The sequence below is a fragment of the Aedes albopictus genome, chromosome 2, assembly GCF_035046485.1.
Source record: "Aedes albopictus strain Foshan chromosome 2, AalbF5, whole genome shotgun sequence".
In the NCBI taxonomy this organism is placed as follows: Eukaryota; Metazoa; Arthropoda; class Insecta; order Diptera; family Culicidae; genus Aedes; species Aedes albopictus.
Window position 1 is genome coordinate 271,366,477 of NC_085137.1, and position 72,089 is coordinate 271,438,565.

The 72,089-nt window shown below is 40.2% G+C and overlaps 1 protein-coding gene across 1 annotated transcript in view; it reads right to left on the reverse strand.

The window, feature by feature from the left end:
• Positions 1-70,091: 70,091 nt before the first annotated feature.
• Positions 70,092-72,089, reverse strand: part of LOC134286543 (uncharacterized) — a 3,906-nt gene continuing 1,908 nt past the window's right edge. Inside the window, exons 2-3 of the mRNA XM_062848167.1 lie at positions 70,304-71,249; positions 70,092-70,258 (exon numbers count right to left, since the gene is read on the reverse strand). Coding sequence (XP_062704151.1) covers positions 70,092-70,258; positions 70,304-71,249 — 1,113 coding nt within the window. The remainder of the gene's footprint in view (positions 70,259-70,303; positions 71,250-72,089) is intronic.

Consider the following 72,089-nt stretch of genomic DNA (forward strand, 5'->3'; position numbering starts at 1 on the left):
CTTCCTTCGTGCTGACTCCGTTGTTGGAAGTGCAAATGACGCGCGCTCCGATGATGAAAATTTGGTGGTGCTTCAATTCCACCGCCGCCGCTATCGCTCGGTTGGCAGTGGTACGTCCGTCCGTCCATCTACCGCGGTCGACAGTGTGGTGAAGAATGGGCAAGCGAAACGCAAAAGCGCTCTCGCTGACCCCACCGCATTCGACGACGCTTTTGTAGTAGTTGGTTTCAAAATGTCGATACTTGCTAGGAAAATTCTGAATTATCGCCTGCAGAAGATTCGATTTGTAGTCCTCCTAGTCTCCTCTCTTGTGGGATAGTTTAATAGCCCTTAAAAGGACTGTTTGGATTTGCAAAATAATTGCAAGTGCGTTTGGAGATGCAATTCCGTATGTTTCCAAATTCGGAACAGTAGCGGGGATGTTGTTCAATGATGAAAAGTCCTCTAATCTGGTTGGCGACTCCGAATGTCTGCCGCGCACCGTACGACCACACACAACCGTCGACAACCACCGCTGCGGTGACACCGCGCTCTGCATGACAAAGAATGCAGAGCGAAAATGCAAACAGGGAAACCGAGCTGTGCTTCTCCGTCTCTAATCCGATTGGCGACTCCACTCGTGCTGCCGCGAAGATGCGCTCCGACCACCGCGCTCGGCTTGCAAAAGAACACTAAAGTCACTAAACGAGAACGCAAACGGAGCAAACTGCACAGCTCTCCGCCGATGCGTTCCCGTCGACGAATTGATGAAGAATGAAGGAAGAGGAGAAGAAGATTATCTTTTATACTGCTCGGCGGTCGACGAAAAAATCCAAAACTGTGCTCGAACGTGATTGGCTGGAAAAAACATGGGTTCACTTTTCTCAAATTTTCAATAGTTTACTATTGAAAATCAATATTTACGTAGCATGGATTCGACGCGTAAATAAATTTCTGATAGATTCATGCAAAAAGATTGAAAATCCATCAAGAATTGACAAAGTTATTAGCGGTCAAAACCTAACCACTTTTCGTTACATGCTCAAATTTTCTGTTTTCTGAATTGTACCCCCATATGTTACCGAACGACGTTATTCAACGTCAAAAAAAAACTCTTTGAGATGTAAAAGGCAACCGTCCAACGTTCAAGATGTCCTCAGGTTTCCACACGTTGTCGACAACATCACTCAGTAACTGAACCTCCAGCTATGACTGCACTACGGTCACGTAGTGCATACACTATCATCAATCAGAAATACATTCGTGGTGCAACGATACCGTCCAATCAGAAGCAAGTAAAGATCATCTTGGTATTTTTCGGCTTTCAGTCACAGAAAAGCGTTGATTATTTTAGATCATTGCCAACGTTTCGATCCTGTGGTTGGGATCTTCATCAGGGCTCGATGTGAATCAACTCCATGATGAAGATCCCAACCACAGGATCGAAACGTTGGAAATGATCTAAAATAATCAACGCTTTTCTGTGACTGAAAGCCGAAAAATACCAAGTTTTACGTAAACCCAGTCATACCCCGCAGTAGAGATCATCGATCGTCGACAAACCTATCAGTTGGCTGTAAACGGAATGTAGAGCTACGACGGTGCATCTGCCTAATGTACAAAAACAATCACACAACATAAAATACTCTTTGTATACCTATAGGTGCTTCGGCCAAAAATCCAATAGGTTGCCTCACGTTGTTGACAACATTCTGTTTCGAATGCAGGTCAGTCTAGTCTGCTCGATCAGACAACGATCTTGACCGTGATATCGAAACAAGTCACATAAAACGGTTCTCTCTATTCTAATAAGAATAGTAAAGATCAGCCCACATGCAGGTTTTGTTCATCACAATCAATCTGCAGTTATAAGCACTTTTCTCTTCTTATTTCAAACTTTCTTTTCTCGTTCCTAGTATCATTCACTAGTTGCCGCAGAAGACACATCATATTTTGCATAAAAGTTTGATTTTTCGAAGTAAATTCCTGAAAAATTAGTAAAATATTACATTATCTTACCTCATCATGCGTAGTTTCTTTGTTTTGATTCCATTTTCTCCTTCAATTTTCATTATGACAGTATTGACGCCATTTTTTTTGTCGTTGTTGTATTTCTTGGGTACTTTTTTTTTTTTTTTTTTCTTTTTTATTTAGGGATTTTCTGCCGTAGGTACTGTCAGAATTGGCAAATTGAAAGGAGATATTGATGGTCTGACTATTTTATCATCGACCATATTTCGCACTGTTTATCCATTTCTGCTTTATGAGCTTCTGGTATGCGATAATTCTTGATATAAGTGGGGCTATCCGAATTTGGCCTTAAGGTTTGCTTGTAAAAATTATTTGCCGATAACGGTTCATCTTTCAGGGCAAAAATATCATTAAAATCCTGACAAAATTGTTTTAATTTGCTTTAAATACCTTCATCTGGTATAGTCGTCAGATTTAGCTCATAAATTAGTTGATGGCTAACTAATAGATAATCTTTAAATGGTACTATTTTGGGTTTAAATGTATGTGGGATAGTTCTTGTACTGCTATTGACATTCAGTACATTGATGAACTGAATCTTGTTGTCAATTACTGAATTTCCGATGAATACTTCAGGTTCTATTTGATCGGCTATAACTACACTGTCTTCTTTTATCTCAGGAATAACTATTTGTTTGATCACTTAGTTCATTCACGAAGAGTTTGTAGCATGGTCACTTTCGTGTAAATATTATTTTACGATTTATTCAATATGTAATAGAAAATGTGTATAAAATGTGCATAAATTGTATATTAAATTAAAAATTTTCATGTTCTTCAATGTTAATTTATTATCCGTGTTAATTTATTTTTCATTCAAATTTAATGTTTTCAGTGTCAAATGTACTAAATTCCAAAGTTCACTATAAATGTGCGATATTCAATGTCACCATTCAAAATGACATGCACTTCAAAACCGCATACAACTTGCATGCAAGTCGCCTTCACAAGTCTAATACATGTAAATACGATTCCTGCCGTTCTATCCACTACACCACGAAACCCGAATAATCTCGAGGTTCAATGTTCAAGCCCGAACTCTCTCGTCAAAAATAGATCGGGTATTTAAAAATAGAGGGAGCGATACAGATCATTCAGACGGGTATGAAAGTGAAAGAGATAGCAATTTATTCGGTTCTCATTCGTGGTTGATGAGAATTGTCGTTTGAAAAGATCGTAAAATTACTTCGGTAATTTTACGTATTTCCGGCCACGAAGTCTTGAGATCCGACCTTATCTGAGGACCTACAGAACTTATACTCGTCCATATTGACCTGGACCGTGGAAGAGGCGGGAGTGCGTGTTCTAAGTTCTTGTGTCGCGGTGTGTTTAATTAAGTATGTAATATAGTAAAATGTGAGAAGTCTTTTAGATTGAATTAATGTTACTTTTCGTTCCTTTCCGTTAGCAAGTTAGCCAGTTCAATAACCTTTGTCAAAGGTTACGTGCGGTCAAGATAGTTCGTGTGTGCGTGTATGTGAATAAGAAAAGGTAATTCTGAAATTTGTTGTGTGGAGTAAACTTTTTCGTTAAACGTGTCGAACAGCCGTTCGACGGCTTTTTATTCAGGATTACGATCTAGTGATTCACGGCCGAAAGCTCGGCACACCGCACCTTTTTCGCCAAACGAGCTCTCGACCCCACGTCGCACAGTGGGATCATTCTGAAAAAAAGACGATCAAAACCTCTAAGAGCCGTTAGATGACATTTTAGCAGATAGGTGCCTTTGGAAGATATGTTCAGAAATATCGTCTCTATTTGTATGCATATTCACTGTATGGTAAAACTGTAGGGTGAACCCGAGCAAAAAAATATTTTTTCAAAATAATTTTTTAGAGGGTAGATGTCTTCAGCAAAGTTGTAGAACAAGTAATTTCAAGTATCTTTGCTGAAGACACCATATAGTTTGGACTTCATTTTTTGGGAGAAAATATGAAAGTTTAAAAAACAACCTCAAAATCAGTTTTTTGAACTTTTCCATGATTATATCGTGAAATTTCAACGTGATATGTTCTACAAGTTTGTAGATACTATTGGAATACACTATCTTTCCGAAGACACCAACTCTGTAAAATTGAAAATTGCTCCAGTCAACCATTTTTTTTGAAAATTTTTCACTATTTTCACTATTGAATATTTTTTGAATAGGCACTTTTTGGCAGCCGTGCTATCAAAATTTCAATGCTTTATCATGTCCAGAATAGACCAAAAGTGACTTAACAATCGGGTCTGATAAGGCACTTTGATATCTGATGCTATTTTAATAGTCATTTTCCAAAGAAAATATTCACAAATTTCATACAAATCAATTAATACAAACTGATAATTCACGAAAACTTTTCGACATTAATATTTGTTAATCCAAATAGAATTCTTGTTGAAATAGTCTACATTTCTAACACTGTGGTTGACTTTACATTGAATATACGACAAAAAATATCGCTTTTAAAATTTTTAGATGAATTTTTAACACCAATTAAAAACTGTGTTTTTTTATTTAACTTTTTATTGTAATTCCCAATGCATTTGTTTATGTTAAAATACATACATTAATCAATCAACTAAAACAATGATAACTTTTTTTTTCATTTTCTATATTAACATTATAACTTCGGCTAAAAAACTAAAAAGGCGAAAATATAATGAATCCCTCTACAAGTTTTGTGTTGAAAATAAAAAAAAAACTAAAATAAAACGAGTGAAACATTGATACATCACATTGAAATAGCCAGTATCTGTTAGAGATATTCTAGGTTGTAAATCTTTCGTCATGATGAAAATTCTTCACAGATATTTTATTGAAATTGGTTATGCTGTTTGATACTCTTTAAAATTTATTTTTTCCAGTTTTGAAGAACTGCGTCCGTTAGGTCGATTCCTGTCCATGATTTTTAAAATTCCTTGACAAATCCGCATCAAGATCACGGCTCGATTATGGATACTTTTTCGGAGGAGCCTTTAGTTTTAAGTTTATATTATAACGATTTTTTGAAAAGATAAAAAGGTTTTGTGCCTTTTTGAGAAAGATTTCGTAGATGAGGAAATCACATAAAGAGGCTTTTCCCTTTTTCAAAATTTGTAGTTCAAAATAAATGACACTTACAGTTGAAATAGTCTACATTTATTTAACTTGTTTTTTTTATTCAGAATTACTACTTGGATGAGCTAAAAATAATATCGAAAGGTTGTATGAGATTTGTGAATTATTCTGAATATAATGAACCATAGAAATTTGACAGCACGGCTGCCAAAAAGTGCCTACTCAAAAAATATTCAATAGTGAGTTTTTAACTCATCTAAAAATTTAAAAAGCGATATTTTTTGTCGGATATTCAATGTAAAGTCAACCACAGTGTTAGAAATGTAGACTATTTCAACAAGAATTCTATTTGGATTAACAAATATTAATGTCGAAAAGTTTTCGTGAGTTATCAGTTTGTATTAATTGATTTGTATGAAATTTGTGAATATTTTCTTTGGAAAATGACTATTAAAATAGCATCAGATATCAAAGTGCTTTATCAGACCCGATTGTTAAGTCACTTTTGGTCTATTCTGGACATGATAAAGCATTGAAATTTTGATAGCACGGCTGCCAAAAAGTGCCTATTCAAAAAATATTCAATAGTGAAAAAAGTAAAAAAATTTCAAAAAAAAATGGTTTACTGGAGCAATTTTCAATTTTACAGAGTTGGTGTCTTCGGCAAGATAGTGTATTTCAGTAGTATCTACAAACTTGTAGAACATATCACGTTGACATTTCACGATATAATCATGGAAAAGTTCAAAAAACTGATTTTAAGGTTGTTTTTTAAACTATCATATTTTCTCCCAAAAAATTAAGTCCAAACTATATGGTGTCTTCAGCAAAGATACTTGAAATTACTTGTTCTACAACTTTGCTGAAGACATCTACCCTCTAAAAAATTATTTTGAAAAAATATTTTTTTGCTCGGGTTCACCCTACAGTTTTACCATACAGTGAATATGCATAAAAATAGAGAAGATTTTTCTGAACATATCTTCCAAAGACACCTATCTGCTAAAATGTCATCTAACGGCTCTTAGAGGTTTTGATCGTCTTTTTTCAGAATGATCCCACTGTGCGTCGCAGCGTCAAAAGTCCCGGTTTGAGGGGAAAGCCGGAAGGGAACAACCGTTCCGACAGAGCGGCCAAACCACGTTTTTTTCTTCAGCGTTTATGTGGTAGCCACCATACCGACCAAGCCACCGACGACCCCCATCGTCAGATCCGCCATCAAGCAACTTTTCCGGTGATCGGAACATTCACCCACCGGAGGCGGCCGAATCCCACGTTTTCCTAAGTCGGCCATGCGGTAGTCACCTTTCCGACGAAGCTATCGACGACCCCCATCGTCATCAACACCGAGGAGCAACTGCGCCGGTGATACGGTCCGTTTAGCGACCGGCAGCGAGGAAGGCGCACTTTCCGAACCGCCGCGCACCGCGCACATTTGGTGCAATCGTCGCAATACCACCAGCGAGGATGCGCTAAGAATAGCATTCTGCTTTGCCAAGCCGTCCGTCGACCGCCACACCGTCGCTTCTGTTTTGTCGGCGGCAGGCTTGTCCGCACTGAGCGCATAAAAATTCTGCTCTTTGGATTTACACCATCAAGCACAGCATAAATTAGAAATCTTTTCATCTTATCAGAAAGAAGGATGTTGAAATATCCTAAATGTCATTTCGAACTGTCAAAAAACCGCACCGCAGAGCCACACGGGCCGTTCAAAGTGAAATTCACTAGAGTGTTTTCACCCGGGTGAAAATCTCTTTGCGCGCTCCGTGTGGCTCTGCGGTGCGGTTTTTTGACAGTTCGAAATGACATTTAGGATATTTCAACATCCTTCTTTCTGATAAGATGAAAAGATTTCTAATTTATGATGTGCTTGATGGTGTAAATCCAAAGAGCAGAATTTTCATGCGCTCAGTGCGGACAAGCCTGGTCGGCGGCATTGATGAGTAGCTGAAAGGTACCGTGAGTAGAACAAAAGCCAATCAAATTAACCATGCGCATGCGTTAAACTCCACACAACTAACCGAGCTCGAGAAGATTATGTGTCGATAAGTGTCGACAGAAACAAAACCAGAGTAGGAACCAATTTAAAACCGCACACACAGTAGGGAAAGCTGTAGGAAAACAATAAGTAGCATGGAAAGGAACATGCGTTAATAAACCTAGGTTATCAAATTTGAATAAATGTTTCGTTAGTTTTCGTTACCTTCAAACATGCTGTATTTTTGTAGAATGTTAGTGCTTTCCCTGTAACAGTTTTTTGGTCTTCGAGATTTCTCACGTTCGCGTCGTTCTACCTGTTTTTTTATTAATTCTTGTACGCCAGGGTAGACTGCCTGGGAAATCAGTCTCTCCACTCACGTGTCCGAAGCTAACAGGGAAATTTGAATTGGTGAGTTCTTCCAATGATGATACTCGTGAGTGGTGTCTTTGTGAGTCGGTAGAACGACGGTTAGCATCAACCATATTTTGAGAATCGCTTAAGGCGACCTCTATAAGTGAGATATCTCGATTAGCCATACTTTTGAGTTTTCTGTATCGTCCCTAAATCGCTATTTGGTCTCTTATAAAACAAACCCGCCCTGAGGTTGGGTTTCTTGCCGGGCAAACATAACTCGACAGACGGTCCTCTTCGGAGGTGGCGCTTAAGCCGTCTGTTTTTGGAGTCAGGGAACGAAGCAGAAGACGGGAAAACTCTTAGCCGCAATTTGCGTGCTACAAGTTCATTTTTGTAACTAAATGTCAATAACAAAGATTTTAAACATATAGTACCTACAACCGTAGTTTGCCAGAAAATCTCTTCCTAAGATTCCATCTGTACAAATAGGAAAGTTTTTATCTACGACCTGGAAATTCGCGGGTATTTTGTTGTAGTCAATTTTAATATTAGTATATGTGAGTCCAATACTCTCAGTTTTGCCTTCGGTTATTCCGTTTATGCTGCACTTTTTATTCGGGTTCAGGATATTTTCCTTGATTACAGAAATATCTGCATCCGTGTCTACAATAAGTGTGCAATTTTTTTCGCACATTTCAAGTTACAAATGACTGTTACAAATGCAGAATAATTCATATTTATATTGAAGAGATTTATCTCCTTGGATAACTATATGATCCCCATGCTCCGTTTCCGCCTCCACCTGGGGTTGAGTCGAGGGTTGATTGCCGTTTTCCGAGTATAACACATTTCTGTTAGGATTGTTACGGTATAGGTTTTCTGGATTGTAACAATTTTGATCCCATCCGTAGTTTCCAGAATATCGCCTATTATTGTTGTGATGGTTGTTGTTATAATTGAATCTTGTATTGCGGTTCACATATCTCCCACGATAGTTTCTGCGTTGAGCTTTAAAATACTGACGATTGCTGCTGGTAAACTTTTGACCAACCATGTGAAATATTTTTTTTTCGCACGCCTCTTGTGTGGTGTTTTCGTTCACCTTTTGAATTGCTTCTCTTACTGACGATTAATTACCAGCCATACCTGCTTTAGCAGCCATTGATTTAGCAATTTCTGTCGGTATTTTTTGGGACACATATATGTTTTGGAGCTGAGTGGTTAGCGAATCAACATCCGTGCAAAATTTTTCTAAATCGTTTTTTTGGCTACTTGCTTTTAGTTTGCCCAAAATACATATTTTGTGCAGTGATCGTTTCGGTACAACGTGCTTAAACATTTGTAATAATATCATCAATTGTCTTTACATCTTCAGGTAGGCCTTGTCTTGTCTTACCAGTCAAGCGTGTCTTACAAATTGTTGCTGCCATCCCCATATCTATGGATGATTTCATACATACAAAGAACGGTAACTCATCCAATACCTCAAGCAGTAAGCAAACGATCGACGAGGACGTGAAAGAACTGAAGAACGTTGTAGCCGGCATCATGAACACCAACTTGCACTTTATTCAACACTAGTTCAAATGAAGATTAGTCCGTTTCCAAATGAACTGTGGTATTGCATGCAAACTGATAAAATTTTATCCACGAAGACCAGTTTCCTGATGTTCCAGAATCAAAACTACACACTTATTTCTGAATTGCCTGTTCGGTACTTTTTTGACGAGATTATAACAACAGTACGATCTCGGCAGTTTCGGTAATCGATTCTACTGAGGTTCAGTAAAACACCTGTCAAAATCGTATGGAAAAGGTAAACAATGCATTTTTGCTGAACGAGTTCGGTGCTCAGCAGTTTTAATCTCGTCAAAAAATTACCGAACTTGGTAATCAAAATTAAGTGTGTAGAAATCAATAGATAAAGAGTAGAAATAAGTGAGTGATAAATAATGATTTTTGTTTTGTGGGGTAATCTAACTAATCTAAGAGTTCTGAAAAGCCAAAGTTGAGTCATTTGGATTTGTGGAGATTTCACTGTTTTGCGCTCCGGGACGAAAGGGATAAAACGGTTTGTTCTGTCACCCTATGAAAACCATGAAAAAATACTCCAAATTTGGTCAAAACAGTTTCACTGTATTTTTTTCCATCGAGAGCAAACACATGCATGAAACACATGCATGATTTTACACTAAAAATTATGATCAGCCTACCGAGTTCGAATAGGCTGTAAACTAGAATAATAATTGGACATTTCTTACCAACTGCCATATATGCTCATTGTATTGATATGAATTAGTATTCACATTAAACTGCAACAGATATACATTAAGGTGGCCCACACTTATATGAAAAACAAAAATTTCGAAAAATGCCAAGTCTTACCTCCTAAATCAGTAGTTTTGGACTCCCAGAAGCTACGTTCAAAATTTGAGCAAAATCGGTTGAGCCTAAGGGGGCGCTCAAAACGCTTGAAGTTTGTATGAAAAAATTTGGCCAAATGTATGCAGAAATTTTAAGTTTTCGAATTTTGCCACTAGGTGGCGCTGTAAGCGTTCAATAATCAAACCCAGTGCTTCCCAAACTGTGCGCCGCGAACCTTTCCCAGGTGCGCCGCAGTTTGGCTTTTGCGACGAAACAAAAAAAACAAACTCTTTATTTGTATTGCGGAACACCTTTAATTTTTTTTATATTAGTAATACTAGTGTCGCTCACATTTTTTTAATCTTTCCTGACTCTTCGATTGTTTCATAGGTTTTCTGGTATCAAACATATCAATTGAAACCACATTTTAAAATTTCAAGTTTTTGATTTTGTTTTTGCTTCAGCTTAACTTTTGATTTTACTAAAACTTGTCCAAAGTTTTTAATTTCAAGAACATTATTTACGTTCTTTTCAGAATAATTACAAGGTCTTCGGAATAGCTTAGCAGCATGCAGGTTTGCCGATCTGGTAGTGTGAAGAGCTAGCTTTGACCTTTTCGAACCGGACTGTTTCATCAGTACTGCCGCAACCTCGCTGAACTCGAATAAGTTTGTTATGCTCGGTTTCATCAATGGGGTTATAATCCAGGCCCAAAGGGTTAAGTTGAAATTTATGAAAATAAATTCAAAGCCCACCTAGCAGGTCTTTACAATCTCTTCATGTGTCCCAATTTGCCAAAATTTTCCAAAATAAATAAAAGTGTTGCTTTGCAAATTCCGCAAAAAGTTGAAGCTTTGGTCAAGTTCTGTGTAGTCATTTTCATTCAATAAGAATTCTTTAATTAGTGAAAACGCTTTAGAATTTTTGGCTGAATTTTTAAAATTCAGCAGCTTGTTTTACCTTTACATCTGAGTTTCTTGTTATTTTTAAAACTCCTATGATGAAATCAATATGATTTTTGAAATCTTACAAATATTTAAACTATCTTTGAGAAATTAAATATAGAAAATTTAAAAAAAGTTAGTTTTCCAAATATTGAATTCTGAAAACATGATCTTAGAGAAATGATTCACGATTTTGTCTTGCACAATGTTAAGTGATAGTTGCCCAGAATTAAAAAAAATGTTAAAAACTTTGGTGCGCCGTGACATTTTTGGAAATGTCAAAGGGCGCCGCGATAGCAAAAAGTTTGGGAACCTCTGATCAAACCCTTTGGTATTTTTGTAGGTGACTATATGTCAAACAACTTTGTCGAAGACCGCAACGTGATCCAACGTTTGTGAAAAAATTTATACCCTAGGTAAAGTGAGGATAAACTTTATTGTTGTTTTTCCAATACATGTAAAAGAATAATATCAATAATGAAATCTCAATACTTTGCCTCACTTTGCCAAGGGTATAACTTTTTTTACAGCCATCGGATCACTTCACGGTCTTCGACAAAGTTCTTTGGCATATAGTCACCTACTAAAATACCAAAGGGTTTGATTATTGAACGCTTACAGCGCCACCTAGCGGCAAAATTCGAAAACTTAATATTCCTGCATACATTTGGCCAAGTTTTCCCATACAAACTTCAAGCGATTTGAGCGCCCCCTTAGGCTCAACCGATTTTGCTCAAATTTTGAACGTAGCTTCTGGGAGTCCAAAACTACTGATTGAGGAGCTAAGACTTGGCATTTTTCGAAATTTTTGTTTTTCATATAAGTGTGGGCCACCCTAATATACATAGTTGATATTTTATCATTAACATAAATCATGCGCTCTAACCTTGCCACTTCAAACCCACATTCATTGAATACGTTACGAAAAGATAATGGAAAACTCCCCTCAATGGGATTATCATATGCATTGTTTGTCACCTTTTCACAAACACCAACCGCTCTCCACTCTCTCCTCTGAACCTATCTGACGTTGCTTTAAGTTTGGCCAAAATACATATTTTGTGCAGTGATCGTTTCGGTACAGCGTGCTTTGACATTTGTAATAATATCATCAATTGTCTTTACATCTTCAGGTAGGCCTTGTCTTGTCTTACCAGTCAAGCGTGTCTTTCAAATTGTTGCTGCCATCCCTATATCTATGGATGATTTCATACATACAAAGAACGGTAACTCATCCAATACCTCCAGCAGTAAGCAAACGATCGACGAGGACGTGAAAGAACTGAAGAACGTTGTAGCCGGCATCATGAACACCATTTCGACGCTAACAAAATCTTTACCCACTGCCGCGGCGGCGGCGACAACAAAATTAACGATCAATTCCGAGGTGGTACACACTACACCAGATTCATTCTCGCTCTCCAATGGAACGGCATGCGATAATACTGTATACGACGACGAAAGCGATGGATTTCGGAATACAGGAGAAAACGATATTTTTTCTCTGTAACTAACGAATATTGAAAGTAGCGTCAGCGAGTGCGATATTCAACGGATGGTATCACGTGCGATTTGAATCCCAAATCCCGAACAACTCGACGTAACAAAATTGGTATCGAGACGGAAAGCACATCGAAATTTAGGTTTTATTTCCTTTAAGGTAGATTTGCCTTCAGCACTGAAATGGCGAGCCTTAAACCTACATCATGGCCCAAAAATGTACGATTTAGTCAATTGATACTCAGAACCAATACGTGGAAACCGAACATTTAATTCACTTTTAGTTACTTTTGCTTGAGCCTGTATTTTTGTTTGTCTTGATCGATTGTATAATAATAGTTTGTCGTGTTGTGAAAAATATTGCTTTTGTTCGACCTAAATGTGATTAGTATTGTTATTATATGTTAACCCTTCAGGACGCGTGCTGTTGTAAAAAGTACAACACTGCCAAAAACCCTCGCTCGTCGTATACAACGCGATCGCGGTGCAGTTTATGCTGCTTGATGGTGCGCGTCCTTGAAGGTTAATAGAATAAGATATTCAATAAGACTTAAATGTAGTCAGTTGAATTAATAAAGAAATAAATAAATATAAAATGGCGACGAGGATCAAGGAGCGGGTGATTACATTTGAGTAATTTGGAGATTTTTTTTCCTTTTGGTAACGAAGTTATTCCTTTTTCTCTTCAAATTGTTGTAATAACGAATTGTTATATTTGTGGCAGGATTGGTATGTTATGGTAAAAGGAATGATCCTTTGTGGTAAAATTGCCATTGATGTGAACAGAATTTTCTTTCTTGGTAAAACTGCCGATGTTGCGATGACGAAATCGTCTTTCTGTTTTATTTATGATGACGAATTGTTATTTATTGGTGAGCAGAATTGTTTTTTTGAGGCGGAATTGCCGTATTTTTGGTTTTAGCGATGGAAAAGTCGTCAATTTTTGTGACAACAGATGGGTTCGAAGGGTTAAAAAGTCTAATTTTAGGCAAATTTGCTCTGGTTTTCCAAAGAGAAAAGGATTGTAGTGTCTACCGAAAGAGAGGTTTACAATGTCAACCCACTGATAGTAGCGTACCTACTTGTCTAGGTACAAAAGGTCTAGACTTTTGATAGCATAAATTTCGGTGGTTATTGGACCATAGGGGAGAGCATGCACAAGCCTTTAACTGTCAACATCTTTATTATTCTTCATTTGAAGGATATTAAAGGCTTGTGCAGTCTCAATTTCCAACCAAATGAGCTCAAATTTTGGGAGATGGCATAGAATCTGATTACGGATCGAATAAGCGGTGTGGAGCGAAAACGATTTTTTGAACCACGCTAATAGTCAAAATTTAACTAAATTGGATTCGGCGTATCGGGATTGTTCAAACTTGATGGCAACTTGCATTTTATTCAACACTAGTTCAAATGAAGATTAGTCCGTTTCCAAATGAACTGTGGTATTGCATGCAAACTGATAAAATTTTATCCACGGAGACCAGTTTCCTGATGTTCCAGAAGCAAAACTAGAAATCAAAATATAAAGAGTAGCTGTTTCAAATGAGAAATAATAATTTTTGTTTTGTGGGATAATCTAACTAATCTAAGAGTTCTGAAAAGCCAAAGTTGAGTCATTTGTATTTGTGGAGATTTCACTGTTTTGCGCTCCGGGACGAAAGGGATAAAACGGTTTGTTCTGTCACCCTATGAAAACCATGAAAAAATACTCCAAATTTGGTCAAAACAGTTTCACTGTATTTTTTTTCCATCGAGAGCAAACACATGCATGAAACACATGCATGATTTTACACTAAAAATTATGATCAGCCTACCGAGTTCGAATAGGCTGTAAACTAGAATAATAATTGGACATTTCTCTTGCTGCATTTCTTAGCAACTGCCATCTATGCTCATTGTATTGTTATGAATTAGTATTCACATTAAACTGCAACAGATATACATACCTAGTTGATATTTTATCATTAACATAAATCATGCGCTCTAACCTTACCACTTCAAACCCACATTCATTGAATACGTTACGAAAAGATAATGGAAAACTCCCCTCAATGGGATTATCCTATACATTGTTTGTCACACTTTCACAAACACCAACCACTCTCCACTCTCTCCTCTGAACCCATCTGACGTGCTTAATGGATGGCCTTTTGATGAGCCGAATGTTGCAGGCTGTTTCAAACAGGTTTGAAACAACATGGCATGGGAAATACTATGCTATGTGAACAACCAAGGTTATCTCGCCGATGCAAAATATAATTAGTTAAAGAAATGTACTTCCCTTTAGCCAGAACATTTACCAATAAATAAAATTGTGGGAACATTAACATTAAGCCACTCTGAATAAGTAGATACTGCTGCTGTGTGTTTAACTCCACATCAAATATCTCTGAATAAGTAGCATAATCCAGCTCATGCCTTCGACTACTTCTATTTCTACTGCGTACTGAATGATGGAGCAGCATACGAGGAATTAAACCACGTTACATAAAACTAAAAAAAATCCTTCATTGTATAGTTGAACTCGTGCACTATAGCGATAAATTTAAGTACGAGTGTATTACGTTCTCTCCTGTGGCATACGGGTAAATGTATACTGAAAGGTAGCTTAATAAAATTCCCATAAAAAAACAATATTTATAATTTCAGAATGATATATTTACGCATGATACATTTTTTTAAATAAAGAATAAAATAATCAAAACAAGTATGCAAAACAAAACAGCTGAAAATATAAGGATTAGATGAAAAAAGTTCATTGGAGTTGGATTGATTTGAAAATATCAAAATGCTCGACGAGAGATCTATTTTTATTTGACAAAAATAAAGCTATAAATTCAAAACAAGAAGTGAAAACAATAATGACCATCATCTGACTCAAGGGTTATTCTGATAAGTTAGCAAGTTTCAATGTCAATTTGTTATTGTTTTCCAAAACAGCGTGTTTCCCCCGTACGTGACACCTTGAAACTTTCGTTGCCGTAGCAGTATCGCACATGTAAACAAGTGCTCGCTTAACCCATATGCGCTCAGCGTCCTATTTATAGGACAGATGCCCCGAACGCCCAGCGTCCTATATATGTGAATATCTCCAGAATTATGCAAAATTTTAGAATACTTTCTTCAGAGAAGATGGGCCCATACCTTGCTCATAGTGGACAATATAGTTTGTGACTGGTTCACTAGGTGGCGTAAACGATGCTGCAAAGATTACATATTGTCACGATCTATGTGCTTTATTTCCAATGTGAATAAAAAAAAACATATTTCCCTAGAATCTTGACAATGGTTCATAATTTATAGTTCATTTCTTCGGCAGAGTTGTTAATCAATACATACAAAAGTCAATGTATGTATGATTGTATGTTTATATTATGCATATTTTGCTTGTATGTTTGTATGTTTGTACGTTTGTTTATTTGTATGTTGATATGTATGTACGTATGTATATATGTATGAATGTTCCGGCACTACTCTGGAATGCGTCAAGAATTTTCAATCAAATTTGGCATTCACATTCCTTAGGATGTGGATGTGGTATGAGGGGTATTGGAATTCAAGATGGCGGTTCAGGTTCCAAGATGGCGGTCAAAACTCCAGAATATATGCTTTTTAAAGACAATGCTGCTTCGGATACTATGTAATATGGGTATCTACCCGAGTAAAGGCGGATAACAAAATGATAACAAATTCTGTTACCTGGTTATCATTCGTTTGATAATTGAATTTGTTATCATTTAGGTTGAATTAAGAGCCAACATAACAAAAATGATAACTCAAATTTACTCCACTAATACCAAAATGATAAGAAGTTGAGTTATCATTGAGTTCAAGTTGATAACTAATTATGTTATACAATATTTTATTCAATATTACATTTAGTTATCAATATGCAAAAATATAGCTGATTGATAAAAGGTTCTGTTATCATTTAGTTATCATTCAGAGCTATTTATCGACCAAAATAGTAAAAATCTGCTTTACCGATTTAGTTAGCAGCTGAAAAAAGATTCATATAATTATAAACCCATGTTTTCAACTATTGCGCCCAGTGGGGTCTCGAACCCTGATCGAGTGATTATCGTTCGCAGTCGTTAGCCACTATACCAACGCGACTCAGTGAGAGGGAGAGTAGTTGAAGGCTACGCTTTCGTACTGCAGTCCCATTATAGATGGAAAGCGAAATCTATTTTTAGATTCGAGGCCCTTCGGACCCTCAGTTTTGGGAAAGCTTTGACATGTGCGTATGGAAGCTGATAACATATTTTGTTATCATTTAGTATTTTTATGTTATCGCGATAGAAAATTATTGATAACTAAAATTGTTATCATTCGATTATCATAAATTGGAAAAGATGATAACAAAAATAGCAAAATGATAATTCCGATAACATAGTTTATTATCAAAGTGATATCACTTAGTTATCCGCCTTTGCTCGGGTATCGATCGGGATTCATAAGTAGAACTCAAAAATGAATATCAGACGCCATTTTGAAATCCAAGATGGCGGACCATATCCAAGATGGTTACCGTGGAATGGTAGTTTGAGCTATGATACCATGCAATATGAGTATCTATCGATCGAGCTTGATTTGTAGAAGTTAAAAATCAATACTTGACGCCATTTTGAAATCCAAGATAGCGGACCATATCCAAGACTGCGGCCACAGTATGGTAATTTGAGCTATGATACCATGCAATACGGGAATCCATCGATCGGGCTTTATGAGAAAAAGGGTAGAGGGTCATGATAGATGGTAGGGTATTTTTTTCCTTCTAAACCATAGGGGGATAATCTGCTCAACAGATACCCTAACAGAAGGTTAGGGTAGTGTTGGTCTGAGGCCGTCTTCTACAACAAAAGTAAAAGCCAGGACTACTCTCTCCTCGTACCCACTAAACCAATCCTATGGTCGCCAAACCCTACGTCTCTCCGGAACCACCAAGAAGGTATTGCTTCAGAGAGGGGCTAGTGCACATCGCACCCTCAAGGTTAGCTGCGTAGCCTAGCAGCAACGAACATCGATGACTCGCTCTGGAGAGTCCATCACGGTAACATGCTGGCGTTTAGCCAGTTTCCCGAGTGGTCCTCGCCACTCCTTTTGTCCTCGGAAGGCGGGCAAGGTCAACCCCGCCCGCGCCCTACTGCTTGGCAGACATCAAGAACTGATGCCCACGTGCAACCCGATCTGACCTGCTGAAGGCAAGGGTATCACTACCCTTCAGGCCCAATCAGCTGCACCAGAAGGTTGCTGACAGCAGGGTCTCCACTTGCCCCGACCCTTGCCGAGGACCCCTTTCCAACCGCGGGCTCGGATCCAGACCGACGCCACGACAGCACCGCTACCGGGACTTCCTCTCCGCGGCCACTTAATCGCTGTAAGGGTCAATCTCGACCGCAGGGCACCGGTATGACCTACGAAGCCGACTCCGAACCCGTGGACCACCTCTTGTACTGCATCTGAACTAGCCATTCTCCGACTCCACGCGCCACCTCCTATGTAGCTCCCAGACGATATGGGTGATAGCAGTTGAAACGGCGTTCCAGCCAAACTCATCCCTACGCATCCTCTGGACCAAGTTGTCCGGAGTTGTGTCCTCCCCGCATGTGGCAAGCATGCGGTCCCGCATTGTGCGAAAACGCGGGCACACGAACAAAACGTGTTCAACCGTTTCCTCGAAACCATTGCACACTGGGCATTCGGGAGAATCCGCATGCCCGAAACGGTGTAGATACTGTCGGAAGCAACCATGACCTGTAAGCACCTGTGTCAGGTGGAATGTAACTTCCCCATGGCGCCTATTAATCCAACTATCTACCCTCGGTATCAACCTATGGGTCCACCTTCCTTTGGTGGAACTGTCCCACGCGCGCTACCATTTGACCGTAGAGGCCATTCTGGCAGTCCTGCGTATGCCTCTTGTTGCGCGCATTTTGAAGCACTCCATGTCCTCACTGATAAGAATGCTGATAGGCACCATACCAGTAATAACACAGAGAGCGTCGTGTGACACGGTACGGTATGCGCTCGCAACCCTCAGGCACATAAGCCTGTAAGTACTTTCCAGCTTTCGTCGGTAGCATTTAGTACTTAGCGCGGTGCCCCCCGCCGGGCCGCCATACCTAAGTATGGACGTAGCAACACTAGCCAGAAGCTTGCGCTTACTGGCGTACACCGCTGAGCTATTGGACATCATCCGGGACAGTTCCGCAATAGCTGTGGAGGCTCTTTTACAGGCATAATCGACGTGGCTACCGAAGGTAAGCTTATCGTCGATCATCACGCCCAAGTGCTTGACAGAGCGCTTCGACAGGATAGTGCACTCTCCTACACTGATCTCCGTCTGCTGCGCCGACTGCATGTTGTTAACAACCGTCACCTCTGTCTTGTGGTGAGCCAGCTCCAGTTTTCTGGACCGCATCCACGCCTCCACAACCTTGATCGAGTGGTCGGTAGTCAACTTCACCTCCTCGATCGTTTCACCGTAGACTTCGAGCGTAATATCGTCGGCAAATCCAACAATCACCACTCCCACTGGGTACTCCAACCTCAACACCTCGTCGTACATGACATTCCATAACACCGGACCCAGGATGGAATCTTGCGGGACTCCTGAGGTTATGTGAAAGCACTTCCGACCCACCACCGTGTCGTAAACTAGTACGCGATTCTGGAAGTAGCTTCCGAGAATCTTGTACAAGTACTCCGGTATCCCCAGACGCAAGAGCGCATCGGCAATAGCAGCCCAACTGGCGCTATTAAATGCATTCCGTACATCCAGAGTCACTACCCCGCAGAAGCGAATTCCCTCCTCTTAGGCTCGAGTGCTTTCTCGGCGGTTTTTGTAACCGACAAGATAGCGTCTACGGTGGACCTCCCCTTCCGGAAGCCATACTGGTTGCTCGAAAGACCATTTACGCCCTCAGTGAACCTCAACATTCTATTAAGGATGATCTTTTCGAGCACCTTCCCCGCCGTGTCAATCAAGCATATTGGTCTATACGCCGACGGGTCTCCGGGTGGTTTCCCCGCCTTGGGCAGTAGTACCAGGCTCTGCCTCTCCCAAGCTTCTGGGAAAACTCCCTCGTCCAGGCATTTCTGCATAGCAGACCTGAATATCTTGGGAGCCTCTGCAATAGCTACTTTTAAGGCCAGGTTCGGAACTCCGTCCGGACCTGGGGCCTTACCTACGCTAAGGGACTTAGCTACCACCGCAAGTTCCACATCGGTGACCCTCTCCTCATCGCCAGCCCCAGTCCCCGGCTGTCCTACGAAAGGAGGCCAAGGACTAGGATCATGACGCGGAAAAAGTCATCTCTGGAGATTGCTCTGTAGGAGCCATCACACCTCTCGTCTTGGCCATAACGATCCTGTAGGCGTCACCCCACGGGTTCATATTGGCACTCTGACAGAGACCCTCAAAGCAGGCCTTTTTGCTTGCTCTTATCTCGGTCTTGAGCGCGGCTTTTGCAGCGGCGAACACCACCCGCCGTTCGTTTCGCTCTTCCTCTGATCGTGCTCGGTGCATCCGTCGCCTAGCCCGTAGGCAGGCGCGGCGCAGGTCCGCAATCGCGTCGGTCCACCAGTAAGCCGGTGGCCTCCCATTTCTAGGGTGGACTCGCCTAGGCATGGTCGCATCACACGCACGTGAGAGCATACTGGTAGCGATGCGTCACCGTCGAAACCGAGTAAGTTTCGCTCACGGCGAAGCGCCTCCCTAAATACCCCTTCGTCGAAGTATGATGTCTTCCACCTGCGATGGCTTGGCCTTGGCCTAGCCGCCTCTTCTTCTATCCGCTGTCTGCTGTTGTTGTAGTCGACACTGTAGCGAACCGCCAGGTGGTCGCTGTTAGTGTAGCCATCATCTACTCTCCAGTTCGAACTACTTGTAAGGCCAGGACTACAAAAGGTCACGTCAATAATTGACTCCGCTCCGTTTCGACTAAAGGTACTCTTGGTACCGACATTAGCCAAGTCGACATCCAAGATGGCCAGTGTTTCTAGCAGGATCTGACCCCGCTGGTTCGTGAAACGGCTTCCCCATTCCACGGCCCAGGCATTAAAGTCACCCGCTATTACCACCGGCCTTCGCCCTGTTAGCACGGTCATTAAGCGGTCCAGCATTTGCGTGAACTGCTCGATCGGCCATCGCGGAGGCGCATAACAGCTACAGAAGAAGACCCCGTTTACTTTGGCGACCACAAAGCCCTCGTAGGTAGTAGACACCAACTCCTGAAGGGGTTATTTACCCGTCGTCCATATCGCCGCCATTTTTCAGATCCCATCCGCGACTCAGTTGCCGTTGCCGGCGGGTACTCGGTATGGGTCCGATATGATGGCGATATCCGTCTCCCACTCAGAAACCGAATGACAAAGCAGTTGCTGAGCCGCATCATAGTGGTTCAGGTTCAGCTGCGTTACCTGCACTATGATTTGTTGTTCACTGCGGCTTTCTTGAAGGCCGGGCACCTTGGACCATCCATCGGATGTCTGTTGTTCGAGGATTTTCCGGTACAGATCATGCAGATGGGCGGACTCGTGCAGCTTTGGGCCTTATGACCTTCAGCGCCGCATTGCCTGCACAGTTTGCGCCTGTCGGGGCCTTTGCAGTCCCACGACTTGTGTCCTGGTTCCAGACACCTGAAGCAAACCTCTGGTGGTTCGTGGAATGTCAGGTGACATACACATCAACCCACTTTTATGCTCCCTACTTTAGCGGACTTTTTGACGTCCGCCACATGTAGCTGAACCAAAGCTATCTGTGTCCCTGCTGGCCCTTTCCGTAGCTTAACGGCTGCGGCGGCCACATGTACATCGCATTTTTGCCGCAGTGCCGTGACGAGCTCTTCCACTTCGGTTATCTCATCAATGTCCTTGACCTTCAGAGTCGCCTCATGTGTCAGAGCCCTCACCTGCACACCCTCACCAAGGACCTCTTCTGCCAGACTTTTATAGGCGGCGCCCTTGTGCTCCTTCTGGCGCTTCAGCTCCAGGATCATTTGCCCGTACTGCGAACGTCGGCTGCAAGACCCTCAAGCTTGGCGTCGCTTCGTATCATCTTCAAGACGTCCGATTACTTGGACTGTTCCGTCTTGATGACGATCGCTTCGCCTTTCTCGCGCTTGGCACCTGCCCTCCTACGCCTTGGCTTGGCATCCTGCGCTACTACCTGCGGATTCGCCTTCTTCTTCCTCTTCCGCTCTACCTTCGTCCAAGGGGGTTCCTCCCCTTGGATCGTCCTGCTCTGTGGCTGTTGAGGGCCCACCAGCGGTCGCAACCCCTTGTTCCCATCGTTCCGGGACGGGCCAGCCTTTTCAGGCCCACCCTTCCCAGCTTTCCGAGAACCCTGGCTGGGGTCCGACCTTCCGGCATTATTACCGACTTTCGGGGTAATGATTCACCTGGCCTTGCGGGCACCCTCAGACAGCTCCTCGCCTGCTTCTGTGATTGCTTGCCCCGTTTGTCGCGAGCAGTCGCTTCCGCCTTATTCGGACTTCCTGCAAAGGAGAAGGCCTCCGTTTGGGTAAACTTCGGCACTTTCTCATTTGCAGGCTCCGCTGCTGCAGCAGTCAGCAACGCGAGTGCCGCGTGCTCCTGCTTGGCATCGTCGATCGACGCCCTAAGTCGAAGCAAGGCCGTTTTCAGGTCCTTGCTTATGTTCGACTTAGTGGACGCAAAGTCGATGATTTTGCCAAGCTGCTGCTCAGCCACCTCTATTGCGGACCGTCCTTTGGATTCTCGGTTGACGGCCCTCAACAACCACGCTCCGTCCATAACCTCCACCGGCTGGCTTGCCGGGAAGTGGACTGGAGCACCCACGCTTGAACTGCGTACGCAGCTCCCAGCGCCCAGCGCTCCCAGAGACCAGATGGTAGGGTATTAGGTAGGGTAAACGGTGGAGCAGACGGTCTGGTAGAGGGTTTGGGTGAAGGATAGAGTAGACGGAGTGGAGTAGAAGGTTAGGGTAGAGAATAAGGTAGACGGTAGGAAAGAGGGTAGGATAGAGAGTAGGGTTGAGGGTGGGAAAAGGTTAGGGTGGAGAGAAGGGTAGATGGTACGATTAAGCACAATGTAGACTAAGGGTACGGTAAAGGATAGGGCAGTGGTTATGGTAGAGTATAGGATAGAGGGTAGGGCAGATGGTAGGGTTGAAGGTTATGATAGAGCATAGAATAAAGGGTTGGAATGAAGGACGAAGAGGACAGTAAGGTAGAGGCTAGAGAGTGGGGTGAAGAATTGAGATAAGATTAGATGAGCTGAGGTTTTTTTTCGAGATACCTTCAGGAATTCTTTCCAGCAGATACCTTCAGGCATTCCTTTCAAGAATTTTTTCCTGGTTTGTTCCCGGGTTTCCTTCAGATATTGCTTCCGAGATTGCTGTACGGATTGATCCGGATTGATCAGGTTTTTTTGCAGGGGTTGCTTTGAAAAATCCTGAAAGGATTCTTTTAGTTATTCTTTTCTACATTCTTTCAGGGATTTGTGCTGGAATTCCTTCAGAGATTCCTTCCCGTATTCCTGCTGTGACTCTTTAGGGGATTCCACCCGAAAAAAAAACATATATGAAAAAATATAGATTTCTTCCGAGAATTTTTTTTAAGCAATCCTAGATCATAGAGACATCTTCTATGGCTCTTACAGGAATACCTGCTCAGCTTCTGACCCACAGGACCAGGCATCAGGAATCATTATCATGATCTCTCCAAGGATTCCATCTGGTATTCTTTACGGGATTACTTCAGGGAAAACTTTTAAGATTTTTGCCAAATTTTTTTTAGAAAATCCTGAAAGGATTCTTTCAGAAATTTTAACCACCGTTCTTTCATGAATTTCTTCTAGAATTACTTCACAGATTCATTTTAGTATACTTTCGAAGAGTTCTGTCGAATAATCCTAATGGAATTCTTCCTACGAGCCGGGATCCTTGCTCGGGATTATACAGCAATTCCTCCCAGGATTTCTTCTGTGATTATTTAAGGGATTCCTATCAAGCTTTCAGCTGATATTCCCTCAGAATTCTACCAGATATGCCTCTCAGAATTCCTTCAGTAAATCCTCCCGGGATTCCTTCAGGGATTTCTACCGGAAATGTTCTTCCCCCAGCGTTATGTTTTTCAGACTTTTGTGCGTAATTCTAAAGTACAATTGCTAGATCGAATAAAATTGAATTTTTGAGTGGTTTATCATTATTTTATGTAACCAAAACACACATTATCTTTTCGATGTAACTTTGAAAGTACCCAGAATAACACCATAAAACCGACATATTGTTCACGAATAAAAAATCATGGGCTAGTACAAACATAAGTGGAGAAGCCGTGTAGAATACAGGGTAAGTGTACCAATTATGGCTATAGTACCAATTATTCGCCATAGTTAATTTTCACCCTTTAACGATATAAATCTGTTGGAGTAATTTAGTGTCAGCCCACTGTAGTAATGATGACATCTGAGTGAGTGTTTGTTTGTCTGTGTACTGTAGAAAGCTGACGAAGCATAATTGCTAATGTATTGAATGTTTACTTGACCATGTATGTTTGTTATTCAGTCCGTACTAGTCTGTTGACCCAAATAGATGTTGAGAGCAGCGCAATCAGAGTTTATCTTTTTCGCCATATCACACAAATCCCGGGACGTGTAATGTTAAGTCGGTAATTCGATTAGTCCACCGTGTCCACTGTGCCTCTAAATCCCATCAGGTTAATGGGCTCAGATCTCGCGAAGACTGAATGTTGAAAAGTGTCTGATCGGAGAGACATTTTATGTGTAGTGCGTTGCAATAACGAATCGAAAGAAGTGTATGGAGTTCCGTCCCCCGGCGGGTGCAACAGCTGTAGCTGATTCAGTAAGAAGAAAGTGCCGGGACGAGTGCTGTTGGCGGAAAAGTTGAGCGAACTGCAGGACAGAAGTACGGAAGAAACAGTTAATATTCGGGAGGAGCAACAGTGACGCTGGCAGTTGTGTTGTTGCGCTGCCCGATGAGTGGAATGTTTCCATTTGGTTGACGACGCAACTGTGTGAAATAGTGTGGACAGTCGGGACAGTGTATGCGTGTATGCTGGAAGCAGAAATAGAGTCGCAAAGAAAGTTTCACGGTGGTTCAAGAAGTTGATTTTGCGCAACAAAATGAGTGAAACAAAAATTACGTTTGACCGGTTAAACGATTTTAACTGGGCGACGTGGCGGTTTCGGATGGAATTGATGTTAATGAAGGAAGATTTGTGGTCGACACTGAAAGATCCGAAACCGGTGCCGGCAGATACTACTTCAACCTGGACGCGAAAAGATGAGAAAGCTCGTGCGATGATAGGACTGGCACTTGAAGATGGACAGTTGAGTCATATCATGGACGCTGTAAGTGCTAGTGACATGTGGGAGCGGCTCAAGGGCTACCATGAGCGTGGATTGTTGTCCAACAAGATTCATGTTTTGCGACAACTGTGTTCAATGCGACTCGACGAGGAGGGAAACATGTCAGACCATTTGACGAAGGCATCGGAGTTGGCTCACCGTTTGGCGAGGATGGGAGAACCGCTAAAAGAGCATTTGGTTGTTGCGATTTTGCTGTCCAGTTTGCCTGAATCTTATGGCCCACTCGTTACTGCTTTGGAAGGCCGACCGGAAGAGGATCTGAAGGTGGACTACGTAAGAGGAAAATTGTTGGATGACTGGCGGAGAAAAGACGAAGTCCGGAGGCAGAAGAATGTCCCAGAAAGTGTGATGAAAGCTGCTGTTGAACGGAGGAGCATTATCTGGACGTGTTTTCATTGCGGAAAGGAAGGCCATTTGTGGAGGAATTGTCCAGTTTTACGAGAGGAAAAAGATGCAGAGGTGAGGAAGCGAAGAGAAAGCGAGAGAAAAAGAGTGAAGTCTATGGCTGTGCAATCGTCGGATGCAGAATGTAGTAGCAGTAGTCGAGGAGTATGTTTTACGACAACTACCGGAAGTGATGTGACGACACAAGGAAGATGGATCATCGACACGGGATGTACGCAGCATATTACTGGGTCGGTACGAAGCTTTGTAGACAGGTTTCCGTGGAAGGAGAAGATTTCATTAGCGGACGGACGTACAGTAACGGCCAAAAGTATTGGAGATGGGAAAATAGTTGGACGTGGATCAGAAGATGAAACTGTGGAAATTAAACTGAAGGGACTATTGTACGTGCCAGGATTGACCGGAAGTGTGCTGTCAGTAAGCCGGATAACTGATGAAGGATATTCTGTGGTATTTGGACCGAGAGATTGCCAGATCATGAAGAATGCTTCAGTTGTGGCTGTTGGTAAGAAATACGATGGTTTGTACTATTTGACGCAGTAGGATCGGCACGTTGGTCTTTGCTTCGAGCCAGGAGGAGACAATTGAGGTCCAGTGGGCTGCACTAAGGAGGAGTGTTGGAGTAATTTAGTGTCAGCCCACTGTAGTAATGATGACATCTGAGTGAGTGTTTGTTTGTCTGTGTACTGTAGAAAGCTGACGAAGCATAATTGCTAATGTATTGAATGTTTACTTGACCATGTATGTTTGTTATTCAGTCCGTACTAGTCTGTTGACCCAAATAGATGTTGAGAGCAGCGCAATCAGAGTTTATCTTTTTCGCCATATCACACAAATCCCGGGACGTGTAATGTTAAGTCGGTAATTCGATTAGTCCACCGTGTCCACTGTGCCTCTAAATCCCATCAAAATCAACAAGAAAAAAATTGTGAACAACAGATCACGTTCATAAAAGATAGTCGCACTCATTTAATCTCCACATTTTCCTCAAATCATGGTAGAAATAAATCATTTTCCTTAAAATTTCGGCTTCCTTGCACCCTTTTTCGCCATAGTGTACCAGTTATGGTTAACCCCATAAGGAATGCATGCAAATAGTGCGAAAAGGAACGGAAGTAAAAAATGTAACCATAACTGGTACAGGGTTAATATCATTGGCACACGCTGTAATCAATACTAAAAGTAGTTTTGGCTCCGTTTCTATATTTTTCCTGTAAAGTATGGAAACTAAGCAGTCTTTTAACGTATTGATGACATTCGTTGGTCTTCTCGTTATTTTTGTATAAATATCTTTCCTTAGGTAGTACCATAATTGGTACACGCACCCTATCTGGTTTTATATCAAAACATGGAATGATGATGAACCTGGGCGTATTCCACTAACAAGTAAGTACACTGTAAGTACGAGACACTGAAGACGACCTTATAGTTGAGGTCGAAATACGTATCTGTCAAAGGATACAAATTAAAAAGAACAGTAATTAACACGATTTTCTTTTTAAACATGCAACATTTCGGAAAAGTGTACGTATGGTAAGTACGTAAAGAGAGTTTGTGGGGTACTGAAGGATAAACTCAATTACTTTATTAGAAATCATTATCTGTGTAAAAACCAAATTCTACAGTATTTTAACGTTTTATTATGCTACACATAGTGAGCACTCTTTATTTGATTTGCTAAAAAAAATGAGAAATGTTGAACACTGCAGTCGAATCTACATGAAATTACAAGGGCCATGCATTGCATACTTTTAGGCGTTTATTGGCTTATATTTCTGCCCCAATTTATAAGTCCTTTTTCTATTCTTTTTGAGTGGTTATCATCTCTCTCACTTGTTTAGAGCTGTATTGTATTTATGCGGATCAGAATATAACGATAGCGTAGAAGTTGTGCTAAAATAGAGCTCTAGAAAATTATCAGATATTAAGAACTTACAATGAAGATTTTTTTTGGAACTACTCCATAGACTTCCATTTTTTTCGTCAAATCATGCTTGTTTTATTGGAACTTGACCTTTGATAAGAAATTTATTCAAAGATTTAAATTGTGAGACACCTTGGGCGTTAACGGGTTAAGTAAATATGGTTATCAAATTTGTTTATAAACACACATTTACGCTGAAAACTGTTTTTTTTAAAGAAATGAACATTTACTGAGAAAAGTGTGTACTTCGAGGTGTTCACGTGAGCTTTATGCAACTTCAAATGTAAATAAATAAACATTTAGGAAACTTTTAAAAGTTTTTCATTGCTTACTGTAATATAAAACTTAGTTGAATTCACTTGTTTTTCAGCTCTTACAAAGCCCCTATTTACTTATTTTGTTTATTCTGAGTGTTCGGGCTCCCCATGGGCATAACGGACGAGCATAACGGACGAAATCATTTGTACAGGTCGGACTCGATTATCCGGGGGTTCCATTAACCGGGGGCCCGATTATCCGGGGCTCGATTATCCGGCAAAAATGGCTCGATTATCCGGGGAAAAGTTTGTTTAAGCTTTGTTTACAATCTTTAAGATTCTAATATGTCAAAAAATGTGATAAACATCAAATACAACACCTGAAAATTAAATTTAACCTATTTGAAAATTGTTTTTCTTTTTTCACATTTTTCAGCTAAAATTTCATTTTCAAAAAACATGGTTTTAATAATACCTGGCGTTAACTTTAGGCAATACAACGTCATGTATGTTAGCTTCTATGTTTAACGAACAGTTTTTGATTGAAGAACATCAAAAATAAAAGAAAAAAGCATGGCTCGATTATCCGGGTTATTCGATTATCCGGGGTGAAATAATTTTGGAGTCACCCGGATAATCGAGTCCGACCTGTATATTGGTTTTCCATTTGTACAATTTTCTTAATATTAAGGGAATTCATTAAACAGATTAAAGAACTGCGTAAGCCATGGTTATCTGAATATTGAGATATATGTCTGTTAGATTAAAAATAGACATCCCTAGATGCGAACCTCAATATTTAATATCTCTTCTCATGTTATTCTCCCTCATATTCTCCTCAATTGGATTGTATGGATTAGTATCAATAAGCGAGTGCCGCAGAACGGTTCGCCGACCGTTGAATAGATTATTGAACTCGAGTTCGTGTATCGACAATGTTAAATCCGAAATATCCAGATTAACCGTGGTGGATTCTTGAGTTTTAGTTCCCGGTCAACATGTATTTCATGAAATTGCGAATGAAATAATCAAATATTGCCTTGGAGATTAATCGGTTGAGGCTGTTTAGGTAATCCCCTAATTATGTTTAATCTGATTTTTATTGAATTGTTAGACTGAAATTATAGTCACAACAAGCCTTTTAAACCTATATATTGTATCACGTTGAAAACTGCTCGCTAACGCGGTGTATAGTTTGAGCCAAAAAAAACAACCCTGATACAAAATTAGGGTTAAAAAAGCATTTGTGGGGTTATAACTATTAAAATTTTCAAGTTCAAATAAATAAATAAACAAATTATGCAAGATGTTTTACAAAAAAAATCCACTCAAGAAACTACGCTGCAAACTGTAATGCATGCATAAATACGGTGTAAATAAATATAGAAAGTCATATATTTTAATAGTAGCTGCTGATTGCCTGATATTGTAAATTCTCATAAAACTATGCCTTGCATGTTGTTGCTTTTTTGAGTGATTCCTGATGATTCTGGTACCCCTAGTTTTATAAGGATTTAAAATATAATCAAATTAAAAAAAATGTTTTGTATGGGAAAATTTGGCCTTTTATTTTGAAAATAAAAATTATACCTCAAAATCAAAAAAAAACATACATCTCTGATTTTTTGATATGTTACGCCAAAGGAAACTGGACTACTTTGGGCCCGAAATGTACATCAATGGCCCATATCTCATTCGAAAGGTCGGATAGAGGCAAGAAATAATTTATTCATTATTATTATTATTGTTATTATCTTTATTTAAGAGATTTGCAGCCCTAGGCTGGCTCATCTCTGAATAATTTATTCATTTATTTGTTCATTTTTATTTATTTTTTTTACATATTTATTTATTTGTTTATTTATTTACTTCGTCTTCAGCATACGCTGTACAGACTGTAAATAGTAAAACTAAACAATAATGTAGGTTTCTTATACTAGCTTTAAATCTATCTCTGCCAACATTAAAATCGAAATCACTAACATTTTACATTTTACGAATACGGATTCCCGGATAAACTGATACGGTTGATCAAGGCGACGATGGATCGAGTGATGTGCGTAGTTCGAGTATCAGGGACACTCTCGAGTCCCTTCGAATCTCGCAGAGGGTTACGGCAAGGTGATGGTCTTTCGTGCTTGCTGTTCAACATTGCTTTGGAGGGTGTAATAAGAAGAGCGGGGATAAACACGAGTGGGACGATTTTCACGAAGTCCGTTCAGCTGCTTGGTTTCGCCGATGATATTGATATTATTGCTCGTAAATTTGAGACGATGGCGGAAACGTACATCCGACTAAAGAGGGAAGCCAGGCGAATCGGATTAGTCATTAATGTGTCGAAGACAAAGTACATGATGGCAAAGGGCTCCAGGGAGGAATCACCGCGCCCGCCACCCCGAATTCATATCGACGGTGATGAAATCGAGGCGGTTGAAGAATTCGTGTACTTGGGCTCACTGGTGACCGACGACAACGACACCAGCAGAGAAATTCAGAGGCGCATTGTGGCAGGAAATCGTGCCTACTTTGGACTCCGCAGAACTCTACGATCGAATAAAGTTCGCCGTAACACGAAGTTAACCATCTACAAAACTTTGATTAGACCGGTCGTCCTCTATGGGCACGAAACATGGACCCTACGTGCAGAGGACCAACGCGCCCTTGGAGTTTTCGAACGGAAGGTGTTGCGTACCATCTACGGCGGAGTGCAGATGGAAGACGGGACTTGGAGAAGGCGAATGAACCACGAGCTGCATCAGCTACTGGAAGAACCAACCATCGTCCATACCGCGAAAATCGGGAGGCTACGGTGGGCGGGTCACGTCATCAGGATGTCGGATAGCAACCCGACTAAAATGGTTCTCGAGAGTCATCCGACCGGTACAAGAAGACGTGGAGCGCAGCGAGCTAGGTGGGTCGACCAAGTGGAGGACGATCTGCGGACCCTACGCAGAGTGCGGAACTGGAGACAAACAGCCATGGGCCGAGTGGAATGGAGGCGGCTACTATGTACAGCAGAGGCCACCCCGGCCTTAGCCTGACCGGTAAGGTAAGTAACATTTTACAAATTAAAACACACTTCTAGAGCAGTGGTGCTCAGGTTGATGTATACCGCTGGCCAAATTGAGATTTTGCGTCCGAGCCGCGGGCCGCAGGATGAAAATTATCGTGAATATTAGCTAGCTTAGCTTAGCTTAGCTGACTGCACATTTCTATGGTTGCTACTCCGTGATTGACCCGAACCAATGATAGTTGCACAATGAATCAACTGAATGATGGTCAACAATTCTCACTGTGCACGCTTCAGAGGCTCTCTTTAACGGTACAATAACGGCGCCGGCCACGTCCTTGCAGTCAGGTTGGAAGAAGGAAGGAATATTAATAACAACCTTTGTTTTGTGAAAGTTGGCGTTTACCGCACGTCTTCACCAAAGGTTGTAGGAAGGGTTACTTGTTAGTAGGGAAGGTATCGTTGGGTCTGGATTCACACACGGAGATCTTTTTAGCAGATTCACCAATGTTCCCGGTAGAATCAGCTCAAAGCTGTAAATTTATTATTTAAGAATAGATGCATAATGTAACAACAATTCGTACTCACAATTGGTCTCTTTACTAGGCAATTCGAATCCTGTATATCGGTACAAATTAGGACTCATATAGGGTAATATAGAATGATCTGTAACTCTAATAGGAAATTAAGTTTGAATTTGGCAATTAAATAATATAATTCGTAATTCACTTTTCAATTCTGCGTATACAATTCAGCATCCAAACAATGATTTGCAAATTCTAACTATAACGGTCTCTGACAGATTATAGCGATCGACTCACACATTCGTACCTAAACGCCAAAGCTTCCGGGGGGCGCTCCGATGGACGAAGCTTACTCGGCTTTTCGGGCCCGTATGAAGTTGATCATTAATATTAACTTCTTTTCCCGATCAGCCTAGATAGCTGTGTAGTGTCGGTAGCGGTTAGTTCAACTGGCTAAGAATAGCACTACGGACCGCCTGTTCCAGTGGTAGGAGTCCACTAATCAGGTGACCCCTAATTCAAGGTGTTAGGCGGCTTTACGCTTACCGTGCCTAGGAATGAATGGTTAGGGGGGTCTTATAAAAACCTAATCGCAAACGGAGCCTGTGGAGTACCAGGGCACCCTCCATAGTATTTTGCCCTTACTGCACTAACCGGAGCAATAGTGCGGTGGACCTTGTGTTTCTCCGAGACAATCAGCTGCCCTTCTTCAATCTCATACTTGAGGCTGAATAAAGGCGGGATTATGAAGATGTTATTAATTAGTTTAAATTTTACCTATATGGTTTCGCATTATGCGTTTTACAGTTTTACACAGTGTATTTTGTGCATCCTCGCCTTTGGCGCACTCAAATCGATACCGATCTGGCTTTATTGCTGCTGTTCTTTTTTGTGCTGTGATTGTTAAGAGTTTAATCTTGCCTAGTTTGGGTAGTGGCTACGGTTAGGATAGCTCAGATCAATCTTCAGCACAAAAGAACAGCAACAATCAATCTTTGTAGACTTATGCAAAATGGTACAGCCCAAGGGGCGTTAGTCCAAGAACCTTACTTTCGTAAGGGCAATTTCTATCTAGGAAACCTTGTGAATCCGGTGTTTGCCACTTTCAGTAAAATTGAAATGGCAAACTCACGTGTGCTTGTGTGCTTGTCAACAACGCAATCGTTGCTACACTCATCTCTGAGCTAACTACTAGAGATGTATGTGCTATCACAATCGATGTATCTTTTGGAAACCTCAACAGGAAATACGTTTATTGTTCGGTTTATTTACCGCATGATGAACCATCCCCTACGGATGCTTTCAAGCAAGTCATTACATACTGCACTTCAAAAGGCCATCCGCTAATTGTTGGCAGTGATGCTAATGCTCACCATATAATCTGGGGCAGCTCAGACATCAATTTGAGAGGCTCTAGTTTGATGGAATACTTAAGTAGTACAGATCTTGGATTACTTAACATAGGCAACCGCCCAACCTTCTTGGTATCTGCTAGAGAGGAAGTGTTAGACATAACTCTTTGCTCTAGCAGAATTAGTCACGAGCTGACCAATTGGCATGTGTCAGATGAAGAATCTTTATCTGACCATCGCTACATCTTGTTTGAACATGTGAATGTTACTTCGCAAACTTTGCGTTTCAGGAACCCCCGGTCAACCAACTGGGATCTCTATACCGATTTGATTGCAGCCAAATTTCATGGATACTCACCATCGATTGACACTCCAAGTGATTTAGATGATGCCGTTGATACTACAACGGCCTTCATCATGGAAGCTTTTGAAGAAGCTTGCCCTCTGCGGTCTGTGAAGACCACAAGAGCAACCCCTTGGTGGAACTCTGATCTGGCCAAGCTCAGGAAACAATGTAGAAAGAGTTGGAACAGGCGACGTTCGGCTGGATCGGAGGTTTTCAGGTCGGCTCGCAAGGCCTACCAGAAAGCTCTTCGGTCTGCTGAACGATCCGGCTGGAAAAACCTTTGTACAAATGTTTCCAGTCTGAGTGAAGCCAGTCGATTGCACAAAATCCTTGCAAAATCTAAGGATTTTCAAGTGAACGAACTTTGTTTGCCAAATGGTGATTTCACTTCCTCTGATGAGGAAGTTTTGGAATGTTTATTCAGTACACACTTCCCCGGATGTGTGGATATTACATCTTCGGATGAACCTGATGTCATTTCTTGTAGTTATGATTCTTTATGGTAAGTTTCCAGTTCCCAAGTAGAGCGCTCAAGTAAAATTGCTCCTTTTTCCGTAAGTAATTTTGACATTTGTTTAACCGACAGCATTTTTACGAAACGATGCTGTAAGAAGGATGTGAAGAAAAGGGCACTGCATACGGCGGTTGCTAGATAAATTGTTCGTTGTTCGAGTGGCGTTGTGACCTGTTGTTTACGATTTGGACTTAAAGAAATTTTGTTCGTTTCCTCAAGAAGTGTGATTGAAATTTAAATTTAATTTTTGCGCGCGTATGGGGAAAATCCAGATAGTGAGATTTCAACGCCACGGTGTCAAAATCTTGATTTTTATCAAACTTTCATGTACCTCGGATTTTTCTTCGGAAATTGTTAGTATTTGGGCTATATATTCATAATCGGAAGACGAGAAAATATTTTATCGGTGAAAATTTTCCCATACATTTTGTACGGGACGTTTTTTGGTTAAAATCAGTATTTAATTAATTTCAGTACGGAAAATAGCCAAAAACTTAGATAAATCAAAATTTCCCCGATGGAATATTTTAAAACTTTCCAATTATAAAGTATAGCCAAAATGCTGACTTTCTGTGAAGAAAGATCCGAGGTACATGGAAGTTCGATAATAATCGAAAGTTTGACACCGTGCAACGAAGTTCCAAGGGAAATGCTTATGAGAGACGCTGGGATGCTGGGGAAACTTTTAATGGGTGTGTGAAGAATTAGCCTAAGTTAAAATTCACAAATAAAAAGAAATTAAAAAAAAACTTTTAATGGTATTACAGCGAGAACTATGGTTGGATACTAATTATAAATTCTGCAATATTGGAGTTCGGACTACGGTGGGAGGAATTCGGCTGGGACTCTGACGGTTACCTTGTGGAGTTTTAGATGAAATACGAGGTAGGAGAAAGCTTCACGGGGAATTTAATGAAAATCCACGAAAGATTCTTTGTGATGAATCTTTTGGCATTCCGTACGAAGGTTTTTCTTTGGGGTTTCACAGAAAGTCCTCTTGAATTTCTTCCAGATTTTCCACCGAAAAATCCACCTGAAGTTCGCAGGGGATTCTTATAAAATGTCTCTGAGATTTTCATTAGAAGTTCTACAAAAAAATCCCTCCGTGAGTTCCTTCTAATTCAGGATTTATTTATTTTGTTATTATTATTTTTTTATTATTTTGGGATCTTCTAGGAGTTCCTTCAGGGTTTTCTCCAGGGGTGTTTTCTAACATTCTACCAGGAGTTTTTTCGAACTATTCTACAATAATTTTATCCGGGATTTCTTAAGTATTTTTTTATCCGGGGTTCACTCAGATATTTATTCGGAGATTGCCGCAGGAATTCCTTCCGGGATCATTTCAGGAATTCCTTCTAGGATTTCTATAGGAATTCATTCTTAGATTCGTCCTGGAGTTCTTTCAGTGATTCTTGCAGGATTTCTTTCTAAGATACAACTTTTTGAGATTCATCTAGGTTTTCTCTGGACGTTTCTCATGTGAATCCTCAAAGAATTCCTTTAGTAATTCCTCTAGCTTCTTCCGGGATTCCTCCAGGAACTCCTTCTAGGTTTCCTCTAGGAGTAAATTTATGGGTTCCTCTCATAGTTTCTTCTGGTATTTCTCCAGGATTTTCTTCAGGGGTGGCATCAGGGACCTCTCCAGAAATTTTACCCGGGGTATCTTCCGGGAATTTTTCAAAAGTTCTTTCCGGAATTTATTCAGAACTTCCAGACTCCTGGAAAATAAGTCAAGGTTCTTCCAGGAGTTTCTTCTAAGATTTGTCTAATAATTTATCCAGGATATCCTTCCGGGATTCCTCCAAGAAATTCTCCTGGGATTCCTTGCAGATCACATAATTTGGAATTCATTCTGGAAGTTTCTTAAATTTTGCTCATGGAAATACACCAGAAGTTGTTTTTATTCTTTATGGAAGTACTCCAAGACTTGCTCTTGAGTTCATTATAAAATTCCTCCAACAGCTTCTTAAGGAATATCTCCAGCAGTTTTGCAGGGAATATCTACACGAGCGATTTCAGAGATTCTTTCAATAGTTTCTTCCCAGATAAAAATCTGAAGACATTCCAAAAGGTTCTGGAGAAATCATAAAAACTCGTGAAAGAATCCCTGAAAGAACTTCTTGAATAATTTCATATGAATCTTCTGGAGGAATCTCGGAAGGAATTTCTAGAGAATTCCATGAAGGAACCTCTGAAGGAATCCCGTATGGGGTTACAGGAGTAATCCTGGAGAGAACTCCTAGAAGTTCTGAACAAATCCTAAACAAATTGCTGGAATAATATCTGAGGGAACTCCCTTAGGTATCCCAGAAAGAAATCCTGGAGCAATCCTGAATTAATTTCGAGAGAGATCTAGGATGGAATTTCTGGAGGAATCCCAAGCAGAAATTCTGAGGGAATCCCAGAGCAATTCTCGTAGGGATCTCGGAACGAATTATTGGAATTCAGAAAGATTTCATAATAAAATGGTAAATGACTAATTTTTTACCAGGAATAGTGTATTACGTAAAGCTAATACTATACAAATTTCATCAAAATCGGTTGAATATTGGTGGAGATATCGTTGAAACAAGAATTTTGCCATTTGAGAAGTTTCTTCACCGTTATAGCTCTAGATTCAAAAATACTGAACCGATTTCAATCAAAACTGTTCTGTATGTAAAGTATACATGTAGAAATATTGTGTAAAAATTTCATTCAATTTGATCTAGCCGTAATAAAGTTATAGCCGTATATGTGGCACAAAGTCTCAATAATCAAAAATGTTTTTTTTGTATCAGTGTGTAGCAATTTGGCTAAGAACAGTTTTTATAATGGTTTTACAGTTTCAAATGCTAATAAAAATCGGAACAGTCATGACAGTTGTACAAACAAAATAGTACACACGGAATAAAATGGTTAAAATGTACCTAAAATATGCCTTGAAGCGATTTGAGTTTTGAATACTAGAAAAACGTATTGAATCGATTTTAAGATTTTTTTACCAGTTTATTGATACCTGTTAAGAACTTCGAGTCAAATTTTCAGACGTCTTGACGAGTTATATCAAAATTATAGCCTTTACAATTTTTAAAACGGATGAAAAAATTTGCTAAAATCTTATTTTATGATATTAACAATATCTGCGCCAATACCAAACTGAATTTGTTGTCATTGTTATGGTACTAGCTACACATTATATATTATTCCTGATCAAAAAAATATTTGATTTTGTGAACGCAATCAAAAGCTATACATTATTTTCTGTGTCCAAATTTCATCGAATACAGTGTTTACTTATTATTATGCGGTTTTATTGGCAATTATCGGTGAAAAATAACGGAAACAGCTTATTTTGCGTGACGCGTTTCGACCTACTATTCTTCGGTCATCATCAGACGCCTAAAACATTATACATTTATTTAAAACATTGATTGAAGTACAAATACAATACAATTTACAAATCACAAAACACTTACATTCAGCTGGAATCACCCCTTCAACTTCGTCAGTTATATAATACTAATTTGCATCACCCATCTCATGCCTACTTTCACCCAACTTTCACCCATTATGCTGTTTCACTCATTCTCTCATACACGCAGTTTTCCTCTCACGGTTGTCTTCGCAACTGAGCTAAAAGCCCGTTGTAAGCCGAGTTGAAGTTCCCACACTCACCCTTAAATGAAACAACACAGCGCAAGAGTAACTTTCACGCAGCGAGCAAAAAGACAAAAGAATTTTCACGCAGATTTGTGTAACACCGGATCAGCACATATTTTGTGTTGATCCGGTGTTACACAAATCTGCGTGAAAATTCTTTTGTCTTTTCGGTCGCTGCGTGAAAGTTACTCGTTGTGCTGTGTACATCGAGTTCTGCGTGCTCTCTCTGTAGGTTCACAGTGAGATCTTCACCTCTCTTCTTAATATGAAACACCTCTGCTATGTTCCTGGTTGCCTGGTCTTGGATTCGATCCAAAATCTTCACTTGATCGAAGTTGAAGATATGTCCTTCTTCCATTTTGTGGACTGCCAGGCCCGATTTCGGGTTTCTACCTCGGCAGTCGTTCTTGTGTTCCGCCACTCTTACTTCTAGCATCCTTTTCGTTTGGCCGATGTACACCTTCTCGTCAGCCCCACATGGTATACAGTACACCACGTTCTTCTGTTTCCCTGGTGGTATAGGGTCCTTCAGTTTGCTGAATATTTGGTTTTTTATTTTGTTTTGCGGTCTAGAAGCAAGAGTGACGTCATTTTTTCTTAAGACTTTTCTCAACTTTTCGCTGAGACCAGGCACATAAGGGGCGGAAACATATTTCTGTGGGAGTGTAGTTCGGTTGTCGGCCTCCAAGGTGTTGTAGTGTTTGTGTATGCGGAGTCTTTTTAGTTTCTGTATGAACCAGGAGGGATAGTTGTTTCTTTCTAGGATTTGTGTTGCTTGTTTTAACGTTTCTTCCCGCTTCGCCCCACATGTTAACTTAATGGCGCGATCAATTAGCGCGATCGCGGTATTTTGTTTATGTTGGAACGGGCTTTTGGACGTATAGTCCAGGTACCTTCCGTTAGAATGTTTCGGAAGCCAAGATGTATTTATTTGGTCAGTGTTTACTTCTCATGGTTCTAGTGCACCATAGAACATTTCATTCAACAAACGAAATGAAATGATTATGATGCAACAGTTTTTAGAATCATTGTCTCCTCATCAGCTAATCTCAAATGCTATTTACTTTTTTCAATAGTCGAACTATTTATAAACAATTCAGTTTTGGGGTGTCTTTATAAATTTTTAAACTACGTAACGGCAAATTATTCAACCTCAAGAAATTCAATCTCGTGTTCAGATGCAGCCATGCTGAGGGACGACGGAGCACACATTATAGAGCGACACGGCATACTAATGCACACTGTGAACGCGCAGGCGCGAAAGAAGAAACACAAAGAAAGAGAAATGTCCCTTTTACTCACGGAATAATACATCGGCATATTATTCCGTACGGAAAATCAACAACATGACTGACAGCATCGCATGACAGTGCCATCTGTTGGCAAATCTTTCTGGCTGTGAATTACTTATCAACTGCGAACGCCTAAGTAATTTTGATTGCAAAAGTTTTACGTGAGCATTACTTGTCCTATCCTTTTACACAGTACTTATCAAGTGGAAACCAGCCATTAGCTTCGACTCGGAGTATCATAACTTTAGAATCGGTTGAATGGGCGCTTAATAGCTTTGCTCCTTTCAAATCTCCCGGGGTAGATGGGATTTATCCTATTTTGCTTCAGAAGGGATTTGATCATTTCAAACATGTTTTGAAACAACTACTTGTTTGCAGTTTTGCTACAGGGTATATTCCCAAATCCTGGCGGGATATTACTGTAAAGTTTATTCCGAAAGTGAGTCGTGCGTCGTATGAAGAAGCAAAGAGCTTCAGACCTATCAGTTTGACCTCTTTTCTTCTGAAATGCTTAGAACGCATTGTCGATCATCACATCCGTGATGTTTATCTGGCCAATGTGCCTCTTCATGTGAACCAACATGCTTACCAATTTGGAAAGTCCACTGTGACTCTTTTACACAAAGTTGTTTACGATATCGAGAAGTCATACGCTCAAAAGCAATCCTGCTTGGGTGTTTTCTTAGATATCGAGTGTGCCTTTGACAACGTGCCTTTCGATGCCATATTGGAAGCCGCACGGAGTCATGGTATATCTCCAATGATTTCGAATTGGATTCACCAAATGCTCAAAAACCGACATCTCTTCGCGACATTGCGTCAAGCGGCGATTAGGAAATTGAGTGTTTGTGGATGCCCCCAAGGGGGAGTCTTATCGCCACTTTTGCGGAATCTCGTAGCAGATTCGCTATTGAGGCAACTCAATAATAGCGGTTTTCCTACTTATGGTTTTGCCGACGACTACCTTACATTGATAGTCGGTATGTGCATCAGCACCCTTTTCGACCTGATGCAAAACGCTCTTCAGGTAGTTGAGGGTTGGTGTCACCAATATGTCCTTTCGGTAAATCCGAGTAAAACATCTATTGTTCTTTTCACGGAAAAGCGAAACCGTAATGGTTTTCGACCTTTACGTCTCTTTGATTCTGATATCAATGTGACTGAACAGGTAAAGTACGTTGGAGTCATTCTTGATTCCAAGCTTTCCTGGGCACCTCATGTTGAGTTCAGAATCAAGAAAGCTTGTATGGCCTTCGGGCAATGCCGGCGAACCTTTGGTATAACTTGGGGTCTTAAACCCAAGTATATCAAATGGATTTACACAACTGTTGTTCGTCCAATATTGGCGTATGGATGTCTTGTGTGGTGGCAAAAGGGCGAAGTGAGAACGGTCCAATCAAAATTAGGCCATCTCCAAAGGATGTGCCTAATGGCGATGTCTGGAGCGTTCTCTTCAACTCCTACGGCAGCGCTCGAAGTTCTCTTTGACGTTGCCCCACTATACATTCATCTCAAACAAGAAGCACTTTCTTGCACTTACCGTCTATGGGTACTCGGTTTACTAGTGGAAACTCCTGTGAACCGCAGTTCAACACACACCTCGTTGTTTCCACTTTTGGTGAATTGGGACAAAGTTGTCCTTGCTCCAAGTGATCTTACAATTGCTTGTTATTTTCCATATAGGACATTTTCCACGAAATTCCCTTCCCGAAAAGAGTGGGCATCTGGTTATCTGGAGAGAAGTATTTCAGACGGCATCGTATGTTACACTGATGGCTCCCTTCTCGAAGGTCGAGCAGGTGCTGTTGTTTATTCTCGTGAGCTAAGGCTGTATCAGTCGTATTCACATGGTAGACACTGCACCGTTTTTCAGGCCGAAATCTTTGCTCTTATGTGCGGAGTGCAATCAGCACTTCAGCAGCACGTAATGGGCAAAGTAATATACTTCTGTTCAGATAGCCAGGCTGCTATTAAAGCACTTGCTTCGGCCAACTCTAGGTCGAAGATAGTTATCGCTTGTCGAACTCAAATCGAGGAGCTGAATTCAGCAAACGCTGTTCACCTTGTATGGGTACCTGACCATTCTTCCATCGCTGGAAATGAATTGGCTGATGAGTTAGCTCGCACTGGAGCATCACATGACTTCATTGGCCCTGAGCCAGCTATTCCGATATCGAAGTGTTGGGTAAAGCTTCAGATTCACACCTGGGCTGCTACCCAACACAGACAATACTGGTATAGTTTGGAGTCATGTCGTCAAACCAAATTGTATTGTACTGAGCCATCTCCAAGGGTGGCGAAGTATCTTACAAATCTGTCAAAGCAGAATTGCAGCATGCTGGTCAAAGCATTGACTGGCCACTGCCGACTCAGTTATCACATGGCGAATATTCAGCAAGCCGATTCATTTGCCTGTGATAGCTGTGAATCCGATTATGGAACTTCGTTTCATTTAATATGTAACTGTCCAGTTTTTGTGCAATTGCGTTTCCGAGTACTCGGTAAACACTTATTAAGTGAGGGTGACTTTAGAAACCTGAATCTGCAGGACATTCTGCTGTTCTTGACCCGCTGTGGTAAAGAGCTATAGGTTTTCTTTACGCTTTATGCGATATCACAGTGCCCTTTTCAGGGCGCTGTTTGAACCCATTGTGGTACGCTTTTGCGATATTACAGTGTCCTTTTCTGGACGCCATGTGAACCCATTGTGGTACGCTTATGCGTGTATGAAGACCCTATTCCGTTACCTGTCCTTTTCCCTGTCCCATCTTTTTTTTTCCTTTCCTTCTCCCTCAGGTAAATGATAAGTAGGCTCGCGATGGCACAAATTTCCCAAATGGAGGAGAACGTGCCTCTGGAGCCGACCTACTGATACCTGATACTGATACCTGATCACGGTCTCTGACAGATCATAGCGATCGACTCACACATTTGTACCTAAACGCCAAAGCTTCCAGGGGGCGCTCCGATGGACGAAGCTGTCGCAACATCCTCCCCCTCGTGTCGTGCGGACACTGGTTCGACGACACCATATCCGCTACGTTCACGAAGCCCTCTGCTATCTTCATCACCATGACCATCCTGTTGCACATCCTTGGGATCTTTAACATCAAAAACGGCCAGCTTGCAAACTGCTCTTCTCTTCAACACCCCTGTAGAGGTATTCACGTCCACCAGACGTACTGCTCCATCCTTGCCGGGATAGATTCGGCTCACCCGTCCACGTATACATTGGTTCCGCATCTTCCCGTCGACTATAACAACCAACGCTCCTTCCTTGATAGGCGTCACGTGATTGAACCATTTCGATCGGCGAGATATTACTGGCAAATACTCGGAGATCCAGCGACTCCAGAAAGCGTCCAACTTCTGTTGAATGAGGTCCCAACTGTTCTTCAATGCTTTTCGTTCACACGCTGGTGCTTTGATCGGTTGCCGCACTCCAGTAGAGCTAAGCATCAGACTGCCAAACCTTCAGACTGAACTGACGCGAAATACGTACGAATCGTCTCATAAAATAACGGCTCAGGAATGTTTTGGCTTACTGTATTGCGTGCCTGCTTGTGAATGAGACGAACATGAAATCTATACGACGACCGTGATGGAAAATCAATTCGTTCTTTTCGAGCCTTATCTTTGCACTAGTTAGTGCATCACTGAAATGCATGTGAATCGAACGAATCAAATAAACTAAAAAAAAATAAAATAAATAAATAAAACCCACGACGACGCCGACCGCGATGGAAAATCGAATCGTTCTCTCCGAGTTTTACCCCGAGGAAAGTCCCACTCAATCACCGAGCCGGCCCACCAAGAAATCAAACAATCTTTCTCCTATTCAGTTGCCGCCAACAATGGGACAAGTTGTCCCACTTCCAGCGCAACCGAGCAGGAAAACAAAAGATTCTCCGACCTCCAAGCAGAGCCAATCCAGCGACCGCGTAGAACTCTCATTCGGTGTATCTTCACACTCACCGCAAGCAAGATAGACGAGTGCGTCGATGAACCGAATTCATCGCGGTCCGAGAACCAAGACACCAGAGCGGGGCCGCTCCCAATCAGAAGTGAACGGTTTCCAATCAGAATTGAACAATTCCGACTGAGAGCGGCTCCGCTACAGTGTCAAAACTCTCGGACCGCGACTAACTCAGTAATAAATTTTGAAAACGACGCACAATCAATGCTACACCATTGATTATACGTCGCTCTCAAAATCTGCCACTGAACTCAGCTCATCGGTGCACTCTTCTATTTGACGTCCAAATCTAACCAACGCCCACACACCACTAGAACATGAGATCACTAACCAACGCGATGAGGCAAGTTTCTCCCGAGCGACCGACGGTGGCATCGTCCGACCACAAAATTTGACGTCCAAAAAAAACCAACGCGCACACATTAGAACAGATAACACAAATCATAAATATACACAAGTATGTACAAACCGATACTATAGAAAATCTATTTGAGATATTAAAAGAAGCGGGATGGATAGTTAGCTAAATAAAATCCAGAACATTTGTTGTTTACAGCAAAGTTACAGTGGTGACGAACCATACAGATTATGTGAAAGAATATTCCAACACCAACACCAATGTGAAAGAATATTCCAACACCATACATATATATCCAGCACCTTACAATCGCTAACAGCTTCCCGAATGTGGTTCATCCCCTGGCAGGGATCAGCCGATCCGACGCTCCGCATGTACCGCCCGACAGCCGACTGATAAGACTGATGATCGATCTTATCAATCAGCCGCCAGACGACACAAGCCAAACGCCAAAACAGCTGCTCCCCGCGCCCGCAAAATGCTGGATAATAGTAAAAATATATACATTATCATCCATGACAAAAGACGGAACCACTAAAATAATAGAAAGAGAATCACAGAGAGGGGGAAAAATTAAAACAACAAGGAACGAACTCACCGAATGACTCCATTCAACTAGTGACCTTGATGACCTTGAATCGATATCGAATGTTCACTCGTTTGCACCACTCGCCGAGTATCGCACCACACACCGTACGAACAAGTCACCAATTGTAATTGATGAATTTCAGCGAAAAAGACGCTTTTAATTCTCCACAAGCACTGGATAATGATGACGTCATTGTACAAGCTCCCATGCAGTCACTCTTGGTTCCCCACAGCCACTGAAATCAACGACGCGCGGTAAAAACACGACGAGAACTCTCATCACTTTGCCAATTTCGACCACGACGACCTCTCGCTGCAGATGTACCAATACGACCCCTTCTTCTTCTCATTGGAGCGCAAATGATTCGTTTTCCTTTGTTTTTTAGTTATATTTATTTTTTTTATTACTGTTATGCATTGTTATTATTGTTTTTTACACTTTAGGTAAAATTTGTTTGTTGATTTTTATAGCACGATTTGTTTAAGTGTATATTTTTCCCATTTTTTGAGTCATGTTAGATTCCTATGCGGGTTGTCTTATTGGGAACTTGATCTCTAAGATTATAAAACTGCTTTTTTTTGTGTTTATGTTTTGATTACAACTATAGCCTTCTTGGAGTTTAAAAATAATTTCGTCCTCCGAGCGTTACTGCGAAGTGCTTCACGCCAATTTTTCAGTCAGCTTTGCGGAAGTTTTGGTGGGAGTTGGGTTGCCCGTTCAACGTTCTTAATTTTTCATTACCCCTGCTTCAAGGTATGAGAAATAAACACAAAACACAAAAGCCCCTCGAGTTTTATTTCTAAGATCATTCCAATTTTTATTGGTGTATTACAGTATTTATCATCATATTTTAGATTATGGCTGTGGATCAGGTTGTGGATAATCATGGGTCTCGGTTCTGGTTGTTAAGTATCCCCGGGGATGGCAATTGCCTCATTGGGTCAGTTGTCCATCAAATTTATGGAATAACTCCTGCTCATCATTTGTTCGAGCTCTACAAGCTTCAACTAAGAGAAGCGTCGGTAGATGAGATTATCGATCACTTGGAATATTATACAGAACAGCTTGTGGTCTTTGCTGGGGATGCTATTGCTGACGATATCCCTGTTACGGATAAAGTTCAGCGATATTTAGAGCAGCTTAGGGCTGATGGTACGTGGGTCGGAGCTGACTGTATAGCTGCGATTTGCAACCTACATCAGATAGCTATAACTATACATCAAGACAACGGAAAAGTAGAATTTACCCCAACACGATCCGAAACTGCAAAGTGGCCGGTGTATAGAATCTTCTATAAGGATCTGGTTGATGGAGTTCGAACCCATTATGATAGCGTTTTGTGTTTCCGACTAGCCGAATTACCACCCTTTCAATTTATCGATTTGGAAGCAGACAAGGTTATGTTGTCGAATTCCACGACAGTTGCAGATGTTGTGCGTATTGAAGATGCCAATCAGTCCGTATTCACTGCCCTCCATCATCAACTAACACGGAGGATACCAACTGAAGAAGAATTGAATATCTATCGAAGCCTCATCGCAAGTGAACTTGAGAATCAGACAAGCTTGTTCCTGTCGTCTTTGGGGATTTCTTCAGAGCAGGACTTCGAGACCTTTTTGCTTCGTTTACGTATTGGTAAACAAGATGGCGGTTTGGCAACGCTGTCTCTTATGTCTGTAGCATTCCTGCTACGCATCAGTCATAGGATTTTTCCAAATCGATTATTAGGCGTGATTACCCCCGCTTCCTGAATTAGCAATTTCGCACAATCTGCTTACAAGATTGTGGGATACATGACGGACATAAATTCATTCAACATCATGTTAAATTGAATCTGTAAAAATGAAGCGAAAAATATACACAAACTATTGAATAAATGACAGTGCAAATAAAAGCTTTGTACTCTTGCCAAAAGTGGTATCAGAAAAAAAAACTCGTTGGCTCTGTCAACCCTAGGAAAAGCTCAAGAGAAAAAGAGTAGATGTGTTGGGCTCGGCACTGGTCCACTGCGAATGCGAAAGAAAGAGAGGAGAATAACTCTGACAGAACTGGAACAAGCGTTGCACGCAAAGTAGTAGGATTTTGGGAACAAGAGGAGAGAAAGAGAGCTTTGTGTGGAGAGAACAGTGCGCGCCTATGTGCGAGTGGGACGGAAAGCGAGCTTTGAATAGGCCGATGCGATCGCAGAAGTTTTAGGAACTTCATTCAGTGTTATATGTTCATCGCGGTAACACGTTCGTCGCGTCGTCGCGGAAAGAAAAAAAAACGGAAAAAATGGAAGCCAGTGGGTACGACATTGGCGTAGCTAACGCTCCCAACATGTATAATGTGGTTTAATTCTGCGGAAACGTAGAATACGTGCAAACTAATTAAAAACAAGCTCGGCAAAGAATCCAAGATAAGCCGTTATAACGATTTAATTTGGCAAAAAAATATGGTAAGCCATTCAAAGCTACAAAACTGGTAAAAAAATTAAGGTGAACCAGATCGGAAATTGGAATGAGAAATTACTGGCAAAAAATATACAAGATAAGCCTATTTCGACAAAATGGCAAAAAAAAGATAAGCCATAGTGACAAAAATGGCAAAAAAGGAAAGATAAGCCATAACGCTTGCCAAGCGGTTGTACAAATGCAATGAAATGAAGTCCTGTGCACCGTAGCCGAGAAAAATACTAGGAACAGGAACTAAAAAAAAAATGCGGCTTTTAAGATGATGAACCGCAAAGGATCGCCAAGGTCCGAGAAATTTAGACTATTCGCTTGAATGAAGAATCCAAAGAGTTGGCCATTACAGATCCATCGGTGACCGCTGTGAATGCAGTACGAGCTACTGCAGCATTGTCACTATACGTTTCCAATAACACAATTTCAGCATACGGAAGAACTACATATCAGCCGTCTAATACTCGTGGAGGACGAGGTCAACGCACATAAATGCGAGAAATGGTATCACGGGACTCTAGCTCGTATGTGCCAGAGCGGTGTGTATGATGCAACGGCACTTATCACTCTGAAGAAAGATGCTTTGCAATCAGGATTACATGTTATGACGGCGGTGTGGGTCATCTTCTGAAGGCTTGCAATCTGTAAGTAGCACCCAGAAACAGACGACTTCATGAGGACCGAAAACTTGCAGAGGAACCGTGAGTCAAGAGCGAAAGAATACGCTTTGAGACTACAACCTATGATTTCACACTGGACAGAATTAAATGGAAAGTCGCGATTGATTCGCGAGTCACAGAATCCAGAACCTTTTGATTTCGACAGTGGTTGCCATGTTCTATTTGCCTTGGACGCTGGCTACATAGAAATCACCTTGAGTGAGATCCGAGCTTTGAAGAAGATGAAGAAATGGTGGATCTACGACTTGCTTCGAAGAATGACGTATGGCCTCAAGAATTACATAAGTTCGAAGTTCACATAATAATCGTCATAGTCTGGGCACATTACTTTGCAAGAGGGATTAGATAATTTTACATCAGAATCTCAAGGATAAAGCATCGAGGTCGGCTCATAGCGAGCAATGAAACGTATTCTTATGGTGGCCCTGGTCACTAATGAGTACCGAAAAGTTCATCAAGAATTGAGAGACGTGTACATTATTATCGAAAAAGAACCTTGCAACTTCAATGTCATCCCGTGAACTATCTGATTCAAAAGGACTATGAGAGATTATTCAAATAGATTTTCTTGCAATATCAGGTATTGGATACGGAGAGCTGCTTATAGTTGTCGACACATACTCGAGGTTTCTCTTTGTGGTCCAAAAGTATCGAACAAATGCGAAAGCAACTTTTTCGCTTTACAAGAAATCTTCAGGCTGTGGGGATTTCCTCTCAAAATACAAAGCGGTAATGGTCCATCGTTCCAAAGATACCTATTTAGTTTGTGATTATTAGCAAGAGAGGTGAGTTTGAGTGGTCGATTCCGCTAAGTCTTCAGTCTCACCGCTTAGTGGAACGACAAAATCAAGCCATTATTGAAACTATTATCTGTCTGATGCTAAAATATTGCTGAAGTCGGTAAGAAGAATTGAATGAAGCAGCTAGAGTTATTTGTCCTAGATCACAACACGTTCACACGGCCGATTGAGTACAGCTTGGTCTGACCGAATGGAAATTCAGAAGAAATTTTCAAAGTCAAAGAAGGAAATCAAAATGAACTGGACGGGGAGAAGGTTCGGGAGGCACATGCGGAACAGAAATTTATAAGTTCCAAACAATGTTGCAGAACACTGATGAAACATGCGAAGGGCGATGAATATTGCTTCGCCATGTACATGTGAACTGCGAGTGAACAGGTTTGCCAATGCTTGAGCTTTGTTCGTCATCAACAAAGCGTCGTCGTCGCTCGTTACGACTGAAAAAAAAAAACTTCATCGCCCGAAGACATGATTGCTTCGATGCATCATGTGTGCTCTTCGCGAAGATCAGAAAACCATTCGCACGAGCAGCTTCGTGAACGGCACCCGCTGCACGGCATTCTAGCTAACATGGTACCCTGGTACCTGCTAAATAAAAATGGTCATATTTTTGCCATTTTATCGCCAATTCTAGCAATCTTGGGCTAATTCGATTCAAAAAATCACCTTCTACTGAGTGGGGGAGCCGGAGCGGTCACCGAGGATTGCGGAAAATCCGGATTTCGGCGTAGAATTTTAATGCCTGATGCCAGGTCTTTCCCAACCAGATTAGCCGCAACGCAACTGTCAAAATGCACTCGCAACGAAGACGACGATTGAAGGAGTGAGCACCATGAACGAATGGAAGTCGCATGTGGTCTGCACAAATGATCAACTTATTTCCTCGTTCACTGCTCCCATTGACTTGCTAGAGTGTTCTTCGCGAAGCATAAATGAAAAAACGAATGCTTGTGAATAATGGATCGCGAAGATGCAAAAATGAATGCTCGCGAGGAAGATCCAACGCAACATTGGTTCCAAACATGCAAACCGTGTACGCTAAGCGATACATTCAGACATCTGTACTGGAGATGTAATTTCCGTGAAGCAGCAGAAGTCTTAAACCGATTCATTGTTCTCGTCTGAGAAATACCTACATAACGGTGGCCCCAGGACAGAAGATGAATTCTTAACGAAAACGATGTAGGTACCTAAAATACGCAAGGAGTTGCAATGATTTGAAAAAGGTTTCCTGTGGCCAACCATCTGATATGCAAACTAGACTGGACTGACGATGGTTGTGAGCAGGTTGTGAGAGGTCGTGAGAAGCAGAGCGATGGAATGTCCTCTAGAAACAAAACAGATACACACGATCCGGATTGCACCGCAGGGGAAGTAAAGAAGCCTACACGTTTTTCCAATGACGATAGTACAGGATTTTCTGAATAAAGTGACGTTTGGTTGACCTAGACGATGGTAGTTCTAAGAGAATAAACTGAATTACCTGTAAAAAAAAATAATAACTTGATTTAGTCTTCATTCATTGCACCAGGACAGCAACCATAATTTCCATAATTTCGGAGTGGCTGCCATATCATCGTTGCATTCTTTCCTTGACAAACACATGCATCGAATGCACAGAATAACACAAACTAACTTTTGGAAACGTAGGAATTTTCACAATTTCTGCAAGATGCTTCCTTGCGGTAATTGTAAGATGACCGAAAGTACAGCTGTAATCCATCCTGATTAGTGCTTGACTGCCAAATCTGCAATTAGCAAAGATTTTCAACAAAATTCTGGATGTTTGGTTCCACAGCAGATAAATTTTCAATGCACGATCCAAACAGTAAATATGCGTTTGACAGTTGTTTCGCATAATGATGTTCAGCTCTTCGTGATGTTCAAAACTATGTGACGATTAAAAAAGGCCTTTCGTTGATGCAGCAGTGCTGCCAAAATGGATGGAGTATTTTATTTGTGTAATTCAAAATGTTTTTACGTAAGCGCACAGCCAAATAAAATTGTCACCACTAATGCTCACACCGGTTCAAGAATCGTTTTTAGTTGCGTGTGAGTATTTGGGGTGGGGTATGAGCCATTTACGAGACGTTTCGGATCAGCTGACCGCTCATTTCATGCAGGCCCCTGACACGGCCTATATCAAGGCATTGGAATCATGGTAGACAGGATGTCCTGGGCGTTAGTAAATAGCGCCCACTGTCAAATGCGAAAACATCCACAATTTTTTGTTTAACGTTTATTTTGATTTGTTGATCAGTTTTTGGAATCATTTTTTCCACCTCTTATGATCACAAAACACTTCAAACTCGCTTCAATATTAAGGAGCATGCGATTAGTTGAATAAAGCAACCCAACAAACACGCATTGTGAATGTGAATTCGTGTGTGGCTCATAACATCAAACAAAAGCTGCGTTTGTTGATTACACGCTTGTTTCAATTTGCACGAATATGAGTATAAGGCAGTATAAGGTAGATGTTGGCTACGATAAATTTCATCGATGAATGAAATGAATGAAATGAATGAATGAAATAAATGAATTTCATGAATGAAAATTTGACAGGAGGTTGCGCCCAAGCCGTGAGTGCTAATATCATTATCAACACTGTTGTCGTTGTCGTAAAATAGACTATAGTCAAGTGTATAGCTAATCGGTTTGTTGACGTGCTGTTTCCTTTGTTGTTGGATTTGTGTACATGAAGATTGCACACTTGCATTGAAATTAGTCTATGCTTGCACCTCGTCTTCCACAACTAATCGTCGCGAAATCCTTGCATTGGCACCAAGGGGAGGGCAAACTATTTTTTCACTATGGAGTTTGACAGGTTGGATTGTGCCTCCTTACGTGGAGCATAAATTGATGCTCCAGCCAAAATATTCACCAACACTGTCGTGAAATTTGAATGTTTACCTTCATATGAGGGATATCGGTGCAAAACGCTCACATCACATTAGATCTCATAAAAGTGTTGATCATGAAAAAGCGGCATGAAATGATAATTTTCAATTTCATAGTGTCGATGTTTAGGTAAAGTTCCTACAGAGAGTAGGCATTGCTTGTGAAAATACACACAACACCTCTTTTTGCAAACTTTGTTCACCAAAGTGCGTTTTTCCTTTATTTCTCGCTGCTGTATTGAGTGAATGTTGGTATTTATTAGTGAGCACTGGTTGCGCATGATAAGCGGCAACAAAATCAGATCACCGTAGCATCCCCGTTATTGGCACAATAACTGCACTGAAAATACCTGCTGAGGTATGTAACGGAAACAAAGTTTTTTTCTAGGCAGTCACCAACCTATCGGCTTGGAAAAAAAAATTATTTTGAAAATAGAATGAAAATATTATGAATCAAAATTTTGTAGAGTAGAGAAGGGGAATATTGTGGGATACATGACGGACATAAATTCATTCAACATCATGTTAAATTGAATCTGTAAAAATGAAGCGAAAAATATACACAAACTATTGAATAAATGACAGTGCAAATAAAAGCTTTGTACTCTTGCCAAAAGTGGTATCAGAAAAAAAAACTCGTTGGCTCTGTCAACCCTAGGAAAAGCTCAAGAGAAAAAGAGTAGATGTGTTGGGCTCGGCACTGGTCCACTGCGAATGCGAAAGAAAGAGAGGAGAATAACTCTGACAGAACTGGAACAAGCGTTGCACGCAAAGTAGTAGGATTTTGGGAACAAGAGGAGAGAAAGAGAGCTTTGTGTGGAGAGAACAGTGCGCGCCTATGTGCGAGTGGGACGGAAAGCGAGCTTTGAATAGGCCGATGCGATCGCAGAAGTTTTAGGAACTTCATTCAGTGTTATATGTTCATCGCGGTAACACGTTCGTCGCGTCGTCGCGGAAAGAAAAAAAAACGGAAAAAATGGAAGCCAGTGGGTACGACAAAGATGTGTACGCTCATTATCACGGTCATAAAACAGTAACGTTGGTTATTGTTTTGAATTTGATGCGCTTGCGACCTTTACCTGCAGACGCTGAATTATTATTTTTTATTACACATAGCGAGACCGTTAAGCATGTCTCATGGTTAGGCCGAATTGCAACCTTTGCAAGGGCGTCACCCGAGCTATGTTTATGTTGTCTCAGTCGGGTTATTCCAAATATTGTCAATAAACTGTCTGTGCGAGGTAGCATAATTCTAGGTAACTCTAGTTGTAGGAAATAAAATGTAAGCTGAAGAGAAAATAAATCATGCATTCCTAATCTAGACGCAGTGGAGTACGGACTTAATTTTGATGACAAGTCCGTAGTGAAGCATCAACGGGAGAGATGCTATTTGTCTCTTATGTCGAGGAAGAAGCAAATGATCGTAGCGTATATGCGAGCATAGTGCATCTGGAACACCTACGTTCTTCTGAGCATTCACAAATGCGGCGGAGATTGCTGCCAGACCCTATGGCTGTCGCAACCAAGGTAGCCCGTGATCAGTCTGCATCTCAGGCAACTATTGAAGCTGAAGCGCTTGTGCTACCCGCACGAGGAATGCGAGTGGCGTCTCTCAATGTTAATGGATGTAGAGCGAAAAGAAAACGAGATGATATTGACGCATATTTAGTGTCCAGGCTTGTCCACGTAGCAGCTCTTCAAGAGGTAAATCTCGATTGCCTTCAGTGCATGACAAGTAACTATCAGTGGCATATGGGAGAAACATCGGGATCTCGAAAACGAGGTCTTGCCATCCTGGTTCGTCGTGGTTTGGATGTGCAGTTGCTTGCTAGCAAGGATAAAGGAGCCAACGTACAATACTTGAAGGTAGCCTACCAGGTATGATTCTATTTTATATTTAGTTTGTATTACAAGATAAAAGCCTATTTTGTTCAATTGTAGATTGAAAACATCACCTACAGTCTCCATTTGATCAACGCTCACGGACCAAATCAAGATGCGGATATTTGTTTTCTCCGATTTGGGTAAACTTGTAAGTTCTCTATCGGAAGTCGACCGCGTAATCATTTTAGGTGATTTCAACAGTCATTTGAGTAGCCAGTTCGTCTGAATCTGTTTTAATTGAAAAATACGCTGGTCATGATCATTTTAATGAAAATGGGTTACAGATGAAGCTATTCCTGAACCTATACTCCTTCGCCGTGCGCAGTACGCAATCGGTAGCCAATAGAGGATTCAAGTGGATGTGGACTAACGGTAACGTCAGGAGTCAAGTAGATCATATACTGACTCATACCAATTCGACACTTTTTTTACGGCATCTACAATGTGTAGTCCCCAAAAGCTTTTCAACCGACCATAAGATCATGTGGTTTGATGTTGTTAAAAGTCATACTACAACGCAAGCACCTCCCCCACGAAGAAAAGAAAAGCGTCAGTCTAGTGCACGTATCGACCCTGCACCACTACGGAATGATCTTGTGAAACAGAAATTTAGGGAGCAGTTGTGTAAACAATCCCTACCTATATCCTTCGATTCGATAGATGACCAATGGAGCAAGCTCCATCATAAAGTTCAAAATGCAGCTGAGACGGGTTTGAAGAAACCTTCGCGTTACTTTATAAACCGGGAGTGTAAGGAGGCTCTGTAGGAAGGCTGTGTAGGAAGGCTCTTGCCAAAGTCAAAAAGTATTCTTTTTGGGCAGGTCGTTCTGGGCATCCGAAATGGGGCTATAGACGAATTTCGCACCAACTCGTATTCGGGGTTGGCAGCACCCCCTCAGAATGTTATGAAATTTTGTAGGTTTCAAGACTTTACCTTTTCAAGCAACTTTGCATATTTTGTTTTTTCAAAATTAACCTAGACTAACATTTAAAAAGAGTCAAAGTTTTTTAACCGTTTTTTTTTCACAAAAAAATAACTCGAATATGATAAGATGTACAAAAAAGTGATGTATGGGGGACATTTAGAGAATTGTCCAAGCTTTCATGAAAAAATATTTCAAAAAATCTAAATACATTTTTACACATTAAAAAATATATTTTTAAAATTAAAAGTCAATTTACAGAAAATGCCCACTTTTTTATGTTTTGACATTTTTTTCCAAGAAAGTCAGTATTGTTGCCTAACTTTCCTCCATACATCACAAGATGGGCACTTTTAAGGAAAAAAAGTTTTTCTAACAAAAACTTTTTCATGTTAGTTTTTTTAGCGTGTTGCGCATTAGCCGTTTTTTTCACAAAAAATATAACTTGAATATGATAAGTTGTACAAAAAAGTGATGCATGGGGGACTTTTGGGGAATTGTCCAAGCTTTCAAGAAAACATATTTAAAAAATATAAAAAAATGTTTTACACGCTAAAAAATATCTTTTCAAAATTAAAAGTCAATTTACAGAAAAAGCCCACTTTTTTATGTTTTGAATTTTTTTCCCAAGAAAGACAATATAGTTGCCTAACTTTCCTCCATACATCACAAGATGGGCACTTTTAAGGAAAAAAAAAATTCTAAAAAAAACTTTTTCATTTTATTTTTTTTGCGTGTTGTGCATTAACTCGTACAGTAATGTATCCAGAATCCTAATGACAATCCATTAAAACTTAATGGGCTCAACTACTTTTTTAATATTTTAACGTGCTTGACATTGAAAACGTGCTTGATATTGGAAAGGGCTCAAGACAAATTTGCTTTTAGGGTTTTATATCAATGAAAACGCTTGTGTATTGATGAAATATGTACATATGTATATGTGTATTCAATTATTTTCTTTTCTACAATATATACATCCTTCTTTCATACATTCTATTGTAACGTTTTTTGAATATTAGATCTTTAGTCTATCTGAAACAAAGTAAACTTTTTTGGATTATCTTTTGAATTCGAAAACTTCTTCGCTTCAATTTGATTTTCAGAAATTGGCACAAATGAATGAAATTTTTGTGTACCAGGAATTGTTTTTACGTGACTGTATGTGTATAGTTCTTCAAGTTCATCCGTCATTTTTGCATATTGTTCATTTGAAATAAAGCAGAAATTCAATTTTGTTATATGTATATCTGACTGTTTAACTGCCCAGTCATACAGTTCTCGAGGAGTTGTGATTGTGTTTCCATAATCTCGAGCAAGACTTGCTCGTTTTGCCATTCGCTTGAGAGTACCTCCAACAGCGTCACATGGACCTTTGCCATGTGAAGTTGCGAAGAAGTGCCATTCTGCTTCCAATCCATAATTGGACCGAAAACTGCACAAACTGGCAATTTTTTTTTTGTTCTTATAATGAGCTGCTGCTCCATCTGACATGAAAGTAATTTTTGAGAAATCAATCGATTATTTAATGAAATCCAGCAGTTTTGATATAAATAACTGAACTGCTGTTGTGTCGTGTGTAAGTACTTCAGATATTATTATAAAGCTCAAGTTTTCCAACTTATTTTCTTTTCTGTAGTACACTTCAAAGGGATGAATGGTAGCTTGAGAATTATTCCAATGGTAACCTTGAGCTGAATTTTGAATGATAAATGAATAATTTTCTGAAAAGTCACAAATTGTTAATACTTCACCCTGTTTAAGAGATTCTATTTTATCCCGCAAAAATGAGGATTGTTCTTTATAAATGAAGTCATGAGTTATAAGCTTATCAACTTTTTGTACAAAATACGGAACAAACTCGTCTATAGTCTTAGTAATAGTTTCCAAATTGCATCGATCAGTGGTTAGCCATTGTTGAAATAAAACCGATTCTTTATCATTTGCTTCTAATAATGATGTTAGTTCACTGGTTCTAGGCACACAATAATAGAATTTCAGCAAACAGAATGCTGTTTTAAGCATTCAGATATCAAAACAAGCTGAGAAACAGGTTCTATTCCAGTTGGGATGTAACGCCAAGAAAAAGAAGGCACCCAATCAAACAAAGTTGTAATGCCCATTGAGTGTTATTAAATGGGTATAAGGATTCTTGATACATCCTGTACGAGTTAATGCGCAACACGCTAAAAAAAATAACATGAAAAAGTTTTTGTTAGAAAAACTTTTTTTCCTTAAAAGTGCCCATCTTGTGGTGTATGGAGGAAAGTTAGGCAACAATATTGACTTTCTTGGAAAAAAAAATTCAAAACATAAAAAAGTGGGCATTTACTGTAAATTGACTTTTAATTTTAAAAATATATTTTTTAGCATGTAAAAATGTATTTAGAGTTTTTGAAATATTTTTTCATGAAAGCTTGGACAATTCTCTAAAAGTCCCCCATACAACACTTTTCTATAGGTCTTGTCATTTTTGAGTTACATCGATTTTAAAAAATTCTTCGAAAAAAAAGTTAGGCCCTCTTCAAATGTTACTCTTGAAAATTTTCGAAAATTTAAGTATGCAAAGTTGCTTATAAAAACCTAGTCTTTATGCCCACCAAGTTTCATTCGATTCTGAGAGGGTGTTCCCAACCACTGGTCGATTTTCGTCTATAAGCTATTGGAAACGAGGCAAGAGTTGAAAAGGGCGCAGAATGACTATGAAGAGAAAGAGTTGGAAGCATTTTTCAAGGATCTTCATAAGTATCCCACAGGTGAGAGGATTAACCGTACATTTCGGTACTTGAAACGTCACCAAATAAAGAAAACATCGTCTAGGCGTTCAACGTCGATTCGTCTCAGCGATTGGGTGGTGGATGATGTTGATTCTCCATCTCAGATACCGGCTCCCTTACTCGAATCCGCAGGCGAAGCCCTGATCGCCGGCCCAACTTTAGCGGAGGTTGAAACTATTGTTTCTCGAATGACAAACGGCAAAACTCCTTTAGTGGACGGGGTGTACAGTGAGTTCTTTAAGTATTGCGACGAATCAACCGTACAGGAATTACACCAACTCCTATTGAAAGTTTGGGAGCAAAATGAATTACCCGAAGAATGGAAACGCGTTGTGGTGGTACCGATTCCGAAGACTAAACACCCCAAAACTGTAGGTGAATATCGGCGGATTTGTTTGAGTTGTACGGGATACAAAGTTTACGCCACCTGGGTTTTGGAGAAACTGCAAAGCATTACGACTCCTTTGGGCTTGCATCAAGCTGCTTTCCTAAATGGCAGATCCACTACTGACCATCTTCATGTGCTTCAAAGGATATTGAAAGAGTATTGGAATGGCGGGAAGCCACTCGTTTTAATGTCTTTAGACATTGAAAAAGCATTTGACCAAGTGTCATTGGAATCGCTGCCTGCAATTTTGCGAGGTAAGTTGATGTTTCATTGTATCCTTCAAGACTAGAATTTACGACAGAAAGTGGGCCGTGATTAGTCCATGGCTTTTTTTTATACACTGAAATGAAAACTCCATTAGATTTTATGTGCGCAAAGCAGATAAAAGCGAATCGGTGACTCAAATCCTCATTTTATGTGCGGCATTTAGATTTTAAAGTGTTTGCATTAAATATAATTGAGTTGCACATATTTTTCATATGCACAGCTATAAATTCTAAAAATGAAACATTTACAACCTATAGTAACTGAATTTAAATTTTGAGTGTATCGATTGATATTTCAAAACGTTCACTCTGAAATGATTTAAATCACTGATTGTTTAAAAACAATACAATTTTATCTTATATGGAGTTTACACTCATCCCAGTTTAATATGTATACTATGAAGGCCTAAAAACTTAAACTTATCTAGAATGGTCCGAGAATATTGTTTCCAATGTATAGATTGAACGGTGGTGGCAAAAAGTGTTTACGTTTCCGACATGCGGGTTTTCTCCGAAAAGATTATCTTCCTGATGTTCCATTTTTACTGGAACATTGTATCGTGGTGAATTCGACTATTCAAATAGAGCTGACGGTCTTAAGGCGCGACCCGCCGTAAGAAATAACAAGCGGTAAGCAATCGCTGCATAAAGTTTACCACTGGCAAGAATTGAAATAAATTTACGTTGCAAGATCCGAGGTAGGAAGGCCCACCAACCAAACATGTTCCGGTTCAAAGGATTGATTCCGCAGCCGCAACGGTTAATTACGATGGCCCCAGGAACTTTCGAACAACTACCCGTCGATTACGCACGATTGGAACAGCCAGTACTGCTACAAATGTTGTCTACGGGAGCATCGCTATCAGAAACGGATCAATGACGATCGCCTTAGCCAGAATGAAAGATATCGACATAGGAACCGTTACCGTAAGAACTGCTGGAATGCTCCACCGGAAGGAAAAACCATGCGTACTAACTGGATCGGACACACCGGAGTCGATGATATGCATTTCCTGAAGAAGAGTGTCGCATTCTACGTTGCAGAATGAAGTGTTTTCCTGAAGATCAATCATGATGATGTAGATTACTTAATGAGATGTAACTATTTCGGTGAATATTTAATAAAATGATATTATTTTCGGTTTTTCCTACAAAATGTTTCAATTTTCAAAAATCAAAACAAAGTGATTTCGTATGAATGGAACCAAGTTATACTAGGCCTAGATTAATCCAACATATACTAGGTTATACGTATATCGAAGTTAAACGAAGCCAGTATAACCAGCACATATACCACACTTAGGGTCAACCAGGTGAAATTGATTTAGTGTGGGATTTATACTATTTAGTATTGATTTTTTTCTGAGTGTTCAAAACATTTCATTAACGGAAAAATGGTGAAGCAAGACTTTTGTTGCTGGCCGAGATTACGGAGTTTAGGGTCGCAATTTCAAGTCTCCCGGTCGAATTTCTGCAGTTTTTTTAAGGTAACGTATTTTAATCATTTTCTTTTACATAATGTAATCAAAATATGCCAACAGATCCAGATCGCGGTTACAGCGCGGCAAAGCACGGTGACCACAGACGAACTTGTGGAAGATTCGGCAGAAATTTTCGTTTGGACCGGACAAACCCTGTTGGAATCGCAATCACCATACATTTTAAATCTAGTTCAAAATACATTTTTCATCATAAATTAATTAGTTTGAACAAGGGGAATGACATATCCTTTTCTAACCGGAATATCCGCATTTATCCGTTTCTAACCGTCGCTAACCGTTGCTAAGCGAGCTGCTAAGTGAGCAAAAGTTAGACGCGGTTAGCGACGGTTAGAAACGGATAAATGCGGATATTCCGGTTAGAAAAGGATATGTCATTCCCCTTGAGTTTGAATTATTTATTTTCTATAAAATCACATATAGTATTTATTTGTGATGACATATAAAATTCAATAGGCTTACCTTCAAAATTAAAAAGTACGGACCTTTACTTTTTATGTGCATTGCATGTAGAAACAAAGATGAGCTAGAAATCTGGTTCTATGAGGAATGCCAGTGAAATTTATGTGCAAAGCTTGATTGCAAAAATCTATGTGCGCGGCATTTACAAACCAGATGCGAATTATTTTTAGTGTAGGTAATTTTAACATATTTTTCTTTGACAATCTACTTTTTTTTACAAGGAAAAGGTGCTCCTATAAAGTTCATCAATCGAGTTCTTAAGTGCTTGCGAGGGGAGCAAATGCAAGTGCTCTGGCAGGGTCAGATGAGTCGGCCTATGATTCGGAAACGAGAGATCAAGCAAGGATGTCCCTTGTCCCCATTTATTTTCAACGCTATAATGGAGGCCGTTTTAGAGTCGGTAGCGGATGAGATACCAAACCTACAATTGGACCAGGAAGGTCATTTGACATTACATATAATACTAGCCTTTGCCGATGATCTAATTAATATCGCGGAGAGCATCGATGATGTTGAGACCATACTATCGAAGTTGGTCGAGTATTTATCGTACGTGGGACTTACGCTCAACGAGAGTAAATGTAAGGTTTTAGTCCGGGAGCCACGATCAGAAGCGATATCTGAGGTTGTGATCTGTGGAAAGGTTTATAAGACAACCGATCCCGTGCGTTATCTTGGGATACATCTTGTACCGACTTTTCGAACCCTCTAAGCAGAATACCCTCTATGAATGAGTGTAATCAGTTTCGTACCTTTTAATTCCGCCCTATGTTGCTTATCCTTTGACAGATACGCGTATTTCGACTACCACTTGTAATCTTCCTCAGTGTCAGTTATCCACTGAAGAAGTCATCGCATTCACCCCGCTTATATATTAAAATCCGACCGCTACTATTGTTACCTAAAAACTACCTACACCTTTTTTACCTCTATAAAAGTACCTAGCATGTAGCTTATTTTGGTACCTATGTATTCCTATCACGTGCACTGCGCCTAGGTATGAATTTAAATAAACGTGACTGACCGTTTCCCTGATCCTTGTTAAGAAGTAATGCCGCCCTTTCTTTGTGGATTTCTAAACTTTCCGCTACGTCAAGTTTCCAAGATGAAGATACATTTCGCAGGATACTAATGTTGTCCTTTGTCAACAGGTGTTCATCTTGGAAAACATGTTCTGCCACTTTCGATTTAAATTCAAACGCTAAACCCTTTTCTAACTCTTTACCCGCTTTCTTAACCTCTGCAATATGTTCTTTGAATCGAATTTCAAGCGTTCTTTTCGTTTGTCCTATGTAGATTTTATTGCAATGTGGACATGTTATCATGTAAACTCCCGCTTTGTTTAAATCACTTACTTTATCTTTTGTTGATCCTAATAATGACTTAAGTTGACAGTTCCTGCTACTGAAAACTAAATCTATACCCAAGTTTCTGAATTTTGATTTTAATGGTTTCGTAATATTGTCATCAAAGTTTACCGCAACCCTTTTCAACTCATCTTGTTCAGTAGCAAGAGTTGTCATGCTTTTTCTAAATAAACCCCTCTTTTTCTTATCGATAATAGCCTTAACTGTACTATCGTTATATCCATTGAGCCTAGCCGTTTCAAAAATATAGTCCATTTCCTTTTGTTTGCCTATATCACTTAAAGGAAGAGTATGCATCCTGTGAATCATATGATAGAAAGCTGCCATTTTGTGCTGATAAGAATGATTAGAAGTTCTGGGAATAACCCTCATTGTATTCGTTGGTTTCCTATAAATTTCGAATACAAAGTTGGACGATTCCCTGACAATTAGAAGATCCAAGAACGACAATTTACTATCCTTCTCTTCTTCATGGGTAAATTTAATATCTTTATGAATGCCATTGATTGCTCCAAGTATCTCTGGCAAACTTTCTTTCTTGATGATGCTAAAAACATCATCAACGTACCTCCACCAACGCTTAGGTAACAAATCTTTCTTTTTCAAAATACTCTCAAGATTTGCCATGAATAATTCGCTCAGAAAAGGAGGCAATCTCTCTCTCTTCTTGGCGTAACGTCCTCATTGGGACAAAGCCTGCTTCTCAGCTTAGTGTTCTATAAGCACTTCCACAGTTATTAACTGAGAGCTTCCTCTGCCAATGACCATTTTGCATGCGTATATCGTGTGGCAGGCACGAAGATACTCTATGCCCAAGGAAGTCAAGGAAATTTCCTTTACGAAAAGATCCTGGACCGACCGGGAATCGAACCCGTCACCCTCAGCATGGTCATGCTGAATACCCGTGCGTTTACCGCCTCGGCTATATGGGCCCTGTAAAAGGAGACAATGGATTACCCATTGGTGCTCCTTTTGTTTGTTTGTAAAAATTCCCTCGGAAACTGAAATAGTTTTCTTCCATGCAAAGTCGTGTCAATTTAATATAGCTACGAACTTTGTTTTTCCAATTCGACTCCTCATACTGGCTAAGAAGCCAATCCTCCAAAAGATTTATAGCTTCTTTTACCGGCACACTTGGGAATAAAGCAGTGACGTCAAACGAAACCATGATTTCATCGTCTTGGATATCACCAGACTTGCAAACTCCTGAGTATTATTCACCGAACGACTCTCAAAAGCTTTTGGCATGGATTGGAATTCTTTCACCAGCCATTTTGCAAGTTTATGGGTAGGGGACCCTTCCACTGAAATAATCTCTCTCATTTCTTTGCCCGGTTTATGTATTTTTGGTAGACCTTTGATTCTTGGCAGAACTGGATTTGATACTTTGATACGACTAGTGTTATCCCCAATGATTGCCTTACATTCCTTAATCGTTTTATCTACATGTCTCACCATTCCAGAGAGTGGATCGACCCTTAACTGTCTATAGGGGCCAGTAGTTATTTTTTCGTTCATTTTGTTATCATAATCCTCTTTGTCCAAAATAACTACTGCATTCCCCTTATCCGCTTTTACATAATATACCTCTTTTTCTTTAAGCTCTCTCAAAATCTTTACTTCCTTGCTGTTTCCTCTCTTTACTTGACCTCGGTTAACCTCTAGTATCTCTTCTGTAATATTTCTTGCCGTTTCTTGTAACTGTGCGGGTATTGTATGTGTGATGGCAGTCTCAACATCAATGATAGCCTGCTCCACATCTGGTTTAGTAGTAACCACATATGCTAATCCTTTGTTGAGAAGCGTCAATTGTTCTTCTGAGATCTGCTGCGTCGAACGATTAACCACAAAACCCTCAATGGAGTGTACCTTCGGAGATGCTTTAACTACTATATTTTATGTGTTACTCTTATTTTTCAAATTTTGGATCTTTTTCATATGGATATCCTTCTTTCTACGTGCCTCACATTCCTCTGCTTCTTTAACCTTGGTAAGAAAAAGAGGAAATTCCCAAGTATATTCTTTTGCCAACTTTAAATGTAAATTATAACATTGCACAGTGGCTGATTTCGTCATTTTAGCGCGCTTAATTAATAACTTTTAAACTATGACGTTTAGCATCATGGTGTCTTCGAGAAAGTTTTTCGCTATAATAAGGAGCTTCTTTTGAACTATTGTAAGAAATGATCAATCCCCCTAAAAGTGAGATAGAAAAGTTATTTTTTGCATTTTTCAAGATACAAGGTTGGTGTCTTCACAAAAATTGTAGATAATGTTATTTGGAGCAACTTTGTCAAAGACGCCAAGTTTGTAATTCCGTTACTTTTCAAGATACGTTACGTTTTATATCATCAGCCCCTTGAAAAGGGTTTTTGCGCAATAACTTTCGAAGGATTGATCCTACATTTTTCTGATGTTCTACAAAGTTATAGATAATGGTAAAACACATAACTTTGCCGAACACGACATCCTGCTAATTTCAAAAATAAAATAGTTATTACGGTTTTTGTAGTTTTTTGGGGCATATTTCAAGCATATATAAACTAGCTATAGGCAATTATATGCAAATTTCCTTTTACGCATGTAAATATACAAGTAATTGCCTCTCTTAGAATGCCAAAACCATCAAACTGTAAGAGACTGTAAGATGGTTTTTGTACAGAAACTTTCAACCATCTATGCTACTTTTATATGGGATTTATCCGTATCTTCACCATATTTTTTTGAGAGTTCATTCCAGCTTGCATTTGTATTGTTATTGTAAGTGTGTGAATATATAGAAAGGATTGTGGTGCATTCTGCAACATTCATGAAGTACGTTACATGAAAACTTACTATCTACTTCTATTTTCTGACTAACTGGCAGTGCTGCACGTAGTCCACGAAAAGAACGCATAAAGTGTTACTTTTTTTTGTCAGATCACGATTAAACAGCACCTTACTGTAAAGTACAATAAGATTTATAATTAGCTATAACTATTGTAGACATGTACTAGAGGGAGCCTTCACAAAATATGTCACGCGCAAGTTTAGAATTTGAGAAAAAAAAATGGGACTTATTCGCTCTTTTCGTGGACTACATGCAGCACTGTGAGTTAGTAAGAAAATATAAATAGATGATAAGTTTTCGTGTAACGTACTTCATGAATGCTCCAGAATGCATCACAATCCATTCTATATATTCACACACACGTACAATAACAATAAAAATGCAAGCTGCCATGAACTGTCAAATAAATATGTTGAAGATATGAATAAATCCCATATAAAAGTAACATAGATGGTTGAAAGTTTCTGTACAAAAACCATCTTACAGTTTCTTACAGTTTGATGCTTTTGGCTTTCTCAGAGAGGCAATTACTTGTAAATTCACATGCTTGAAAGGAAATTTGCATATAATTGCCTATAGCTAGGTTATATATGCTTGAAATATGGCCCAAAAAACTATAAAAACCGTTATAACTATTTTATTTTTGAAATTAGAAGGATGTCGTGTTCGGCGAAGTTATGTGTTTTACCATTATCTATAACTTTGTAGAACATCAGAAAAATGTAGAATCAATCCTTCGAAAGTTATTGCGCAAAAACCCTTTTCAAGGGGCTGATGATAAAAAACGTAACGTATCTTAAAAAGTAACGGAGTTACAAACTTGGCGTCTTTGACAAAGTTGCTCCAAATAACATTATCTACAACTTTTGTGAAGACACCAACCTTGTATCTTAAAAAATGCAAAAACTAAATTTTCTATCTCACTTTTAGGGGGATTGATCATATTTTACTATAGTTCAAAAGAAGCTCCTTATTATAGCGAAAAACTTTCTCGAAGTTACCATGACGCTAAACGTCATAGTTAAAAAGTTATTAATTAAGCGCGCTTAAATGACGAAATCAGCCACTGTGCATTGTAACGTCAGCAAATCCAATTTTGAGTAAAGCTTCTTGATACTAGATTTAATAAACTCAGATTCCATCTTCTTTATAATACCTTGTGGAACCTGCCCTCTAACCTTAATCTTATGACTTACTGGAGTAAGACTAAGTTTTCGGCATTCACTAAGGAATGCTATGTCCTTTTTTAACCCTGCGATCGACTTCTTCAGTTTAATGAACGTAGGATCAGGGAAACGGTCAGTCACGTTCATTTAAATTCATACCTAAGCGCAGTGCACGTGATAGGAATACATAGGTACCAAAATAAGCTACATGCTAGGTACTTTTATAGAGGTAAAAAAGGTGTAGGTAGTTTTTAGGTAACAATAGTAGCGGTCGGATTTTAATATATAAGCGGGGTGAATGCGATGACTTCTTCAGTGGATACCTGACACTGAGGAAGATTACAAGTGGTAGTCGAAATACGCGTATCTGTCAAAGGATAAGCAACATAGGGCGGAATTAAAAGGTACGAAACTGATTACACTCATTCATATTGGGTACTCCTAGGCTCAAACGACAGAAAATTGTGCGAACAAGATGTAGAAATACCGTTAAGGTAGCTCGAGCAATCATGGAGTTTTTGAATCTACGGGCAGTGATCGCTCCGGCAATGTCATACGGCACACAGGTAGCCGTTATTACGACTTCTAGAGCAGTGGTGCTCATGTATACCGCGGGCCAAATTAAGATTTTGCGTCCGAGCCGCGGGCCGCAGGATGAAAATTACACCTTCAAAGAACTCAGTTGGACCATTGAAAGCAAATCATTTATTGCTAGTGGCTACTGTCGCATGGAGGATGTTTTATATTACAAACAAAATATTTGCTTAAAATTATTAAATACCCCCAACTGTATGAATGTTTGTCAAAACGAAAGATTTTGTGGAGAGTATTAAATCCACTTTTTGAAAAAAAAAATAGGTCATTTTTTCAATCTTACTTCGGTAAAACCGAATGTTTCAAAATAATGATGAAATCTACAGTCAAGATTAAAGGAAGGTCCGAACGACTAATGAGGATAATTGAAATAGACGTAAGTAAACAGTTCGAAAATCAGTTTAACGGTGACCGATGTTATCGACGTGCTGTTAAAAAGCTAAGCATTCACTCGTTCTATAGAGTTGACGGTAGCGAGAATGAAGGAAGAGGAGATGACAAACAACAACAGCATCAACAACAACTGGGTGGAGCGGACCTGGTGTGATGGTTAAAACACTTGACTATCACGCCGAGGACCTGGGATCGAATTCCACCTCCGACAAACTCACAAAAACGTGGGTTCTTCCTTCGGAAGGGAAGTAAAGCGTGGGTCCCGAGCTGAACTAGCCTAGAATTAAAAATCTCGTTAATACAGAAAAAAAAAGCATCAACAACGGTACATTTGTAGAAACCAGGTGAAATGAAATAAAAATCATATTTAAAGCTTCTAGCTGCTTCGCACCCTAGCTACGGAGATTGCGACCTGCTCATTTGGGATCGAAGAAGATCCCCCCTCTTTGTTTCCGCAACACCGTGATTGACCAAAACAAACGAAATTCCGCAAGGAACAAATAAATAGGGCTTGGGACTAGCTTACTATTCTCACAGTTCGAGAGCTCTTAATTATGGTAACGTCAATAACGGCGCCGGCCACGTCCTTGCGGTCATCGAGGATGGAAGGGGATGTTAGTGAGACAAACGTTGTTATAAGGACCGCGAATCGCTGCATCTCCACGTTTGTCTTAGGAAGGAATTTTTGTAAATAGGGTAGGGTACATTGTCAATCTTGGAGTCACCTATGGTTGGTGATGTAATTTGACAATGGATTAATAAACACAAACTTTCGCGTACACCAAAACCTCCATTTAGGTAATGAGTCGGGACTGCCTAAATAGAAGTTTTACCTAAATGGATTCATTACCTAAATGGATTCAGTCTATTACCTAAATGGAGTACAAGGTTGAAAAGAAGTTCAAGAAGGGGGAGTGACTAGGAGATTTAAGGGGGTCATGCGGAGTTTCAGAGGGCTTTCAAGTGAGTCTCAGGGAAGGAGGGATATTTTCGGGGGTTTTGGAGGGTCTCAGGTCAGACTTGTCATTCAAATAACTAGATGGGCACGAAACACGAAAAACCCTGCAAAATTCCGCCAGACTGAAACATTTTTCAATGTCGGGTCAATTTTTATCGTATGTTGGGCCACTCTTGGACCAACATTGAACAACTGTTGCGTCTATATTGGGTTTGCCGGCGAAAATGAAAACAGGTCAATGATAGGTTGATGTCGGGTTTGACGTCATCAATGATGGTAAACACAATCAAATTCCATTTAGGTAACGTTCCCTAAATGGAGGGACCTAAATAGATTTTACCTAAATGGAAGTTCGAGTGTGCAATTGTCCACTTTTCTATACGAAAACATCTATATATATAAAAATGAGTTTGAAGTTTCTTTGAGGCAACAAAACTCAAGAACGGATGAACCGATCCGCATGACTCTTGCACGGTTCGGTTCATATTCGTGGTGGCTGTGTTTATATGTACAAAAAGTAACGAAAATCAATTTGAAAAGTATCAAAATTGATAAAGTATTGATTTTCCATGAGCTGGGAAGGAAATCAACACGACCGAAGTGAAATCAATCTAGAGTGCGGTGCTATTTTGAGCATAACAGTTGTCAAACCACCACAAGACGGCAAGACAAAGTTTGCCGGGACAGCTAGAATCTAATAAAATAATCTTGTCGCGCGTCTCCACCTCATCAGGGAGTAGAAACTTTGAGACCATTCCACGCAGGAATAAACTGAACGCAACAAAGGACACATCAATAAACCAAACCATATGCATTTACAACAAGTTACATACAACATAATACTAAACACCCGCGTATCTAATGTTTTTGATTTCGCGCGAGATAATTGCGAACGCGGACGATTATGCTACGATACTCACTCCATACAGGAGCGATACTCTCGACCATTTTTTCCTCACTTAAACAGTCCAAAAAAAAACTTTTCGCGCGTCTCCACCACAATATGAAGTAGAAGTATTCCCGGGTAGAGCTTAATGGCAAAAGAATAGCAAATTTTACCTTTAAAACAGAATGTTTAAATGGCAAAATGTGTTATTTGTTTGTTTGAAATAAGAGTTAAAATAACAAAAATAATAACAAAATTTAGAAAAACTTAAATAACTTATTTTGCATGCGGATAAAAGTGAAGAACAAAATAAGTTATTATTGAGATATTGATAACAAAATAAGAACCAAATCAACTGTTATCGGTGAATAACAAAATATGACATTCTTGAGTTATTGATAACAGAATAAGAACAAATTTAGCTGTTTATGTGACGATCAAAATAATGATAGGTTTAGTTGTTCAAATTCAATTTAAAAAAAAATGGTAGATTCAGTTATTATTTCAAAGTAGCAGAAGAAAGGTAAAATGAGCTATTTTTTTTTTTTTTTCTTCAATAAAATTTAAGTTCATCAATCAATATAAAAAACAGTTATTTTGTGGAAATTAAAAACTCAAAACGAAACGAACTTTTGAAAAGTCCCAAAAAAATGACCACGTGGCTTATGGACAGCCCCTTACTTGAAGTGACGGACTATACAAAGTGTACTTTGGAGAATACAAAAAATCTACGTAGACAGCCATGTAATTTTACAACGAATATTCACAATAAAATAATAGCATGAAACAAGCTCACCCATTTATGTGTCTCCATCGCTGGTTTTCTGTGTATCACGACGGCGAAGAAATCACAAAGGCAAGCGCACACTAATGTGCATGATTATCTGCAAAGCTACCGCACAACTCCGATCTTTGGCTACCGCACGACCGAACCACCCCTACTGAAACTAATTTCGGCTCTAACACACGCGTACCATACACTAGCTGTATATGTAATGTACCCTTACATTTGCATCTACGTGAATGCTTTAAAATCGCGACTTCGATTTGATGCTCCGCGAAGGCACCACCGGCACATGATAAAATGCGGAAAAAAAGAACGACCACACGCGCGTAGACCACGAGGCTTTACGAAACTCCGAAATGCTAACTTCCGAATAGAAAATAGACAAAAAAAAAACGAACCACCGAAGCAAACGCGCGCGACACCAGCACCCGAACGAAATCCCATCACACACTGATGCACGCTGGGTTCGCCGCCGTCGAAATGCTCACTTCCAAATAGAAAAGAAAATAGAAAAAAAAAAATCGAACCACCGAAGCAAAAGCGCGCGACACCGGCACCCGGACGAAATCTTATCACACACTCTTAAAAAGAAAAGTGTTCTATCCAATAAGATCGAAAAAGCTAATAGGAAGAACACGCCGTGATATAGGCGTACCCTTATGAACGGAGTGTCAATTCCGAAAAAGCTACCGATTGATAGAACTTGTGATGAAAACAGAACAATACATAGGCAGTCGGGTGCCTGAAACTTTTGCCAGTCTTGGTAAGGTGGTTTGAACTACCGCAAAGGTCGTACGGCAGAAGTTTCACGCATTCGATGTATTCGTTCAATACATGTCCTACTTGCCTTATTTCACCTTCTATAAAAAAAAATCATACTTGTTCGCAATCTACCGAATACTATCATATCTATCATTTCATTATCCACTTGCCGGGGCCCGTGGCGTAGTTGGTCACACGTTCGCTTTATATGCGGATAGTCATGGGTTTGATTGCCAGCCCCGGCACTTGCAATTTTTCGTCAGTTGCTCTTCTGGACCCTCTTGTGAGCCCCGTGGCTCAAACGGACCCGGATACCTGTACATCGGCGAACTGCTACTCATAACGGACCCCCAACCGGACTGGAAAGGAACAACGGTCATCCATCATCCTTGTGCTCATCCTTCAACCATGTATAGAGTAGAAAAGTGAAAGCAGCAGAAAGGCAACTAGTTCGATAAAGTAGAATCAAATATACATCTAGGCGCTGTACAAAATGTATGTGCAGCTGTCAATTGAAATCGCTGACGTAGTGCCCTAGTGGACAATACAGCTGTAATTAGGTTAAGTGATTAAGAATTTCATTATCCACTTTGATCTCTACTCCCTTTTACTCTGAGTAGCAAAAGACCGATATAGTCATAAAATGATGAGGTTATAAATAGAATACGGTCGATAAATCAAAATATGTTTGTGAGTAACTTTGAGTAACCACTATGACACCACTGTTTACAATAAGTTAACGTCTTTGTTTATTCATGCATCATTGCTTTCTCACATTATAAATGCAGGAAACTTTGGAAATCAATCAGCTTAACGTTCCAACTGTATATTTGTTACGATGAGACCCCTAGTAGCAACGGCGCTTGTCCATCCGAGCCGCCGAATGCATACACATCGGAGAAACGTCAGCCGTCAACGTCAGCGACTGCTGCGATGTCACGAAGAGGAGAGACAAACGAATAATATGTTATCTATACCACATCAAGTGAAGATTACAGATAAATATTTTGCCTAGTTTATATTGGTTTATTTAATGAATTAAGTGAATTCTAATCTACTATTTTCATATTGCCTACATCTTATACTCGAAGAATTTGTCGGTAAAACTAAAGTACTTTATAAAATCTGTTTAAAATACTTAATGACTGAAATTCATTGATTGTAGATTGAATATTGTATATCGATTGTATATTTATGCGTTATAGTGAATTGGTCGGACAGTACACACTTAATTTTGATTACCGAGTTCGGTAATTTTTTGACGAGATTAAAACTGCTGAGCACCGAACTTGTTTAGCAAAAATGCATTGTTTGCCTTTTCCATACGATTTTGACAGTTGTTTTACTGAACCTCAGTAAAATCGATTACCGAAATTACCGAAATCGTACTGCTGTTATAAACTCGTCAAAAAAGTACCTAACAGGCAATTCAGAAATAAGTGTGTAGGTACATTTAGTTCAATATTTATTCACTTAGATAACTTACGTCTAAATTGTATATCATATTCTGCTTTATCGACCGTATTTTTTTATAACTTTATCATATTATTGCTATATCGTTTTTTTTCTACTCAGAATATAAGGGAGTAGAGATCAAAATTGAAAATAAAATGGTAGATATGATAGTATTCGCGAGGTTGCGAACAAGTATGAAAATTTTTATAAAAGGTGAAATTAGCCAAGTAGGTCATGTATTGATTGTAGAACGACTGATTAAACTAGAACAGATAGACGACGAAAGAATCGCTCCATATTTGTAAAGATTCACCAAAAATTATGAGTATTTTCATAGTTAAAACCATATTAGAACTAACCAGAATAAAATTTCAGCTTGAAGCATTCTATCATACTAACAACGGAGTTTGCTATCGAGACCTTGGTAGAATAACGCCCACATTTCTTTTGTACGTGGGAAGCAAAATGGAGAGATCTCGTGGAAACGATGGGCTTACCTACACCTGTCAATCATGCTGTTCCTGATCGTCAAAACAAACACCGTCTTGTTAGTTGCAGACTTAGCAGCTACAAAGCTGTTATTTATTAGATTCAATTTAGTCAGTAGTCGGTAAACAGTATTTAGAACAGTCTTACAATTCAGTATTTTTCTGTCGCTTTTAGATGGGTCGGTAATTGAGGAGAAAACGTGGAACGTACAATCTGTAGAAATTACACAATTGGTTTCAGGTTATGCACTGTTTTACACGAACTGAATAATGGAAAGAAATTCTTAATTGACTACAAAACGTACCTCATCTGACTGATATTCACATTATCTGTGCGATGCTGACTACTGCCGAATACCGAATACAATTGTTCACTAAATTCAACGAGAACAAACTTAATATAAACTTCAACTAACTTCAGTTCACAAACTTACTTTAGATAATCGAAATATTCCACTGCTAATTTTCATAGGCATACAAAATGTGCTGACTGTGCATTATTACGATATGCTCTGAATGAATCAGTTCTTCTTCAGTCTGCTTCTGTCAGAACTGGCAGTCTACTCAGCGACAGCCGCTCAGTTGCGAGGGAGCGGATGGTGGTTTCTCCGTCGTTTCGCGGTCAACAGTGTTGCCGGTAACACTCCCCCGCCCCGTGAACCACTTCCGTTTCCGGCACGACTTCATCCTTCTTCTTGTCGTTGTTCGTAACATCCAGGACTGCCAGCTTCACTGCCGGCCTGGTGAAGACTCCTCGAGCTGTCTGTACTACTGCACGTCGAACTTGGCCTGATTTGTCCGGAAAGACTTTCAGAATCCGTCCTATTTCCTAACTGTTCCGTGTCTTCTCATCTATAATCACGACTAGGTCTCCAGGCTTCAACGGTTTCACGCTCTCGAACCACTTCGTCCTCTTTGTTAGCATCGGTAAATATTCCAACATCCATCTGCGCCAAAACTCGTCCATGATGTTTCTGACGACTGACCAGCTGTCTCGGAGACTGACTAACTGATCAACTGTTGGCTGCTTTATACCGCGTGAACTGTACAGCAAGACGTGGTTCGGAGTGAGCGCTTCTTGATCTACTGCTTCTAAGGGAACGTAGGTCAGTGGACGACTATTAACGATCCCCTCTGCTTCCACCATTATAGTTTCGAACATCTCGTCACTCGCATGATGCGAACTGTCGGATACTGCTGTCATTGATACTTTTACAGACTTCACCATCCGCTCCCACGGGCCTCCTATATGCGGGGCTGCAGGAACGTTGAAGTGCCACTGCGTACGGGCGTTGGTGAACGTAGCCGCACAATCCTCGTTGATGATCTTAATCCTCTGGATATCCTTTGATAACTGACGGCTGGTTCCAACGAAGTTGGTACCGTTGTCCGAGAATACTTCCAACGGAGCTCCTCGCCGATTAACGAAACGCCTGAACGCCATTATGCAAGATTTCGATGTCAGAGTGTGCGCTAGCTCCAGATGAACAGCTCGAACGGTGAGGCACGTGAACAAACATATCCACCGCTTCACAATACTGCGACCGACTTTCACTTCAAAGTGACCCAGGTAGTCCACGCCGACGTACGTAAATGGACAAATGAAAGGGGTCAGACGAACTTTCGGAAGCGGTCCCATTATCGGTGGAACTGGAGCTGCTTTCTTAATCTTGCAGTACTTACAGCTACGACATACGTTCCGCACTAATGTTCGCATCCTCGGAATGTAGAACCGTTGCCTCAACTCGTTGCACACTGTCTCGGTGTTCGCGTGCAGGAACTGCTGGTAGAAGCTGAGCACAACGAGGTATGTGATCCGATGACTTCTCGGCAACACGACTGGATGCTTCGCTTCGTATGAAATCGATGGAGCTTGTTCGAATCTGCCGCCGACCCGTAGAACTCCTTTTTCGTCCAGGAAAGAGCCTTGAGTACAATGATCAGGATATTACAAAACCCCCTTTTACGGACCGATTTCTAAAGGTCCTGTTAAAAATTGTTTTGAACGATCTATGATAAGCGAGATGGATATATTCAGCATTTTCCACCCCACTGGACCCCTTTCGCAGTAAGTATAACTGCGGGATCGTGAATAAAACTGCGATTTCGCATCGAATCGTTTCAGTGTCTTCTGCGCACTTATTCAGCACCTTGTAATGCATAAGTGCGCAGAAGACACCGAAACGATTCGATGCGAAATCGCAGTTTTACTCACGATCCCGCACTTATACTACCTGCGAAAGGGGTCCAGTGGGGTGGGAAATGCTCAATATTTGCACTATCATGTAAGTGCGTAATTGTCGCGCGATAATGCACTTGGCGCGACACGACGGAACGCAACGTTTAATGTCGCGCGACAAAATCAGTTGGCTACTTTTTGTAGCGCGATTATTTATTGTTACATTACCCCTCTGTTACAGGAAAGAATTTTAATTGAGAAAATAAATTTAATTAAAATTTTCGGATAGGATTTTCAGAAATCATGGGAAACTCATCGAGATTCCTTGGGAATTTGTAGTAGGGTAATTCGCTAATTGTTGAACACTATCCAAATGTTGAACACTTTCTGAATATTTTATTATAAATCTTACTTCAGTAATTTTCATCCAACGTAAACGTA